General features: G+C 47.1%; 1 protein-coding gene and 1 non-coding gene across 2 annotated transcripts; one reads left to right on the top strand and one right to left on the bottom strand.

Annotated features, from left to right (window-relative positions):
* The first annotated feature begins 11,459 nt into the window (after window positions 1-11,459).
* On the top strand, window positions 11,460-11,541 carry TRNAS-AGA (transfer RNA serine (anticodon AGA)). The gene has a single exon. It is a non-coding gene; the product is annotated as a tRNA-Ser (tRNA).
* A 32,208-nt stretch (window positions 11,542-43,749) lies between these two features.
* On the bottom strand, window positions 43,750-71,289 carry LOC135909079 (uncharacterized). Its single transcript, XM_065440914.1, has 6 exons — window positions 70,380-71,289; window positions 68,598-68,707; window positions 64,378-64,487; window positions 53,998-54,156; window positions 52,619-52,716; window positions 43,750-44,904 (listed from the first exon to the last, which is right to left on the bottom strand). The coding sequence occupies exons 1-6, from the start codon at window positions 70,778-70,780 to the stop codon at window positions 44,559-44,561; spliced, it is 1,224 nt and encodes a 407-aa protein (XP_065296986.1). The 5' UTR covers window positions 70,781-71,289; the 3' UTR covers window positions 43,750-44,558.
* Window positions 71,290-72,089: the final 800 nt, after the last annotated feature.

The raw sequence follows: 72,089 nt of genomic DNA, 5'->3' as shown, positions 1-72,089 counted from the left end.
CCAGGAACATGTTCATACCAAATCGCCCAGCTTGCTGTGTTAATTCAGTATCTCATTGCCCTAGAGTGTTGCTCCGGGAAGTTAAACCACATGAATCAATCTTGATTTTCCATTACGCTCAGACATTTCAATGTGTATCGACTTCAATGAGGATCGAAGTATGCCCATGTGTCAGAGGCACATATGATTACGCGCCTTTAAAAAGGTGGTGGTCGAGGTGTTGCAGCAGCAGACGGCGTTACCCTGGCATACATAGCCGGCAATTGTTCAGCCTGAGCCTCTTATGAGTGTCACTATGTGGGTCACCAGGTGTCGAAGAGCCTCGTGTCTCGAATGAAGGTGATCAGCAGTCGTTGCACCCTCTTCCCGATAGCCGCGGGCCCTCCGGGGAAAACGACCTCTTCAAAGGTGCAGTGCGAAAGGCCATTCTTCTACAGGCTTTCGACCATCGCTTTTCTTTCTGTGTCGGACTGCGGGCATAGCCAAATGAAATGTTCGATGTCGCCGATATCACTACAGATGACACAGAGCGGGGAAACGCATCGTCCAGTCTTGAATAACCTAGCTGGAGTGCACGTGGAGTCCGTTCGGATGTGGTACAACAGCGTCGCTTCCTCCCGAGTAACTCTACGAATCACTCAGGCAAGGTGCAAAGTCTGGTGGATTGCCATAAAGTGAATGTGGATTGTATCCTTAGGGTTGTGAAAAATCAGGGTGTCTACCAACTGGGAAAACCAGGAATTCTCAGGGATTTTGAGTAGTCTGGAAAACTCAGGGAACTGGTGCTTATATCAGAGAAAATTTGCTGTAATTCTATTGAAAGGGAACGAAAGTCGCGGTAATGCTGGCTTGCGTAACATAGAGGCATCGTAACGAATAAGTCTTTTGGCGCCGTGTCGTCGCCTGGAGGAGTTGACCAATCTAGAGTCAACGACGGACTTTCCGGACGCCCGATAATTCTGACGGCTTCGCGGCACCACCGCATACCCCATAGAGTCAATGTATAAAAATGTCTGAAATTTCGGACGCAAGAACCCTTCACAGTCCGATTCTCCGGACTTTTTGCTGTGACCGCAGGTCCGCAACCGCTTTAATCGAAGGCACCACTGCCACCGTTTTGATTACCTTGCCACCGCGGTAAACGCTAGGCCTAGCTGCTCTTGCCGTTGGGCGCCATGTTTTTCATTGAAAGAATTCGCCGATATAAGCAATGGCACCGACTCTGTCTTTGTGGTCCTCGTGGTTAGCTTCGATGCTTGGAAAGCACGACGCGTTACAAAATGCTGGTTTCCGAAAGTCAGCTTCGCCCCACAAAAACAATGCTATGCGGTGAAACATACGTAAAAGTCTTGCAGTGAAGCATATTAGGCGTGGGAAGGGGCAACTGTCACGGGACACGGTATCTATTCCTTAAATATACACGCGTCCACCCGCCATCTCCTGTCACAGTACGAGCCCCGATATGCCTAATAACTGTAGTGGTAGCCCTTTTCGGATGTGCCTGTGGGGATTTGAGCACTTAAGAACAGTAAAAGACATGCATTCATTTTTTCGGATTGCCCGATTTTACGGACATTTTAGCGGCCCCTAGGGGGACAAGAAATTGGGCATTACTGTACAACTGACGAAGAGGATGCTTCGAATGGTACGTGAGGCGAATGCGTGGTGGAAGGAGGACGAGAACAGAAAAAAACCTACGGATTAAGGAATGAACGGGAAAGGAAGCGTGCCGCCGCCACTTCTTTCAAAGAGCTTGAGCTCAACAAACGAAGTGTTGGCTGACTCCGACATGCAGGCGTCTCTCATCCAAACCAAAGTAAACTCTTTAAAGGAGTGAAACGCAACACTGTGACGTAGTGCGCGGTCTGAGAGTATGTTAGGACAGTTGAGGTTGACACACCAGCTGTTTTTTTTATTTTATTTATTTATGGGGTTTAACGTGCCAAAACCACTTTCTGATTATGAGGCACGCCGGTGCGCCTAAATCCAAGTGCAGGCGTGGTTTAGCATTTCGCCCCCATCTAAATGCGGCCGCCGTGGCCGGGATTCGATCCCACGACCTCAGCAACCACAGCGGGTACACACCAGCGGTCAAGAGAGCATCTCTCGACAGTTGAAACAAAGGGCCTCATACCAATTAGCTTGCTACCAATTGATAAAAAAATATCTCATATTCGAAATCATTTCATTCTGTATGCATCGCCTTTTTACTCGTATTTGAGAATGTTCGACTCGTTCGGCAATCATTTTACTTTTTTTTCAAATATACTTTATTCTCTGTGCATTTTACTAACCCCTCCCTTCTGATTTCTTTTTGAATAAAATAAATGATACTCCTTACTATTCAAACAGGATTAAGTTGTTCCTTTTTTAAATTTTAGCATGCTTACTAGAGAGTGACAGCATCGGGCGACATGGTGTCGGCCTGTCTTGATGTAAAACAAAGCTCTGTACCACTCAGCAAACTTTGCAAAGGCACTCAGGGAAAACCTGGATAACTCAGGGAGTTTGGAAATGTCAACTTGGTAGACGACCTGAAAAACTTTAGTGCTCTAACTGTTGGGTCCCATGTCAGTGGTAGGTGTGCAAGAGCGTCAGCTTTTTCGTTTCCTTCAATTCCTACTTGGGATGGGATCCATTGAAATTTCACGTTAAATCCCTATCTCATTGGAACTTTTATCAGTGCCAGAGATTGCCTTGTAAACTTCTCTCGAGGTGGGCCACGTGTAATCGTTGTACCGTTGACTTTGGATCCGTCAGCACCACGACATCACGTGCGGAATTGGAGCGTAGTTTTCTCAAGGCCGCGGTAATTGCGGCACTTTCTACTTTTGTAGAAGAAACTACGCGATCCAGGCGGCCAGACCATGACACATCAAGGAAGGGTATGCAGAATGCCACTGTCTGTTTCTGCACACGCCGATCCGTCTATGTACACTTGTAGGTGGCTTTGTAACGCTGTGCTCAAGTGGTCTAGCACGAGAAACGCTGTTTCGGCCGTTAGAATGGTGCGTTTCGCCGGTTGGTGGGGAACACTGAAGCCGCACGTAACGTCCGAAAAAGTCCATGGCGGGTCGAGGCGACTCCGTTTATAGGCCACTCCAGTCCTAAAAATCGAAAGATGCTTAGCGCCTCGTGGAAATGGGAGCGAGTTCTTGCTCTTAGCCACCGAAGAAGCTCCGCGCCTGCGGGGAACTCGCCCAGCCTTGAAAGCTGCATCAGCAAGACCTGAGATGCCAACAGGCGGAGTCAAAGAGACTCTGCTTCATTACTAACCTTCTTGTTTGAAGCCACCTGAGGAACTCCCATCGCCAAGCGAAGTCCCTTTCTGTGTCATGCCTCCAAGCGCTCGAATTGGCTCGGTGATGGTGATATCAGCGGCAGCTGATCAAGAATGCGGCTTGTTAATAATGCAGCGTTCAGATCAAGCATAGACATAGGATTGTTTCCCCAACGTACACCTGCCATGCGACGAAGTGCGTGGACTCTGCACTGATGCAGCCGCATAATTTTCAAATGCGCGCCGTCATAGTAGGTTGCAGTCGACGGTGATGCCAAGGCATCGAGCTCTAGTTGCACGACGAATTGGATGGCCTCTAATATTCAGCTACAGGCGGGTTGATTTGCGCCTCACTCCATGGCAAAGCATGGAGTGAGGTTAACTAGGCCAAGCGTCGATAAGTGGCGATTGATGACGGAGATTGCGCCCTGGGCTATCCGTGCGTTGGTACCCCGAGATCCAAATGCGGTTGTCATCTGCGTAGATTGACAATTTAACTGCCGTCCAACCTACCTTCAGTGCGTCTGGAAGAGTGTCCATGGCAACGTTAAAAACCAAGGGAGATAGAACATTTCCTTGTGGGAGCCTGATGGAAATGCGTCGCTTTTCGCTCCTCATATTTCCGAGCTTAACCTGGACATGTCCCTCTATAAGAAATTCATGGACGAATCGAAGTGCATTTCCAGAGACACCCATGGCCTGGAGCTCGATGATGATGCTGGTATGAAGCACACAGTCGTATGCTTTTGCAACATTCATAAATATTACGAGTGTCGCGATGCCGTCGACGCGAAGGTGCTCGATGTGGCTTAGTAAGTGCAATACACTGTTCTGGGCACTCAACCGTGGGCGAAATCCGGTAATACACCACGGCACTCTATTTCCTTGCTCAAGATAGAAAGTTAACTTCGTACATTTTAATCTTTCCATGAATTTTGCTACGCATTATGTTAGCAATACTGGCCAATATGAGGCAAGGTTCGCAGGATCCTTTCCAGACTTGAGGACTAGCACCACCAATGCTGTCTTCCAGGCTTCTGGGATCTCTCCTTTGCTCCCGACGCGAATAAATACGTCCAGAAGGGCTTGTTTTCGTTCATATGGCAGACGTATCAGCATTTGATTGCTAATCGAATCGGGACCCACAGGACAGCGTCTTTTTAATCTGCTAAGCGCCAAATCCAACTCAAGAAAGGTGAATGGCATATCCATCTTATGGAATGATTGAGATGACAGAGGGTTTGCCATTCCTGCTGATCTGCTAGATGGGTATATATCTGCAACATCTTCTGCAAGGATTAGTTTACATCTGCAAGCACTTGCTTTAAAGCAAGTGCTTCGAATGGCTTGTGTGGCCGAATCTTTCCAGATAGGCTATTGATTATTCGACATATCCTTGTCGTGGTAGTAAACACCAATAAATTCTCACAAAAAGCAGCCCATTGAACTCGTCTTAGCCTTTTTGTGTGACGACGGATGACAGCATTTATCCTGCTATATTGAGTTTTCGCATAGGGGTTCCCTTTTTTCACATTAGGTTTCGCTCCGCTCTCCTACGCTCTGCGCTGAGATTCTTTAGTTTTAAGTCAGTAGTAGCGAAATGACCTGGCACTTTCAACACTGAAGTAGCCACTCTCTTGCTCCGCAACATATCTTCGAACAGCTCACCAGGGAATTCATCCAACGCTTCTCTGTATCTATCCCAGCGTGCCACAGTACAAAATAGCCGACGAGCAGTCTGAAGTCTGATGACATTTGTGAAAACGGGGAAATGGTCACTGCCCATTTTGTCTGGGGCCGTTGTCGATGATATCAAGATGTATGTAGAGTGTAACACGAAGTTTATGGCACTCCATGAATCTGGTGGCCTGAAGAAAGTCGATATACCATCGTTCGCCACGCATAAGTCAGCAGCATCCGCGGCAGCGACAAGTTTCTTGCCTCGAAAATCTACATACAGTCTTACTCTTGAATTGACGCTATGTTTTTCCATTTTGTAAGTGTAGTCAGCGCACTTCATTCGAGCACACCTTGAATATGCTGAAGAAAAACAGACGGCATTTATACCGACATATACAGTCTGAATTTGACGAGAAGCAGAAGTTTACTCAAGGAAACGTTAGTATATGAAAACGAAATGGCTTCATAAAATGTAGGGGCCAAACAATGAAATTTTCCTTACCTCAGTAAGGAAGCCTTCATTGCGGTAAGGCTGCCTTATGTCACTCTGAAAGCTTCCTTACTGAGGGGCCCTCGGTGAAGGTTTCCATGGTGCTTCCTCAGCATAAGTTAGCTCCAAAGCTACCTTCATGCGTCCTTACGCCGCTCCTGGCCCCGAACGAGCGCTTCACCTCACTGCTTAACCACGTGACGTTTGCTGGCGCATGCGCGCTGTTGCCCACCTGCGGAGAAGCGCGAGCACGGTACGTCTTGCCAGGCATGTTCGTTTCAGTCACGCGTGCGGCATGAAAGCGTTGCTAGGCGTTGCTAGGCGTTGCATGACGCCGGCGTGCCAGCGTTGATGGAGCACATCAAGTTTTGCACTGTAATGCGCTACTTTTCTTTAAAGTTTAGTAAACAAAACTAGAAGAAAGCGTCGACGCTTCTCTATATTAGCTTTTCAATTTAAAGATTGTGCGATGATACAACATTTTTTTATTCAATAATGGCGTTCGCGTAAAGCTTTTAAGAGATAATCTCGAACCCAGGCATGCGGCAACCGCTCTTTACGTGAGGACGAGTGAAGGCAGGTTTCAGAGTACGCTTGCTTCCTCCATCGGTCCTTCGCTGTAAGGAGGCCCCACGTAAGGTTAGGAAGCGCTCGAAGGAAAGGAATGTTTCATTGTTTGGGCCTAGGTGTCTACATGCGTGAACGAGTATTTTTTTTTGTTTTTGTATTTTCACGTGCAAGACAAAATTACTCTGCAGGCAGCTGTTGATAGCTTCCTGTCGTATTCTCTTTGCACACCCAGAAATATAAATGGCTTGTTACGGCCTCACACGCACTAGGAATGCGACTCCGCGCTGATTTTCTTTTTTTGGAACGTCGCATCTCGTACATTTAGTATATGTGAAGGGGGAAGGTATTGCCAGCGCCCGTGCAAAATCAGTTGCTTTGCCGACTCAGTGACTGATATAGCATTCAGCGTGAAAAGTAAGTTGTTATGAGACAGCTGACGTCGAGAGTCATTTATTTAACGTTGCCAGGATTCAGCTTGCTCTTGTTGATCTATATATTCGTGTTGATCTCATTCGTGAACATCTACACTGTGAGTGTGCCACATTCCAACAGCGTGAGCATAAACCGGTGAGGTAGACACATATATAAGTCATAGCGCTTGAATTCTATGAAATTGAGCGATATATAATGCAAGGCGAAAACACAACTTATAATGCAGAGTCATAAAGTTAAGGCTCATTCTTTACGCTTCTTACCATGAAATTCCATACGAAAGCTGGTCCGGAATAATGTCACGATTTCATTGACACTTTCCTAGATACAGTTATTCCTTGTGTGGACATTCTTTTTCGATACAGATTATTAGATTCCCTCAGATTTTCTGTGTGAACTGTCATTGAAGATCTCAAGTCTGATGTATATAATACACACATACATATTTCCATGAGACAAGCAAATAAATAGTTGCGCATGTAAGAACAAGCTATGGTGAATAGAGGCTACAATATTCATTCCCTACAACGTTAAATTAGCATGTCGACTTTCACGATGTTTATACTCTATCGTCCGCTTCCTATAAGGTATATTAAAGAAGTATCAAATAATGCTGTTTACACATGGACAATTTTACGCATTTTTATTGTGATCAATTTTGTTGTAAATGGTCCATTCTCCTATATTTAACATTACATCTTGTATCCTTTTAAAATGCTATTCGCCTTAGCCTGCTGGGATAAATTGTGTGTGCGTGCCACCCCTCTATAATAAACACCTGCATTCGTTGTATGGCCCCCAGATGGTCCTCAAGCTACTTTTTTGAAGATTTTTTTCTGTCTGGGGTCCATTCCCTAACTGAGTGGGACGAATAAAGCGTTCATTTACTCAATAATTCATTCATTGCAGTTTGTTTCGCACTTCGTCAGACGTGCCACCGGCGCTAGAGATACATTGCCACCGGGAAGCGCCGGATTTGAGCCGTGGATGAAAAGAAACAGATAGAATCGAGCGAAAGGAGTCATCACGTTGCCCTACTCTACAAGCCCTATTTACGTAAAGAGAACGCAAGAAGAGAAAATTTCAATTATAAGAAAGGTGCGAGCTTGTATATGGCCTACCACTACACAACATGTGGTAAAGGGCAAGGGAGACAACGAGTGAGGAAGAGTAAAGAGTGAGTGAGTGCTTATGGTCAATCGAACGTATAGGGTTTACACGCCCTGCACATTTCCTGCAGAGGCATATGCGCGCTGTCTTCAGCCAAATGGAAACTACTGCTGAGTTGCGTACTGCGCGCGTATGTCCATGAGGCCATGTGCCCTGCGTACAGTTCTACACTGATGACGGGTGCACACCACCTCTTCTTTGGGGCGTACTTCTGATGTACATTAGTTACATAAGCCGCAAGAAAAATTACCACAATGCTAGCAATTCCAATTAAGCGGCTTGCAAAGGGTAGAAATAATTTTTAAAACTACCGCGACGATGTCGTTGATAAAGATTTCGAGCAAAAGCTTCGCATAGGCTAGAGTTGAATCCATGTATAATTCATTGTATTGCAATATAGGGAATATTTAAATACGTGACCTAATGCAAGTGCCGTCTTCTCCCAGGCTGCGACGGCGGAGGATAGATGACGTGAGCAGCGCGTGTCTCGAGAATATAATGGTGTCGGAAGGTGTGGTGCATCACGGCAGCATGGTCTTTCTTGGCGGGAAACTGCGACAGTTTCGCTGGTTTCAGTTCAATATTCTGCACAGCCACCTAATTTTGCGAAAATTCTCGTATCCGTCATCATCATCATCATTCAATTTATAACAGCACAGCGTTGTATAACCATTGGAATTCTTTTCTGGAATACCAACTCATCCGTGTTCTGGCCCCTTGCCTGGGCACCAGCTGCACACTGCGCTGTAAAAAATTACTCTTTGCCTCCTATTCACAAAACGCTTCGTACGCTGAACTAGGTGGTAAGAACAGGCTCCAACCGGTTGCGATAGTAAACATATTATTAGTGGTGGGAAGACAGTCACAAAATGTCCGTACGAAATTAAACCTCTCTGAATTCAGCCGTTTTGCTGTTGGGCCCAGACACATTCGAGCCTACGTAACATTCATAAGTTCTCCACACTTACTTCCACTGCTGCAAGTGCAAACTAAAGCGAAGAATTGTTCCAGAGCAATTCAGAACGAAAACGTGAAACAAATGTCGAGGCTTTGTTTCAACGCTAAGCGACATCAGGTACAATGCGAAAAGCGCAAGCTGTGGACTCTTTCTCGCGGAGCAGCGGATATTCCGGCGCCCCTTTCACATCGTTCCTGGAATATAGGTGAGTGGTTGTCAAGAAAGCTGGAGGCTCCCGTAATAGAAAAAGGGCGTGCCACCCGACCAGAGCCAGTGTTTACGAAGTCTCGTTCTGACCATTACTTTTCATCTTGCATGTGACTCGAGAAGCGTATAGAGCAGCGGAACCTAGGCGAGTCACATAAACACGCTAGAAATAAACTGTGTTGTATTTTGCCGGCAGGTCCTGCTCTATGGCACGTGGTATTGCCGGCGCGATCAAGTCGAAGTCCCTATCTTGTAGTTAAATGAAAATTGATGCTCCCACCCCAATGTCTATGTAGGACCCACTGCTATAACTTCTTATATTTTCGGCCCTCGTGTTGGAAAAAACTGCGCTAGCCAAATTTACAAAGCGCTTTGTTCGTAAGTGTTCTTTAGGATTCGCCAGCCATCTTAGCCAATAAATGTCTTAGCCATCTTGCGCGAGAACTTGCCCGCCGCGACGGCCCCCCGTCCTCCGAGGGGCTGGACATTCAATTTAATGACCCGCTGCTAACATACCATGAAATCACCTCACACTATCGAGAAGGCAGAATCAAATACCCGCTCCCGCACGCCAAACTCGAACTCGCGCAGGCGGCCGCGTTTCGAATGCTGCAAACGGACTCGTATCTGTCACGAGGCCTACTAAGCCACTACAACTCAGAAATCCCGGCAAATTGCCCAGACTGCCCAGAACTTTACTCCTCACTCTCGCACATGCTATGGCAATGTACCGCGTTACCAAAGGGCCCTCTCTCCAATGAGCCCGAATGGGAAGAATAAGCCCTCAAAAGCCCGGACCTCAAATTCCAACTCAAGGCCGTCCAGAGAGCCCAAGAACAGGCGGAGCGTCACCACGTTCCCGTCCCGACTTGGGCGTCGCCTACTGTTTCGGCCGGAGGAGTTCCCCGCGTGGAATCTCCAACGGCTTGAAACTTCTCAGGACTTCAATAAAGTCCTTGACTGACTGACTGACTGACTGAGCCATCTAGCTAACAATTTTTTTTCAAACTTTCTTTTCAAAATTTTTTTCAATAATTTTCTTAAGCTAGTAGCTTTCGCAATAACGGATACAATAGCAAGTATCCGTTATTGCAAAACTACTAGCTCAAGAAAATTTTTTACGATACAGGCTACCTTTTGCAAATGCGTTTTGCGATTTTTCCATGGCCTCTAGGATTACCTCGTTGTGATACGGACAGTTAGAGAGATCACCCTAACCTGGTGCCCCGCTCACTCCAACATACTAGAAAACGAAGCCGCCAACGCTCTCGCCCGAGCACTCATTATACGGGGGTGAGGACGGCTTCAACCTAACTTTAAGGTCGAGATGCTCACGACCTACCACGAGGTCATAGAGCACTGCAGATTAGGTCGCCGGAAATATCCACTTCAGGATAGGTCCCTCACGTCCACAGAGGCAGTCACATGGCGCCGCCTGCAAGCCAACAACTACATGTCTCCTAGATGGAGATACCTAATGCAAACGGGAAATCCAGAGGACCAATTCTGCAGATTTCGCGATAAAATCATATGCTATGGGAGTGCAGCTACTCCCCGGGATATAATTTATTCAAGGACGAAGAAGCATGGGAAACCGCGCTTCATAGCGAAGACCCGGTGGCACAGGCCAACATTGTCCGTCTGGCAGCCGAAGCGGCAAACCACTTCGTCTACTAACCCCTGCTCCTTAGGGTGACATCGGGCTCCCTGAATGACTACGATTGGTACCGGAGCTCCGGTGTCACCCCTTACGGACAATAAAAGTTTTTACACGCACACATATGAGGAGTGACATGTAACTGACTGCTATGCAATAGGAAAACCTTACATTGAAGCATTTGAGGGCGTAACAAGGAAGGGAGCTCTCTGAAGCATTCAAGGCAAAGCGGCGCTGATATGTTGCGTTGAGACATGGGAAATGTTGCCTGGGATTCTTCTAGAACAACTTATCGTGTGCCTGCGAATTGAGCTGCTTGAAGATCTCATAGTTCCAAGAACCTCCAGTGCCAGAATCAGTTGTACTCATGATGGAAACAGGCAGCTCGCAGACTTCGATTAAAAGTTTGTTTTGTATGACTTTCGCGTTTTTGTAGGCGGGATCACTCCGGGCACATTCAAATAGAGGGCTCTGTAAGTTAGGCCACCCAAACTTGAAAGGTTTGCCACACATCCAACCTCAGCGCGAGTAAGCAAAATAAAAGGAACTCGCAACCGAATTTGTACTGAGCGCTTACAAGGCTATGATGCAGCTATTACACTTTGTCGTTGCCGAGTGGTTAATGTGAAGCACTAGAAATTCATTGCAGTCTCCCCACACAGTTCCAGGTCCTGGCGGCTGCGTAAATACTCTTCTTACAAGCAATGCGGTATAACTTTTTCCTTCTTGTGGAGAGTGCCCACTCTGGGCACGTTCTAACAGTGCTTTGTAAGTCATGTAGCAAAAATTTGAAAGACTTGTCACACATCCAACCGCAAACATGAAAAGCGTCATCTACACCAGAGATGTATGAAATTCGCGGTCAACACTCCTGAATGGTTGTCGCAATTAACTGAACTCGCTTCATTTGAGCCTTCTTAAATTGCATCATGCTTGCGACTAGCTGATGTATTTTACGTTTACAAACATTTGTCACTTTTATTGATGTATTTTGTTAAAATGCAAATTAAAAAATGCAGTTGTGGCCGAGTGGTTAAGGCGATGAACTAGAATTCCAATGGGGTCTCCCCGCACAGATTCAAATCCTGTCGACTGCATAAGTACTTTTTTTACACGTGACATGGTATAACTATTGCATTTCTGTAGGAGAAGGTCGCTCTGGACCCGTTCAATTGCGGGGCTGTGTAAGTTACGAAGCACAAATCTGAAAGATTTGTCAAACGTCCAACCGCAACCAAAGTAAGCAAACGAACAAGAAATGGCAACTGAAATTGGAGGTTATGAATCTTAATTAGTGTTGGAATCGGTAGTGCTGTCCTACCGGTCGGCTGTAATGATCCTTCACAAGGTTGCACTGCCGTATCCCACTATCTCATTTTTTGTTGTACAGATCTCGTATGGCGTATTCCCTTATGCTTATTATCGAATTAGCCGGAATAAGCTGATCACTTTTTATATCGTGTCCTTCTATAGCCCTTATGCTGACGAGTGTGTGCTGTATAACGTAATTAACATAAATGTTTCTCAACTTTCCCCTAACGATTCTTTTACACAATTTTGCAGGTCGTGAGACAAATGGCAGATGAATATAAACTTTGTAAAAACAGCCACTTTATTTTTTAGTAAGCGCACTTCTATTTCGTTGCTTAATTATTCGCTTAATGGCTCTTCCCTTGAACGGGTGTCTGAATACAAGTTTTTGGCCTCATCTTCATACCTAACATGTTGCGGGGAAGTCATATCGAACACACATGCAATAAAGCACTAAAGAAAATAAGCTATCTGAATCGCACATAGCGAAAAGCTCCACATGAAACAAAATTGCTAACGTATAAATCGCTCATCCGAATCATTCTCGAATATGGTTGCCCCATCTGGAACCCTTATAACGTACCTAACATTACCACCCTCTAATAAGCTGAAAAAAAAAGCAGAGAGAATAAACATTTTTATTAGGTGAAGCAGCTAGGGAGAGGCGTCCTCAGTCCAGAATGCCTTGAGCTCGGGCCGCGTCCTGGGCCCTCGCAATCAGCTGTTGCTGATCCTCGAGGTCGGAGCTGGCCAAGGCTCTCTCCCAAAGCTCGTTAGTGGGGTAAGGGTTCGGATGATTTAATGGTGCCGCTCTGCAACCTCCTACTATGTGCCTGAGGGACCCGGGCTCTGCGCAGAAGCGGCATTGCGGAGAGAATTTTGTAGGGTCTATGAGGTGATTCCTGGTTGGGTGGGGGAATGTATTGACCTGTAGAGCCCGGAGGAATCGCTCCTGCTCTCTAGGTAGTGACTTGTGTGGGGGTCCATATGTTCTGCGGGTTAGCTTGTAGTGTTGTGTAATGTCTTGGTAAGAGACTAGAGGGTGCATGCGCTCGGGTTCAGATTCCTCGGCGTCGGCTCGGTGGGTCAGATCTCGAGCCACGTGGTTGGCGACCTCGTTGCCAGGAATGCCTTGATGAGCTGGCGCCCAGATGATCATGACTGGTCTCGTTGGCGGCTTTTGATCGATGATCCGGAGTGTAGTCGCATGAATTCTGCCGCTAGCAAAGTTGCGGCACGCCTGTTGGGAGTCGGTCACTATGACTTCAACCTCTGTTTGGGAGAGAGCGAGGGCTATGGCCGCTTCCTCGGCTTGGAGGGGATTGTTTCGTGTGAGCCACCGTTTTGACTGGAACTTCTAACCCTCATCTCACCATGTTGCACTAGGTCTACAACTTCTGTCCGAGCGGCGCGATCGTAAATGCCTTAAATTGCTGCATAGTCCCATTAACACTCCACGCTACTCATTAAAGAGCAACTATCTGTCTCTCGATAAATTGAAACCTACCAGGAATAGCCCCAACCTAACCTTGCACCATTTCAACCACGTACTAACCTATTTAAGCGTAGCTTCTTTCCTCGTACAACTGATCAATTAAGTTTGCTACCAGGTGAAATTAGGTCACCGCCTTTGCAGAAATATTTGTATGATTTCGTCTCACGAAGCCTTGTCAGACGGGCAGGGTGGTTTGCGGACATAGAGACGCGCGGAAGCGACCATATCCCCACGTACATCAAGATCAGAGGATTGACCGCTTCCAAAATACGGGATACGATCCAAAGAGTGGACTGGTCTAAATATCAGTCTATTATGGAAGAACACTGCGACGCCAATCCATCTTTCGACTTGGAAGAGGCAATCAAGAGCGCGGTGCAAGACACTATGCGTACTCTGACATGCTCTTCGAGACTGAATGATTTTGATGTGGAATAGAACGACTTCGAGCAATCCGACTACGTGCTGAACGCAGATACCGACGTACGAACACAATGGACGATCTACGGACCGCCAGACGCACGCAAAAAAAGATACAGCGCCAGTTAGACAAGCTTGATTCGCAACGTTGGGCTGCCTTCTGTGAGTCGCTAGATCCGCGCAAGCCTTTATCTAAACTATGGAGAACGGTGCGTGGTCTCCGGACACTTTCCATACAGCGATTCCCATTCAAAGCGCTTGCCCTCTCTCAAAAGAGATCGGAGATTGACGTGGCAGAGGATTTCTGCGCCAGATTATCCGGCCAACTCACAGCTACCAACATTCCATCGCCTTCGAGCAGCTGTCCGCCACCACGTGATCACCGGTTGGATCTACCATTCTCGATCCACGAACTTAAGGCAGCATTAGCTTTGTGTAGCCGCGCATCAGCGCCAGGACCTGACGGAATTTCCTACTGAGCTCTGTGTCACCTGGGGAGTGAGCGAGAGGAGTTCTCCTCGAGGTGTACAATGGATATTGGAGAAATGGCGCGCTACCAACAACCTGGAAGACAAGTCGCGTTGTTCCACTGCTGAAGCCTGGCAAATCGCCGTTGGAACTCTCATCATATCGCCCGATCGCTTTGGCGAGCTGTGTGGGCAAAGTAATGGAGAGGATGGTCCTAGGACGTCTGGAGTGGTACTTGGAGTACCACAACACCTACCCAGATGCCATGGCGGGCTTCCGGTGTGGTCGATCATCGATCGATAACGTCGTCGACCTGGTCACCTAAATTAAACATGAGAAATGCCGTAAGCGTCTCTGCGCTTCTTTATTCCTCCACGTTAAAGGGGCGTATGACAAAGTTACGCATGAAGCCGTCCTCTCTGCTCTCGCAGAGGTAGGAGTGGGTGGTCGGATGTTTCAATGGATACGGAGCTATCTATCCATGCGATCCTTCTTTGTAAGCACCGAGGGAGGCCATACTTCTCTACATTTCAGCTACCGCGGCGTCCCCCAGGGCGGTGTACTTAGCCCTGTGTTATTTAATCTAACACTAATTGCTCTCCTTTAGCACGCGCCACCCACAGTCAGGCTATCAATGTACGCCGATGACATCTGCATATGGACGTCTGCAGTAACACGCCTACAGTTGAGAGCGAGAATTCAGAGAGCCGCCATAGAAACTGTTATCTACCTCCGTAATTAAGGCCTGGAAATTTCCTCCGAGAAATGCGCACTAGTGCCATTTACGCGCAAACCCTTGGCCAATTACAGTGTAATGATAAATGGCCAAATAATAAGACGGGTCCGATCGCACAAGGTCCTAGGTGTCATAATCGACAGGGACTTGTCATGGAGCCCACACGTATCATACGCGAAAAAAATGGTTGACAGGCATCTGTCACCTGCTCAAGCTTTTCGCTGGCAACACCTGGGGAATGTCGCCAAGTGCCATGTTAAAACTGTACAGGGTGCTTTTTCTAGGATTTCTGCGATACAGCTTGCCAGCAATAAGCAACACAAGCAAAACAAATCTACGCACATTACAAAGTCTTCAGGGTCAAGTGCTCCGGATCTGTCTAGGCCTGCCTCAGAGTGCTTCAACAGTGGCTACGATAGCAATCGCTGGATACCACCTTGTCAAGACCCACATTGAAATTGAAGTACTCAGTACCCATATAAGGCATCTGGCCAGGACTCCTCGTCACCACTTGGCCTCCCTAACAGCGGACACACCACACACATCTTTCAGCCAGACGATAACCGCATAAGATGAATCATTGCCAGCTTCTTTCACTCCGGCTGCGAGACCTTCGATTCATCCATGGTGCCTCGCTCAGCCAAACATAAACCTCGCTATACCTGGTATCTCGAAAAAAGCTGAGCTATCATCGCCAGCCCTTAGACAGCTCACGCTACTACATTTGTACGAGAACTACCGTGATTCTACGCATATTTACACTGATGGATCTGTCCTTGCAAGCAGATCCGCGGCGGCAATCGTCATACCAGCGAAAGCTACAACAATCAAATTTAGGACGACTCACACGACAACATCGACGGCAGCAGAGCTCGCAGCACTCTTTACTGCCCTTCATCACATTGGTGATGAACCACCACACAAATGGACAATATTCTGCGATTCGAAGGCGGCACTGCAGTCTCTACTGTCACCTTTACGACGCGGACCGCACGAACAACTAATATTACATATTACAGAAATGTTACAACATATAAGTGATGCAGGCCACGAAATAACCTTTCAGTTGCTTCCAAGTCACTGCGGGATTATCGGCAATGAACTGGCGGATCACGCTGCCCGCTCAGTCCATACTGAGGAGCGCCACGTCCCAATTCCTCTTTCTAGAACTGACGCGGCACGGAAGCTCCGCCTACTTGCTCGGCAGTGCACCGCGTCGCGATGGAATGAGCCACGTTTAAGAAACACGCGACTGTACTCACTTGATCCCACACTAAGTCTTCGAGGGCCATCACAGCTTCGCCGTAGAGACGCCACGCTTTTATATCGACTTTGGTTGGGCGTTGCCTTTACTAAAGCCTATGCATTCCGCATAGGGATGACCGACATCCCAACCTGTGACCACTGCGGCCTTGAAGAATCAATTGACCATATCTTGTGTGCCTGCCCGCAGTACAGTCCACAAAGGGCATGCTTTCGCCACGAACTTGACCAACTGGACGACCAACCGCTATCCGAAAAAAAGAATTCTACAACATTGAAAGGATCTACCGTCACAGAAGAAGGCCGTGCAAGCGCTATTGCGCTTTTTGCGATCTACCGGCCTGTGTGAACGACTTTAACTGGAACGCCTTTTGTGTGTGTGCCTCCATGTGTGCGTGTTTTTTTTCTTTTTTTAGCGTTTTCCTCTGCCATCTTTCTAACCCCTATCCCCCATCCCCAGTGTAGGGTAGCAAACCGGAGACCCATATCTGGTTAACCTCCCTGCCTTTCCTCTTCATTCTCTCTCTTTTTTTATTATTAACTTGATTTAAGCTGTGTTTGTCATTACTCACCGTATCTTTTATTTTAGAACAATCATGATTCCTACGATGTTGATATTGGTTTGTGCAGATAAATATTTTAATGTTATACCCAATGTACAAACCCGATAGCCCAATTGGGCTTCACTATAAATAAATAAATAAATAACTAAAATCAATCAAAGGTGTTTATTAAAGTGCCCAGGAAGAGCCTCGAGGGTCTTCGTGCTGGCGCACTCGGCAAAACAGTGCACAGGAGAAAACAGTGCGTGACCACACACACACACACACACGCACACTCACACACACACATGCCCACACACACGCACGCACACACGCACACGCACACACGCACGCACAAAAAAAGTTAATTTCGTGAGTACAGATTTTAAGAGAGCATAAAATGTGTACACGAAGAGAATACAAAGTGGGGAAACAGAAAAGGATTAAGCAATGAGCGAACACACAACAGATGAGAATTGATGTACATGGTGTAAATGATGTACATGGTGAGGATGAAGACGGCGCTAGAAGGAAGTAATATCGGGTTTAATCTCTCATACAAACAGGCGGGTATAGCAGAACAGCAGCAGCTCCCAGGTTTATTTTATGCGGATGACATTGTGTTGCTAGCTAACAAGCAAATTGATTTGCAGCGTTTGGCTAATATCTGTGGGCAGGAAGGCAACAATTTTGGTTTTAAATTTAGTGTTAGAAAATCAGGTGTTATGGTATTCAGTGAAAACAGTGAGCTTACAGTGGAGATACAGGGCCAGGAAATAACCTCGGGTAACATAATATAAATACCTTGGTATATTGATAAACGAGGGCAATAGAGATGTGGAAACACAGGCAAAAACATTAACAGTGAAGGGGAAGAGAAATGCAGCCATAATGAAGAACAGAGCGCTAAGAGGATACAATAGGTACGAGGTCCTCCTAGGTATGTGGAAAGGTGTAATGGTTCCAGGACTTACTTTTGGAAATGCCGTTGTTTGCTTTAAATCAGGGGTATCAGGACTAGATGGGAACCAAAGGTCAGTGGGTCGCGTCACATTTGGCGCTCACGGTAAGACTACAAATGAAGCTGTGCAGGGTGATATGGGCTGGACTAGTTTTGAAGTGAGGGAAGCGCGCAGTAAAATGGAGTATGAAGAACGCCTGAGGAATATGCAAGAAAGTAAATGGGCTGGGAGAAGGTTCAGGTATCTGCACAGGAAAAAAACATTGATTTACAGTGGAGGAAAAGAACTAGGGAGCTTACCAGCAAGTGTGTGGCCTGTAGGGTGGGCAACACCGCAACAAGGACGGTCAAGTGGAAAGTCAGAGAGGCTGAAATAATCTCATGGGTGGCGGCAATGGAAAGTAAACCTGCCATGAGTAACTACTTAGGAGGAAAAAACGAAATCAGGAAAGAAACAATTTATTATAACTCAAAGGGAAGCTCATTACTTTTCGAAGCAACATCGGGATGCCTTAGAACACGCACCTATAAAGTGAGATATAAGAAGGAATAATTAGCATGTGCTTGCTGCGGTAAAGCTAGGGAAACTATGGAGCATGTTTTATTAGAATGTGAAGACGTCTGCCCAGTGGGCGATTTCGGCACCACTGGCCTCCTTGAAGCCCTTGGGTTCAGCGGGAGCAGTGGAAAAGTAAACATGTCCGCAATAGGCATTAGTAAGAGGCGATTGGAGGATTGGTGGACGAAAAGTAGGGAAACGACAAAAAAAGGAGACGTACAAAAGCACAGTTAGCAATAGGGGATCAGAAAATTTGGGAGTGGGAGCTCATAGTGTTTATTTTTTTATTTTTTATTGTTTAACATAGGTAGGACATTAGGCAGTATAATAGCAAGAGCTTGGTGGCGCAGCCCACCGCCCCGTTCCAAAGGAGACGCTCATAACATCCATCCGGCGGCAGCGGCGGGGCCGGCCTTGCGGGGGAAAGAAAAACAGCAGCAAGCTCGCCTTCGCGCATAGCGTTTGCCGTAAGCGATTCTCCGAAAAGATTACGGTCGCATAAGCTGCAGTTGCCGGGAGGCGGCAACTGTGTGGCCGGTCTATATATTGTCAATTCGGCTTCGATGAACTTCGGTTTCTCGGACACGTCATGAGTGCTCAAGGCGTTCGGCCAGATCCCGAAAAGACAGCAGCTGTTGCAAGGTTCCAGACACCCACAAACAAAAAGTCTGTTCGACGTTTCTTGGGTTTATGCGCATACTACAGAAGATTTGTGGAAAACGTTTCAAAGATATCTGAGCCCCTTATATTAGTAACAAGAGAAGATGGACCTTCCTTGGGGAAAAGCGAACAACAAGACGCCTTTGACGAGTTAAGGTAACCCCTGCAAGCTTCTCCAGTCCTTGCCCATTTTGATGACACAGCCGACACTGAAGTTCATACCAATGCGAGTAACGTCGGCTTCTGTTCCATACTAGTGCATTGGCTTGACGGCCAGGAGAAAGTAATAGCTTACGCCAGCCGTAAGCTCTCGAAAGCAGAGGCAAACTACTCAGCAACCAAGAAAGAGTGTCTCGCAGTCATTTGGGCATTATGTAAATTTCAGCCCTACCTCTATGGTAGACCCATTCACAGCAGTCAGTGATCACCATTCGCTTTGCTGGCTGGCGAATCTCAAGGATCCATTTGGACTACTCCAAATGGAGCCTTAGGCTTTAAGAGTATGACATTACTGTCGTATACCGTTCCGGGAGGAAACACAGCGATGCCGACTGCTTGTCACGCGCACCCGTCGAGACAACTGTGTCAGAAGGGGAGGATTTACCATTCCTTAGCATTGTTGACGCGTCAGAAATTGCTCAACAACAACGAGATGACCCGGAATTGCTTCCACTTATACAGCGCCTGGAGGGACTGGACACTCTACTCCCGCGTAATTTCTCTAGAGAGCTATCCTCGTTCTGTCTGCGAGGAAGTGTCCTCTACAATAGAAACTCCGAGAACAGCGAGACGAAGTTTTTACTTGTCGTATACCCACATCTATGCGAGAAGAAATTTTGCATGCATGTTTCGTTGAACCGACATCTGGACACATACATGGGCGTGAGCCGTACATTCTCCAGCATTCGTCTGAAATACTACTGGTCCAAGTTATTAGCATCCGTGCAACACTATGTCAAGACTTGTCGCGAGTGTGAAAGGCGCCAGACTCCATCCGTAAAACCAGCAGGCCTCCTCCAGCCAATGGATCCACCAAAAGCCCCATTCCAACAAGCCGGTATGGACCTCCTTGGATCCTTCCCAACATCATCTTTAGGCAAAAAGGGGATAGTTGTGGCCACGGACTATCTGACCCGTTACGCAGAAACTGATTCCCTGTACAGTGCAATGGCTGTCGAAGTTGCAAAATTCTTTGTCCGCAATATCGTGCTTAGACATGGTGCTCCCAAAGTTTTTATTACCGATCATGGAACGGCCTTTACTGCAGACCTAATGAAATGCTTGTTGCAAATGACGCATACTGATCATAGGAGAACTACGGCGTACCACCCTCAGACAAACGGTTTAACTGAACGCCTCAACAGATCACTGAATGACATGCTTTCGATGTATGTTGACGTTGAACATAGGCTGTGGAACGAAATTTTGCCGTACATCACCCTCGCATACAATACGGCCGTTCAAGAAACAACATGAGTCGCCCCGTTTGAACTTCTATTCGGCCGAGCAGTAACCACAACTTTGGATGCTATGTTGCCCTTAGATTAAGAAAACAATAACCCATCTGACCTAGATGATTTCTGGCAAAGAGCCGAGGAGGACGACAGATGGCAAGGTACCGAATACGCCGCCAACACGGTGTGGGTATGGACCCCAGTGCGACACCGCGGACTGTCTGAAAAGCTTCTGTGCCGATACTTCGGCCCTTACGAAATACTTCGTCGTATAAGCGACGTCACTTACGAAGTGAAATTCTTGGGACACAAGAGCCTAAGAAGGCGCAACTCCACGGAAGTTGTGCATGTTGTCCGCATGGAACCCTACCAGGAGATGTCATGAACAAAACAAAAGCGAGAACACCACAGGAACCCCTACTTCCTCTCACGCAACGGGCCGATGCGGTGAGGAGGGGGATAATGCCGCGACAAACATGGTAACATTCAAGTTGCGCGCCCTTTATATTGGACTCTGGGCGCCGTACCGTGGTGTTGTTCAGCAACAACAGGCAGCGATCTTCATGGTACGGGCAGCCGGTTGCACCCGGCTCGCATGCGCCACGCGCATGAGGTGTCACGCGAGAAGAAAGAGGAAGACGGTTCGAGGCCAGTTTTGAGAACGCGACTGCTACGGATTTTCTTCACGACCGCAGTGACTTTTACTTGTGGGCACAAGTTCGCCGTTAAAAAATATCGTTGTTTTATTAACATCGTTACACTATATATATAAAGCGACGTACGTCGCGGCGCTGCCAGTTGTAGTTGCGGTTTTATCTGCTCCAAGCTTTTCAGAGCCATTCACGACAGCTTCCACCGTACGTTATGACTTTTATGCGTGTTGAGTTGAAAGAGGGACCTAATTTGCATTACAAATCCCGATGCTGAGGATTTCGAACGTCAAAGCGCAGAACTTTATTTTTTGTTAACAGTGTTGACTTTGTTCCCGATAAAAATGTTTGATATTCTCTTTTTTGATTAAATCTTAAATTGAGTATAAAATGTGATACTTCGTTTTAAAACAAGTGGGATCTATGGAATTATATGGAAAATTGAATGTCGATCCCCCAGCTGAAGGCTAATTGGGCTCCAACACGCGCTGATCATCTCAGAGATAGTTGACGTTGCCACGATATTTACCGGCTCCTTTTTGGCCAATCTCCGGCTGTTGATATGTGACATTTTATCGCCCGCTTCATAGGTAGATGCCACTGTATGGAAATCATCATCATTAATATCAACACGCCTACACGCTTCTTGGCCGATTCCTCGTTGCCGGTATATGCCTTACTATAGAAATTATTATCACCCTTAACATGCGGCGATCACTTCAATGAGCTAGTCACGCTATGTATCGCCCGCTTCTTCTCCAATCCCTCCATTATGGGTTTGTGCCCGTAGTATGAAAATCATCACCATAATCAACACGTGGCGACCATATGAAAGAGCCAGTTCTTGCCACGAGAGAGGCGTGCGTGCATTTGTGGACTGATCCGCATTTAGGTCGTGCATACGAGCTTCCCATAGACTGAAAAAATAGTACTCCCAAGCTTGCATTTCTCTCACATGATTACGTGCCTGAAGGACATTTACGATAAAAATTAATGTCAGCCTGAAGGGTATACACATTTGATTAGGTGTTTAACTTCTCCTTTAAACATTTTTGTGTTGTGATGGAAAGCGCTCGTTTGTACGACGTTTTCTTCTTTGTTTGTGTAGCTCGTTTATCTGAGATTGGATATAATCATGTGGTGCGCATAGTATTGTGAGTAGTTCATGTACATATATAACTTAATTCATTGTAATAAACACAACGTAAAAAAGAAAGTTTGTGGATTTGGAGCCTCGGGTTGCTGCGCCGATGGGCCGAGGTTCGAATCCCAGCGCCGGTCGCGCTTTGCCTATTTTAAACGAGACTGAATCTACTCGGCGAGAACCCGACCAGCGACCGACGGGCCAACCGACAGAACAGGCCCGTATTTTACATGGAATGGTGTTTTCGGCTGTATCGGGTAATTGTCCCAAAACTGTACAGTGGATTACGAAAGTACTAGTGGTGGGCTCCGGATTAATTTTGTCCACCTGGATGTATTTACCATGCGTCTAAAATCCAAGAACATGAGCGCGTTTGCTACGTTTCGCGCCCATCGGGATGTGCGTGCGCTGCGGCAGGGGATCGAACCGCGGACGTCCCGCGCTGACCAGTTCAATACCCTATAACCACTTAGCTACCGTGGTGGGCAAGCGTTCTAAATCAAATAAATACCTTTCAGAATGTCAGCAAAGTCAGTCAGACGCTGTGACGAGACGCAATATTATTGTTTGCATCCTTACTGGCTTTTACTACTTCCACTGAGTCTTCGGCGTAAGCGCGTATTTTGTTAACTTCGACAAGCGTTTATAAGCCAGACGTCAGGTATTCTGCCACACATGCGTTTGTCACAAAGAAGAGCAAAACCGGGTGTCTTATTTGTGTATCTCACAGTATATTGAAAGTCAAGTAAAAATGAGCCATGTGTAGGGTGACTGCAGCACTGCGACGCCAAATTTGTTGGCCATTTTATTGCCAGAGCATTTAAAACGAGAGGTGTTCGGACTCAACCTAGGGGTTTGCGAATAGAATTCCAACATTAAAATAGGACCATCGAATGTCGAATTGAATATTCTGTCATTTAAAAACAAAGTGAAGAGTAAATTCTGCGTGGAGTCCGTTTCGTAAAAAGGGAGTTTGTTTGTAAAAGTTCGTACACGCACTCAATGCTAGTTTACAAGTGCACGCCCGGCCATCTGAGAAGCACACCAATCAGAAACAAGTGCTCTCTGTTTTCCGGTGCTATCGTGATAATAATGAAGCAAGAGGTGCCGAGGAATTGACGCGTCTGCGCGACAATCGCAGCTTACAAGCCACAGGACCATCAAGAACAGTTTACACTTGCGTCGGTACCTCTGCTTCGATGTTCCAATCGGCGTCATCATAGCTTATATTCGAATATAAACAAATATTCGGCAATTTCGAATAGTGAACTCCCGAATTGAATGGCAAGGACTGTTCGATTCATATTCTAGTGTCGGCAACTTGGCATTTTAAAATTGTAAGCACCATGCGCCCATTTTGTCATTGTCGTTATCGTGTCGTCGTCTTCCGGCCAGCTCAACCAGCCTAAGCATTACATTCGCCACATGGCAAAGAAAACCCCGAAGCGAGCTGCTGCTGCTGCCGCTGAAAACTTCCAACACCATGGTCTCGCTGAGACTCCCAGGGCCAGGTCAAGACGTGCATAAATACCAAACAAAGATGCGCTGATGGCCAGCCGTTGTCTTATATCAATACGTACCCCACACGTCTCATGGGACGTCTTATTGTGGGTGCTACTGGCAGCTACTCCTTGCTACCAGAACGCGCGCCCACATCAACAGTGCCTTCGCTCTCTTTCTGAATTTCTCTTCATTGCATGCATGCCTTTCCCCCTTCTTCATTGTCAGATAAAAAAAATGGATTATTTGACATTGATAAAATGCCATAAAATATTGCACTCCATTATTATTTAAGTATTCCTAATCTCGTTTGGAATTCGAGGTGAGACTTTTTCCCGTTCAAGGTTTGTCGCAGAGAAAGGCTTCCTTCATTGCTGGTGTACAGTTGACGCTGTGGTTGCTGAGGCATAAAGAACTAGTGTCTAAAGCGAATCAGAAGGGTTCGACTCGTGTGGCCATCAGAAAAGTTATCTTCCATACTTGCCCCGTTTATATTTTCACCCCCTGTCTAGGCGAAAATTGTCCTTGCTCCGAATGCAAAAATCGAAAATTCTTGAAACCTGCATTACTACAAGCGCTGAATTATAATTAGAATGCACACTACGGAACTAGGACCCATGTGAACGTTTAATTCCATTTACAGGCAGCCGCAAAATTTGCCGTGCATACCACAAAGCCTACAACGTACCCATGCCGACAACTACTCTGCACTCGTCATTACCAAAGCTATCTAGCCTAAACAAACAGAAAAAATAAAAAGTGCAAAAAGAAAAAACTGGTAGGCCAGCAAGAACAAGAAAACCTCGCAAATATAAAACATACAATAGTGGGCCCCAGAAACGTGACAACGCCTGGCCGGCGTCGTGAGCGTCACCGGCCGGAGGAGGCAGACAACCGAGACGACGGCCAGTTCTGTTAAATGATAGAGAGAGAAAGAGAGAGAGGGAGAGAAGCGGTGGCGGAAAAGCGGAAAAGGAAGCTCGTTCAAACTCCTTGCCGTCGGGCAGTTGGCGAAGAACGTGCCTTTTCGCCCGAGCGGCCCAAGGCACGCGCGACGGCCCCTTGGACTTCGCTATGGAATCTGGCCTTTATTAATGGCGATTTCTCGTAGAAGTGCGCATAGCAGGTGCGACAGGGAGCCACGGTTGAGGAACACCGCTGCCGTTCCGGAAGGGGCGCAAAGGGTGGAAAAGGCTGCATGCGTTGATGGCTCGGTGCCGGGAAATACGGGAGCGAAACAAAACCGTGGAAAGGAAAAGAGCCTAGTCGAAGCAGGAAGTCCCTGTAACGATCGACCGAAGCGAGGGAAAAACTGAGCTTGATAAGAGCTTCGTTTCCGGTGAGCGCAGCCTTTCTCCGCTCTCCCTCTCTCTGTTCGTCCCCTCAGTCGTTTCTGTTCTCCCCCCCTCCCTTTCCACGGCGAAAGAAAGCAGCCAGCAGAAGAAAGAAAGAAAAAATGGCTGTGGCTTAGCTAAGGTTCAGCCCAGGATGCGAAGCATACTAGCCTTTATTTTAACGCGACCGCGTTAAGGAGCTCGTGTCGCAGAAAAGCCAGTGTCGTCGGCGTCGGCTGAGGCGTGCGGCGCTTGCTCAGGCGCACATTTCGTTGTCGCGCTGAACGCTGCGTTGCTCGACGCTCACCGCGTCCCATGAGGGGGGCGACGCCGCGAGCGACGGCGCGAGTTGGAGCCCCCTTTCTCCTCTGTCGTGACGTCACGGTGTCACGTGGTATTGAAGGCGACACCGCCGCGCCCGAGGAGCTGGGTTGAGCTCTGGTAATATGCTTCGCATAAAATGGGGGGGGGGGGGGGGAGGGGGCGCAGGATGCTACTTCTGGGAATCACTTAGCGCCGCAGGCCATTCCTCTCGCATTTCTAGAGGTGCGAGGCAGGGCTTTGTCATAGCTGCTAGACCAGCCGATGTTTATGGACGCGTCACAAATTCCTGTGGTGCTTGTGCTGGCTTCTTATCGCATGCCCTTTGATAGTTGCTCGACTCTGGCAGATTCAATTGTTTAGGCATCACCGCGTAAGAAGTGTACGAAGCGTACGCGAATGTGTCGTAACAGTACGCTCGACTATTTTGTCTATATATAGATGGAGCAATTATACAGCCTCTAAGCTCTATGCCTACGTTCATAAAATTGAGATGCGTTTGAAAAAAGCGGCACTGTACTTTAAAATCAATTGTGTACTAGAACGCAGAAACGGCCACCTATGTTTGACACCTCGTAGCGTTAGAAATATGAGTCCAATATTGTGCAGAGTACCACTTTCTGGGCGTCTTCTCTGCTAAAATTGCCCATCGGCCTCGACTGCCGGGTGTTTCAGCTAACTTTAGCCAATGTTTAAAAAGTGCAGACGCACGTACTCTAGACAGACGCGAGTTCATGCATGTTGTTCGCTGTTCTATGGATTAAGTCACACTGTTTTTTTGTATTTGGCTTATTTAATAATTAGTCAAAATTAAATAGCCAACTTCGCAATGGTATTATGGTAATACCTGCTATGAAAGGTTGTACATCATTTTAGGCGGCAGCACACTAGGCAAAATGCACTGTTAATTCATACGCAGCACGCGCGAAAGCGCTGCAATCGCCGTGCACCAATGGGCCGATTGCGTTCATTTTCACATATTTCCTGGCATTTAGACGCAGGCAAATTTATTACTGAACAAGTAGGAAGATAGAAGTTGCAGAATTAGATGTTTGCCAGAACACTTTACAACTTTGTCATTCGAGAGAGAGAGAGAGAGAGACTTTATTGTGATTCTAAAGATTTGAAGGAGGGGTGGTCGGAGCCTCTCAGTCCAGGGCCCCACTGGCCTCTGCCGCCTGCCTGACCTGGCTAATTAAGGACTTTTGTCCTGCCAGATCGGAGCGGGCGAGCTGTGCCTCCCACTGCTCCATTGTCCTACTGGTGTTTGGCCTATGAGGGTGCTTAGTGCACTCCCAGGTTATGTGCATTAGGGTAGGTATGCCACCGCACCAAGGACAGTTGGCCCTATAACGAGTGGGATACATGGCGTTTAGCAATTTTAAATGGGGGAACACCCCGGTCTGTATTTTACGCCAATCGGCGGCCTCTTCCCCGTTAAGTTGTGGGTGAGGCGGCGGGTATTTTCTTCGGACTCCACGCTGATGAGCAAGGATGTCTTTGGCATTTAAATTGGTGGAATTTTGTGATGGGTATACGTGCGGGTGGTTGGGGTTAAAAGAGGACGCCGTCGCTCGGTTAGTGAACCCTCGAGCTAACGCGTTAGCCTTTTCGTTCCCCTGTAACCCCGCGTGGCCCGGGCACCAGAGTAGGCGATGATGGTGGTTGAAGGATTTCGGGATTATCGCGAGGCTAGCCGCAGTCACGTGCCCCTTGAGAAACATGCGACATGTCTCCTGGGAGTCCGTGACCACGACCGAGTCTCTTTGCGAACGCTCCGCGTGAGCGAGTGCGATCGCCACTGCTAATATTTCAGCCGAGGCTGGGGATCCCGCCGTGGCCGACGCGGTAATTTGCTGTTGGCTGACAGCGTTCACGACTGCCAGGGCGTACCTCCTTTGGTAGCGCTGCCCGGTCGTGTCTGCATACAGAGCTGCGTCCGTGTAGTACGTGTTGTACCTATGGTTGTTAGAGTAGGCTGATTGAATGTGTTGTGCACGTGCTTTGCGCCTTTCTTTGTTGTACTCTGGATGCATATTCTTTGGAATTGGGGCTACTGTAATTTTGGATCTCATCGAAGGAGGGAGAGGTACGGCCTGCTCTGTGAGATAAATGGGGTATGCTGGGATATTGAGTCTAGCCAATATTGCCCTACCAGTTTTTGTGAAGCTGAGGCGCTCCCTCTGTCGCATCAGGGTGGCTTGCCTCAGTTCGTCGAAAGTATTGTGCACTCCCAAAGCTAACATGCGCTCCGTTGAAGTACATTTAGGCAGGCTCAGAGCAGCTTTGAAAGCGGTTCGAATTATTGTGTCAGCCTGCTTTTCCACCTCCCTGTTCAGGATTTGGTACGGTAAGCCATAGGTTATTCGACTAACCACTAAGGCCTGTACGAGCCTTAGGGTATCGTCTTCTCGCATTCCCGCTTTTCGATACGTCACGCGACGTATCATTTGGGCTATGTTGTTGGCTGTGGATTTGAGGGTCTTGAGTGTCTGTAGTGCTCTCCCGTCGCTCTGAAGCCACAAACCCAGGACTCGCATCGTGGGTACCTCTCGGACTGATTGGCCCTCAACCACGATGTTAATCGATCCTCTGGATTTGTAGCCTTTCGCGTGTATCCGGATAACCTCAGATTTTTCGGGTGCGCACTTCAGGCCACTCCATCTAGAAAATTTCTCCACCGCTAATACTGCACTTTGGAGCGTATATTCCTTATCCCCTAGTGAACCTCTGCTCGTCCACAGCGCGATGTCGTCTGCGTAGAGCGTGTAACCTAGGTCGGGTATCCGATCCAGATCGCGCGCGAGTCGACACATCGCAATGTTGAAGAGAAGAGGAGATAATATAGCTCCTTGAGGTGTTCCTTTGTCAGGCATTTTAAATAAATCCGAAGTGATTTGGCCAATACTGATGCTCGCCTCGCGGTTGGAAAGAAACGCTCTTAAGTAATTGTATGTGCGCTCACCACAACCCGCGAGTTCGAGTTCTTCCAGTATTGCGGCGTGAGAGACGTTGTCGAATGCTCCTTTAAGGTCTAGTGCTAGGACTAGTCTCTCGTCGCCGTACGGTATATTAGTTAGAATTTCATCTCTAAGTAGGAGGAACGCGTCCTGGCAAGATAAACCCGTGCGAAATCCTATCATGGAGTCCGGGAACCAGCTCCGCTCTTCCAGGTATCGCTGCAATCTGCTATGGATAACCCTTTCATAGAGCTTACCTAGGCAGGACGTGAGCGACACCGGCCGTAGTGTATCAATCGAGGGATTCTTTTTTGGTTTGGGGATCATGATTATTTTAGCCAATTTCCACTCTTGGGGCAAGTCTCCCTTGGCCCAGCACTCGCTATTAAATACCTTTGTGATTTTCGCTAGGGCTACCGAATCCATGTTTCGAATTATTGCATTTGTGATCGAGTCTGGGCCCGGTGCCGAGTTTTTAACTGCGGATTGTGCCGCCTCATACACTTCCGCGTACGTTATATCTTCGTCTAATTTAGGGTTCGCCTCCCCCGCGTATTGTCTCCTCGCGGACGACGATGCCGTAGCAGGTGAGGGTCCTATGTACTTTTTCTGAAGCGCATGAACGAGATCTTGGTCTGTACCCTCGAAGTTGTCTGCTATAATTTGGAGCTTCTTGTTGTTCTCAGTACGCGTGCTCATCGGGTCTAGCATGCTTCGTAGTATTCGCCACGTACTGCTCGTTCCCAGAGTTCCTGACAGGGTTCCACAGAACGTCGCCCACTCGTTTTTAGCGAGCTCGTTGGCATGGCCTTGGGCTTGCTCTGCCAAGAGAGCGATGCGTTGTCTCAGGTGTTTGTTTAGACGTTGCCTTTTCCACCTCTTGGCCAGTTTCCGCCTCTCTTCCCATAGGCTGACCAGGTGAGAGTCTATCACCGGCACCTCCGCTGTACGCTCAATGGCTTTAGTGGTGTCCCCGTGTGCTCGTCGAAGGAATTCGGTCCATTCTCGCATGTTGGTCGGGGCTGTATCCGACTCCTCCAGAGCTCTCTGGAGTTTTCTATAACGAGGCCAGTCAGTTAATTTAGTCTTTCCTATTGTTCTCCGTATGTTGGGCGTGGAGAGCGCTACTCGGATTATGTCGTGATCGCTTCCCAAATTTTCATCAAAGGAAACCCATTGTGCGTCTCTGATGTTTATTGTAAAGGCACGGTCGTGCGCCGTGTCTCTACTGACGCTGTTACCCGTGCGCGTCGGTTTGCCGATCTGATTGATTGCCCGTAAGCCCAAGGCCGTTGCGGTGCGCTCGAGTAGGAACCCTTTGGGCGACGTTTTCGCGTATCCCCATAGTATGTGGGGTGCATTAAAGTCACCCACTATCACCGCCTTATCCCTGGTGCCCGCTAAATCTTTTGTTGCTGAGAGAATGTGGGGTAGGTCGTTCCCTTTGCTTTTGGGAGGACTGTACAGATTTGTGATTAGTGTGTGTGCCTTACTTCGTTTCTTTGGCATCACAGTGATAACTATGGAATTAGTCTCTCCCTCAGTTGGCGGAAGTGTTAATAATTGAGCGTTTATCGACTTGCTCACCAGCGTGGCGACCTTCGAATTTTGAGGATCGCTCAGAGTGTAGTATCCCTGCAATTTGGCCGGCTTGGCCCCGACCTCCTGCAGACATATCACGTCCGGAGCGATTCCGGAGTTTTTGATAAACTGGTGGAACACTGCCGCTTTCCTGGAGAAGGAGCGGCAGTTCCATTGCCATATCTCTAATTGGTCTGAATTTTGTATTCGTTGCGATTTCTTAGCGTGATTAGCCATGTTGCCCACTCTTATTTTAAGCCCGTGACGTTTCCGTGTCAGAGCCGTCGGATTCTGTTACGCAGTGGCTTATTTTAGTTTTTGCCGAACCCGCTCCTATCGCAATTGCGCGTTTTTTGGTGGGAACAGCCTTCGAGACTGCCCTAAGCTGTTCCGCCACGAACCCCTTGTGTTTCTCGAAGTCCTTCGTGCACTGTTGTTGAAATTCCGTTAACCTTTGGGTAATTAATGCCATCATTTCATGCATAAATATTTTCAAGTTTTCCGCGATCATTGTCTGGATCTGCGCTGCCGTTATCTGCGCGTTTTTTGAGATTTGGGTTGTCGGAGACTGCGCGGAGACGGAGTTTATATCTGCCGCCGCTTTCGCTTTGGCTATTTGTTCAGATTGACACGGCATTTCCGGCTGTGGTATTGTGCTATTGAAGCGCGCCTCTAACTCTGACACTTGTTTCTCAAGTGATTGTCGTTTGCGTTCTTCTCCTGAGAGCTGTTCTCTTAGTCGCGCATTTTCCTTTTCCAATTTTTGAATGCGTTTATCATTTTCACCAGTATTCTGTTTTGGAGCAGTGGGAGAAACAACCCTCGCCCAGCTCACCTGCTGTTTTTTAGGCAGTGGCGAATTTGACCGCTGTGAAGCCCTGGAGCTGGAGGGGTCCCTCGACGGGGTATTGCTCTTCGCTCTGCTTCCGTGTGGAGATCTGGATCGCCATCGGTGCCGGTAGAAGTCCTCCTCTTCCATGGACTCGAACCAGCGCCCCGGTGCCTTTTTGGTGTTCTGTCCCGACCGCTCCCGCGATCGAGACTGGCGAGTCGTCTTCACGCGCTTGGCGGCAATCAGTTTGTTCGGGCACCGACGCGTCTCGTGCCCCGCCGCCCTGCACATGGCGCACTTCACTTCACATTCGTGTCCTTGCGGGGGTGGATTTTCGAGTCCGCAGCCACGGCATATGTTCTTGGGGTTCGGACAAACGTCCGAGCGGTGTCCCTCTTGCATGCACTCCAGGCACATTTGGATTGTTGGCCTGTACTCCGTGCACCGCATCTCTACTCCCATGTAGTACACGCATTTGGGGCGCGTGCCTCCCGAGAAGGTGAGGAGAGCGGCATTGGAGCTTCCAAGCATTCGGGCCCTTTCGATGGTGACTCCTTGGGTCCTGACGCGCAGGTGTCGCTGGAGATCTGCTGATTCGGTGTGTGCTGGGAATCCGTGCACCACCCCTTTGTAGCTATCATCTGGATCCGCTACGTACACGTTGAAGGGGTGTTGCTTGCCTCGCAGCTCCATGCACGTGACTCGACGAATGACGTCCGCCACTTCCAGTGAAGGTGTGGAGACGATGATGATATTCGTTCCCTCTCGAATTCGCAGTATGAAATCTTCTCCAGTGATTTTTCGCTGGTTCGGTCCGTTTCCTGTGATTATCGTCCCGGTAGCCCGAATAATCGCTTGCGGTATTTCTGTTCTCAGATATTTCTTGAGCATAAGTCCTTTGTGTGGCTTCAGTATTATCTTGATGTCATTCTTCGGTAATGGTGGCAGAGGCTTCCCCATCCACGGGCGCATGTTGCGACGACCGATTTGCCCATCTCCTTTCGCGCCGCCGTTTATGTTGTTCTTGTTGGGAGCCGTTTCCCTGTCGTTGCGCTTGACAGCCTCTCGCTGTCGCCGCGATAGAACTAACTGCCAGCCGTCCATCGCCTGGTTGTGGGCGGCGATCTCTTGGCTTTTGTTAGTCCTCGCTTCGGAAAGTACTCTTGTGTCCCCGTTTTCGTCCGCGTTGTTAACCGGATGCGGGGGTGTTATTTGGAGGTCCATGTCCTCTGACGTAGCCATCTCGTACGCTCGGCAGAAGCGATCTGGTTATTAGGTGGTGAGGCGGTCGCTCACGCGCTAAGCCTATCGAGGCCTAACGGGGCTTCCGCCGCTTCGAATTTTCAAAGTCGCGTGGAATGACGAAAACTTCACTCACGGACTTGAACTTGGTCTTGAAACGGAGCGTTTGTCGAGTGGAACCCGATGGGATAGTCGAGTCTGGTGCAGTTGACGAGTTTTCGGCTAAAACGTCGATAGTCGGCGTTTTGGCCTAACTTAGTACTCGCGAAGTTCAGTAAACATCAAAAATGACATATATATAGGAGATTGCCAGCGCCAGCACGGTGAAGTGTGGAAGAGGAAGACGACGAGCTAGTACCGAGCTCTCGATCGGTGTCCAGCTGAGATCGGCCCGTTTTCCTGGTCTTCTGTCAGGCGCCTTGCAGACTACTTGGAAGAACCACCGTGTGCGGAAGCGAGCTCGCAGCAAAGTACCCTATGGTGGATGGATGCTATGAGCGTCCCCTTTGAAATGGGGTGGTGGGTTACGCCATCACGCTCTTATTTTGCCTAATTATCTACCTATATTATAAAGAAAAAAAGAACTCGGTATCACACAAGGGCACTCCACACTATCAGGCGGAGGGCGCGGCCGTTACATGACACTTGTCGGTGGCATCGCAGAGGGCAACAACGATATTGACACTGATATCCCATCCCGTTTACGGCTACGTACAATTGTTTTTTATTATTTTCTTAGCTCCTGATTACGGCTATTTATTTTCGGCTTGAAGAGGTATCATTTAATATCACTGTCATGTTTATACGACATCTACAAGTTACCTAACCAACCGGTTCTTTCTAGTAGTGATTACAAGATGCTCAGATCCTAGATACACCAAATCCATCTGAAGTCGGCTAAGAAGACATTGTCACCAAAAATGAGTTTCGCCCTTGACACGAAGGCTCGTGAAATATAATGCACAGTAAGCATTTCTTGTAGAAGTATATTCTACACGTTTCTTCATTCCACCGTTCCTCTACTCAGCCCTCCACCTCGACTCGCGAGTGTGTATGTCAGCAATGCACTTTGACAGTAGGGGTCACTGTGCTTCATGGTCGTTTTAGGGTAAATTTTGAGAAGCGTAGCGTCTTCTACAATCGAGAAGCGGGGCTGTGCTTGACTCGGTAGAACGGCGGAAGAGCTGCTTCAAATCGAGCTAGGATCATTTTAAAGCACATGGGGTTTGGTTCCTATGGTGTTTGTTAGACGGAACATTCGCAGGTGCGCGTGAGCAATCTCCTTTCGTGGAAGTTGCGCTTCCCAGTGTTGAAATTGAAAGACGCAGCTTTTCTTTTGCCGCAAACGTATCCCAATTTAACACCTGGTTCACTAAAACAACCCTTTAGATTCTTACTGCTAGACTTACTCGCCTTTTCTCACATTTACTTTCCGGCGATCCCATTCATCGGCCTTACGCTGTTCCTAAAGAAAACAAGATGTCAGCGCCATCACTAGAGGAAGGTTAATGAAGACGAGGCTTCGCGCTGCTGGCTGCCAAGCCTTTCTCCGTCGGTGCCTTCCAAGTTGTTTTTGGCTCTCGGGGTTTTGGCCAAGGATTGAGTAGCTGCCTTTTTTTAATTGATTCTTAACTATTTTGCAAGTGTCATTATTTAGCTAGTGCTAACCAGACCAGGCAGGTGCCCTTTTCTTCACCAGGGCCAGGGGCTTTGCCCTGGTCCACTTCTATTCCTCCGCAGGAGTTAACTGTGGATCGGTTTCTATGCAACTGCGGCACATCAGTTCCTGTGCCTCTTGTTCCAACCAATGACTGCGTTATACGGATAAACATCCAAAAGCGATTCAGGCGGAATTACGATCGGTGACGTCCGATTTCCAGAACATCACTGAGGCCCGCCAGTTTGGCAGAGGAGATATTCTCTGCTTTTCCGCAGACCAGTCCTGCCTACAAGACCTAAAGCGTTCGCTGTTTGCTGCCGATCCAGTGAGCGCATTTATTCCTACCTACTTCGCATGTGTGAAAGGGCTTGTCCGTGGCGTCAATATCAACATGAAACCTGCTGAAGCATTAGAAATGCATTCACCGGCTGGTGCGATTTCAGTTTATGGGTGTGGGCTTGTGGTCGACAAAAACCGGATCCCTACTGAGTCGGTCATAGTTACATTTGCTGCGAAAATTCGACCATCACAAATTCAGGCATATCCCCTGATACACTGAGTCGAACCCTTGTCCCCTCCAATGTGTAAAGTGCAGGTGTTATGGACACACCTTGAAAGGATGTAGCTGCTCGCAGATGCCCAATTAGTGCTGAGGAGCACAATTCCAGCGAGTACACAAGCAAAGAAGAATGGTGCTGCCCCTGCAATGACGCACATGCTGCTGATTATTATATTGCTCAGCAAAGGCACGGTAAATGAAAATCCTAGAAATCGTTGAACGAAGACTTTTTCCCGTAAAGAAGCCATCGCTGAAATTCAGGCTAGGACACAGGGATAGGCCGGTGTCACAGCCCATCAGAAGGCAGCAACGGACACATCCATTTCTCTTTCTATTGCTGGTGCTGCCGAAAGGGCAATGGAAAAACCATGGAGCGCCTAGCTGGCAACCTTTCCGAGTCCTTAAGGCAAATCCTAGCTAACCAGATGCCACAGATATTCGGTACAGCAACGGCTATTGGTATGCCTTCTCAAACAACTGACTGTTCACGTCCCATTCAAATGAATTAACTCCCAATTTCACGCCCCAAGATCCTCAAATTGCAGGCCCATCTGCAGATATCAACCAAAGTCAATCTGAAGGCATCAGTGAACACGCAGGGCTCAGATGAAATGTACATGGATCCTCGATCGATAAAATGTAGATCCCCTTTGTCAAGCAAAGCTAAGGCACTGACTTACTTAAAGATAAAAAAAATTCGAAGACAGCGTTAGAAGGAAATATTTCTGAAAGGAAAGTATTTTAAGTAAGGCAGTTACCGAGTCAATTCTTTCACGACCATAGGATTCCTCAAAATTCTTTGGAATTGCCGATCAATTCGCTCTGCAGTAACATACTTATTGTATTTATCATCGAAATTCTCAGAGGACATCATTGCTTTGCAAGAAACGTGGTTTTTAGAACACCAATCTCTTTCAATTAAATAACTACCGATCTTTCTCACGGGACTGTCCCTAGAAGGCGAATGTACAGCTTTATCGCTAATAGAATTAGTCTGAATGCAAAGATTTCATATAAACATGTCTCGCGAAAGTGAAATTTTTGCCTTAGATATAACTGTACCATGGTGCCTACCTTTCTCGTTAGTAAGTTTATTCTCTCCTGCTGGTCTGCAGAACACTGACTCCGTGGTGTAAGGACAAAATTCGTGTTTGAGATTTCAACTCCCATCACACACGTTGGGGCTATCGAATTGACCCCTGTGGCAAACGCTTTAGGGATTGGAGAATAAATAATTTAATGCCTTGTCCGAACTCTATAATTCGTACATTTATTTGTAACCAGTAGTCCCACTCGGCTTTGGATTGATGTTTCGTCAGTTCATCCCTCACTACAGCATCCTGGACAATCTTGGACTGTGCCACGTACACTGACCACTTTCCAGGAATGTTTGAAATTGCTTGCCCGATAATGCCGTCATACTCTCAGGGCTGCGTATTTGTAAATTCTGATAAGTTTAAATCCAATCTTAAGGTACATTTGGCTTCCTATTCTGATGAGCGTGAAGATGGCAAAGCTATGAAAGTTTGCGCTGCAATCAAAAGAACATACAAGAAAGTGTTGCATCTGCAAAGAAAGCATCTTATAGCCCTTGGTGGAATACAGACTGCACGCGAGACCACCGACCCCGACAGGCAGCTTGGAAACAGCGTCTATGCAACCAGTCCCCCAAAAATTCGTCTGATTACAAATTTCCCGCTGCTGTATTTAAACGCGCATTCACTCAAGCTAAAGATTATGACAGAAAACACGACAATTTCCATTCTAAACCTAAAAAAAGCGTTGTTCAGATATATGTGATATCGCAAAATTCTGCTATCACAAATTAACATTGAACATATATATCTGTCACCCGATGAAATGAGAAAATCTTTAGAACTCATCGATACAGGCTTGGAGAGTAGATTCACATCATCTATGTCCTATAATTTGTAAAAACAAGCCCCAACATCAGTGTTTACTGAAGTTACATTGCCTGAATCAGGTGAAGTGATTCGTTACTTATCCTTGTCAGCCCCCAATCCTGATGGACTTGCCTTTCACATGATAAAATTTTATTCCATTTCCTGGTGACCTTCTGAACATTATAAACTATTCATTAAACAAACCCTGGATACCTTACGGTAGGAAAGGAAAGTAATCCCGATACCTTAAAAACAAGCAGCAGGCTATCACCTTGAAAATATCAGACCTATTTCTCTTCTAATATGGTCAACCTCATAAAGAGGGTATTAAATTGCAGAATTACTATCTGGATGACGGATCACTTATATTAAGTTCAAATCGAATAGGCTTCAGAGTTGATTGTTCAATACGGTGTGCCCCTGCTGATTTAGAGAGCCGCATTGAACTTGCTCGGTAAAGGAGACCTTATTCAGCTTTAGTGACATTAGATATAGCTGCAGCATATGACAGTGTTGAACATTCACTTTTACTGGATATTATGCAGAGTCGGAAGTTCCTAAAATATATTATCGCGTGGTTGGCAGAATTATTGCGATTAAGAGAATTTTGTTGCTTCAATGATGGCTACTGCTCGTCTAAATTCAAACAGAGTCGCGGTTTTCCCCAAGGAGCAGTCCTGTCTCCAATATTGTTTTATATATTAAGGAGCTCCATTCCCATTTGTCAGGACGTGCAAGCTTGTGTATGGAGATGACATCGTATTTTGAGTACAGAGCGCAAATCTCACTCTCAACCGCAAAGAAGTATGCTTGAGGTATGGCATCAGACAATCTGCACGTCATTGAATGCAAGTAAAAGCGCAATTTGAGTGTTTCCGGTCATGGATCCGATTTCAGTTTCTATAGCTTATAAGCAAGATCACATTCCACAGTTCAGTTTCAAATATTTCGGCATCATATATAATAGAAAACTCAACTGGAGTCCACACATAGAAAGTGTAGCGTGTAAGGCATAACGTGCTTTAGGTATTTTGCGCAGAATGAGTAAACAACAATATGGACTACGTAGCGATTCACTGTCAGTGATTTATAAAATGTGTATGCGCCCCATATTGGAATTTGGGTGTGTGTTGTTCTCAGGCGGCCCTGTTTATAAAACGAAGCCTCTGGTTCTTCTGTAGCGCGGAGCCCTGCACCTATGTCGGTGAATCTTCAGGTTTGTGGCTAATAATCTTATCTATCAAGAAGCGCACTTACCAGCATTGCCCTGCGGATTTCGCATATTAACGATCCTAAAATTTCTGAAACATTTCACAGCTTGCCGCTTATACGATCTGAATACGCCTTTATTATCGATCCAAATTCATTTCTTGTTGATCGGTCTCGTTTTCACACAACACAATCGTATTTGTTCGAAAGCAATTAGGTATTCTAAGTGTGAACATTCGAGAGAATTCCATCAACTGAATCTGATCGAAATATTAAAGAATTTGCTCACACTTTCCCCCGAAATCCTAAGGTTCAACAACTGATGTTCTTAAATAACCGGTTGCATGGTTACCTTGCACACGGGCGAACATATAGCATAATAGCTGCAGACGCTTCAGTGTACAACGAAAAGCTGGGCGTAGGCATATTAATTCTTGCTTATACTTGGCTGGTCATTCTTTTTGAGACTGCCAGGTTTCAAACCAATTTTTAAATCCGAGCTTTTAGCAGTGATTTTAGCGCTTTGGAAGCTCCCTTAGAACACAATAAGTGTTCTACGTTAGTACAACAAATTCCCTTTCTTTGTGTACTTCGCTTACGGCTTCATTCAATTCGCCAACTCTAAAGACGTTTGTAACTATTATGGGTACCTGGTCACTGGATTACATTTAAATGAAATGGCAGAATAATTAGCGCGAGCATCCCTGAGTGGACATAATGCCGGTTCTTCCAGTAGTGGCGCACATAATGGCAATTCGATATCGCAAATTTTCAATTCATAGAGATGACATTGAATGAACAATATGGACAGAATTTCAGCACCTAAATTTCCGTGGAAAACCCAGTGGTGTCCATCAAGACAATCAGAAGTGATCACCAGATTGCGCTGACGTGTCGCTGCTTTAAACTTATGTTTACAAAGGACTGGTCTGACATTATTGCGTCTGTGTCCCTACTGCTAACAAGCAGAATCCCTAGATCACTACTTTTTGCCATGTCATCGATATACATCGTTCCGAAAAACTTCTAGAAATTCCGCTTGCTAACTTCGGGTTAATCTTATCAGAAATACTATCTTTTGGTGCGTCACTTATAGGTTTCAGTCACAGGGACGTGTTCGTTGCCGTATGCGATAACTTACAATAAACCAAGCGAATAAGTTTTCAATTTTATTTCGTTATTTGTTTGTCTTCGTGAGATTCTTTAATTGGTTCAATCGAATCTGCAATACTTCAAAAGAGTAAATATTTCAGCGCCCTGTTGTTAGCCAAGTATAGGTATCAGCCATATGAGGCAATCATCATCATCATCAATCAGTGCCATTAGAAGTGGAAGAAAAAGAAACACGTATGGCATGAAGCGAAACAGAAGAAGGAGTTTAATGATTAGAAAATGTAGACAGGTCGGCCGGAAAATGGAGCATCTGACCTGCTACTCTACGTAAGGGAAGGGGAAGAGGGGAAGAAAAAGGGTCACAATGGGGGATGATAACGGGAGGAACGAGGTGAAGGACACATTGCATAAATGTTATCACAAGCGTAAGTCAAGGCCCGTGTCGCCTAAGAAACGTGAAAGAGCACGCATTGTCTCTATCGTCTGCCAATTGTGTGGCCATGCGCCTAGCAAGAGGTCCTCCGACAGTGGTTTATTGTACAAATGTCTCAAGGTAGCTGCCATTGTCAGTCTTTCGTGCGCATACTCAGGGCACACCAGGAGCACATATTTGGAGCACAAGTGATGGCCAATGCCCAACTCTGGGCATGCGCCACTACCCCTCAGGTGAACAACAACAAACGCAACAGGAAAGCTTAATTTAGGACCGCCTCCGCAGCTGCGAATGCGACGTGCTAAAACAGGAAGGTGCGCAGGCCATCTATCACGGACACACCTGATGAGCGGGCGTTAGCTAGTCATGACAGCTGCTATTGTGATCGCGCTCTCCAATATCAGTATTTTGCCTAGCTGTAGCGTCGGATTAGTGCCTGAGAGGTATAACCCTGGACTGCAAATCAGTAGGTGGTAACTTCGAACACTCATGGCAGAATGAGAATTTGTGTCTTTATAATTTTGTCGAAGCATTACGGGATTCAAGCGATGGCCCTGGCGGTCATAAAATTCACCCGAGCAGCGAACGCATAACTGCTATCGCTGTAAATTGCTAACCATGCATATAGAAGCTACGTTAGATGGACGAGTTAACAGAAAGAGTTAAACTTCCTTCTCTATAGGACGCTTTAAGGCCATTCGATAGCTGCGAAATACCGACGACGAATCCTTCATTGCTTTTTTATTACATGTCGGCCTCTAGAAAAATAGGTACTGATCGTTGTAAGCACTTTTCTGTGCGTTCCACTCAGTCCCCTCTGAATTTCGCTACGATCACTGCGAGTAGGTGGCCGCGGTTTCTGCTTTCCTGGTACGAGGTGTCATCTTGAAATAAAATTACTACTTTGTTATTTCCTGTACCATCCCTTGTCGTGTCAAAGAACAACGTCGCTCATGTTGCTTTTACTATTTCGAATAATCTCAGCGAGTAATCGCTAGTTCATCATGACAAGTGCTTTGCGACAGCCACTGAATTTCAGCAGAATGCAAAACCCCCGCGGGTCACGCAGAATAAGCGCACGAACACTCAAATCGAGAATTCCGCAGCAGTATATTGGCGGCTGCAGCCGAGACTCAAGAAAGAAAAGCACGGCTGCCGGAAGAAGAAACTGTAGGCGGCGGAAGTAAGAAATATCCGCATCAGAGAGACTAATGAATGCTGGAAACCATGCGCGTGGATAACGTAGGAGCGCGATTCCCTCTTTGTCAGTGGCTACCGTTACTCGCCAGTGCCCGTGTGGTGATTCCCAAGGGGAAAACGCATGCGTGAATGCAAACGTTTTCGTGACGGAAGTAGCTGCAAGAAATTCGGCAGAAAAAACGAAAGTTGCATAACAGAGGGCTACTAATTTCCTTTTGTAGCGTGTTTTACAGTGCTCCTCGCCTGCTTGTCGTTCGACGGATAATCACGAAAGCCGCATGAGCAGCATGGCTCTTTAATCAGGGGGGGGGGGGGGGCGCTGCAATTGCAAAGACGATGGGATGAGAGCACGCGAACAGTAAAGCAGAAGCCAAGTGTGCTAGAAATGTTGCTGATAGCATAGCTGTTTTTTTTTCACCGACCGGCAGTCGAATACATTCGGCCCGGCAAGGTCACCAGTGGCCGCGTTCGCCTCTAAGCAAGACCGATGCGTGCATCCCGATGCCTTAGTGAAGGTCAGGTAAATAATTTGCACTAAAGAAATGGGACACCTTTGCGTTGCAGAGCTTTACACCATAGCCACTGAGTGGCTATGTTGTTGGGTGTAGGGTACGGTATGGGTGGGTGGGGCGCAGGACAGGGGTAATTGGAAATCGCAGGGAGAGGCCTCCGTCATGCAGTGGACATAAAATAGGCTGATGAGGCCGGGGTGAAATATCTTGGCCTAAAATAGCGGTCACCTTAACATACTTGCATTGACACTGGGCTTAAGAGTCATTGGGGATACCTTTCCGCAAGGAGTGGGGTGGTGCTCGTGCATACAGTATACATAAGTGTATATTAGTTGGAATAAAATAAACCACGAAACACAGCAAAACTAATTAGCACGTAGAGGTGTTAAATAAAACCACCAATCGCATCGCGAATTCTCCCGGTCTCCCTTTTTTCGCCTCCTGGTTCCACGATATGCGTTTTTACTTTTTCAGTGCTATGAACATTGCCGCTTAAAAGGGTAACAAAGAAAGAACGATAGCTACATCTACATTTACTAAGGCTGGCAATGAGATGTTGCTGCCTCCAGTTGGTCTCCTTGCACGTTTATTTACTTCAAACAACTTGTTTTTGTTTATATATTGACAAGAGGACGTGCAATCTTCGGAAATGCACGGAAAACCGCTCCATAGCATCTCGCCAAAAGCAAGATCTGCTGCAGTATGCATTTCTGCTCTGAGCATCACACTCCTGTTTTCCCAAGATTATGCGCGACCCGACAGCCGCATAGCCGTCCTGTACAGCCACTACCTCAGGGAAAGGGGGCATAACGGAGATACGTCATCGACGCCTAAGTGGTCGCACACTGTCCCCTGTATACGACGTTCTCAAGACGAACGCGAAAGAAGCGAAGTTGGCAGAAGCTAAACGACGAACGCTAAACGAGCTCTTCGTTCGAGTGGGCGAGCATTAGAAAGAAGCGAAGAAAAAAAACGCACAGCAAAATGATAAATGTCAATTGCTGATCTTGCCGAGAGTCCCAGTGGGCCGCAACAAGATAAAGTTTGGCACTATCAAAGATTATTCCGTGAAGGTGGCGGGTTCAAACACCTTGCGGTGTGTATTGCGAAACCACTACCGGTGAAACCGTGATTACGTGCAGTTGTAGTTGGCATATCTGCGTGGAGCGCGTAATCAGCCGCACGGCGAACTAGCCCTGGAGGCAGTTGAAGGGAGCATCTAAAGCACGTCCGAGTTTGTTGAAAGATGGCCTCCCACTCAGTTACGGCTACCAACCACTCACGAGCGCCTGTCACCGAAAAAACCCTACAGCCTCAGAACGTGCAACAGGATGTTCTCTGGCTCTCGCAGAAATACGCGAAATATTAGTGGCTCTTTCAAAGCTTGAGAGAAGTTTTGGGTGATGCCATTGCTACCGCGAAGCTCCTATAAGGAGCGATTTGCGAATTTCCGGTGACAGCACGAATGTTTATCCAACCCTCCTAAATTCGTCTTCGTACCTCGATAATGGGAACGTTCCAGCTGGAGTTGAATCGAGGGTAAATATACAGTAAAATAAAAATGTTTACCATTCAAATGCTGCATCAGCTTCGGGTACAGAGACATACTATATCTTTGTCTCTTGCGGTACTTGTGATGTTTTTAGAGTGTATGATAAATCGCGTGTTGCGTTGACCACAATATTTCACTACAGCTAAATCCGTGGTATTGACGCATGTGGCATACTGGATGTTGGATGCCGCATCGCATTGATGGATGTCGCATACTCGAGATCTGCGGTATTGACTACACAGCCACAAAAGGACGGCGTAAGGTATGCGGGATTCAGTCACTTAACATCTTGTTCTTGGTACACGCCAACATTTGCAAAGACGCCCTGCCTCCGTTGAGACTATCCTTAAGGCCTCTGGAAATTATTAGATGCTATAAACCATACGATGATTCTGGTGAATGACCATTATGAGCGGAAAAGTAGGCAGAGAGAAACGGCCTCACCAAATTTCCTTCGTCAGGCCAACACTATTTTGTCGAGATGAGAAAAAGCTAACTCGTAGTATCGACTTGTGGGAGTTAGACGTGTGTTCATGCATTACAAGGAAATACGAAGCCGTCATGCCTGTTCAATAAAGACATACTAAAACGTATTTGGAAAATAACTTGAAACGTTTATATTAAGATGGTGGTGGTGGTGGCGGTGTCGATACAGGTGGAATTGATCTTCGCTAGGCCCGTGCCATCTTTTTCAGTGTCGAATAGGTCACATAACGTCGATCAGCCTAATTTCTCGCAGATATGCGAGTAGAATGCACACCCCATCTTGGAGCACAATCCGCGTTTCTTCCGACAAAGCTTTCCAGCTCTGCAATGAATAATCTCACGGGAGCGTTGACCGAAAGATCAGCGCGTTGTCACAGAGCGCCATTGCGAATGTAGCAAGAGTATCCTGCCCAAACAGCCTTCTAGGCTTTCCATTCTGTGCAAAATAGCAGGTGAAGCGCCACAGCTCACCTATATGTCGCCCCCGCTTATGGTATCTGTCTCGTGCGCGCACGAGCCGTGGGAGACGACCAAGCGCAGCAGATTCATGGCTCAGATGTGCGCCAGCGCATTTGTTCGAGCGTTGGATGTGGATAAGTAGCAACGGCTACGTCGAGCTCAATGTAACTATGCATACAGTAGTCGCTCGAACAGGAGTATGCTCTGCGCCCCGCATGTGCCGGCTCTCGCTGCTTTCACAGATGCGCGCAATGATGCTGTGGCGACAGGCACCTAGAGAATATTAAAATTTCAATGAGGTCTACACTTTCCGGCAAAATGATTCGAACATTATAACACGGAAGAAAATTGCCGAAGTTCAAAGTTTTCAAAAAGAGTTCTGCTCCGCATTTAAACGATTAGTGCACTGATGCAAACTGTTGAAACAATTCGGAAGGTAAATAAGCCTTCGCTGTCTAACGCTAGAAAATTTTGCGGACACTCCTGTTCAGCTTCGCTTAGCATTGCTCCGAGCTTCGTTTCGACCGCACTGCAAAAATTGACGATCGGTTCTGACGCGTGCGCTCTCGATTTCTCTACAGGCAGAGAGCTGCTGCGCGGGAATCACATGTTCAGGGCCCCGTGTTGGTTTTGCGGTATCTTCCAGTTCCAAAATTTCTGTTCCGAAAAGCATTCCTTGCGTTCAAAACAGGCAGCAGTGGCCAGCGCTTACACCATACCGTGGTACCGACCAACGTCAGCCAGCTATGATCGTTTGTGCATGGTACTTTTTGATCAACGAAAAATCAGTAACATGCGGTTATTTTATTTCAGATAAACTCAAACAAGGAAACGTAAGAAGCTGTAATTTAACAACGACGGTCGGTTTCTTGCAGAAAGACCGACAAGTGAATGCCTTAGACAAGGTCAGCTTACAATGTAACAAGCAACATATAATATCCACTTCAAACTAAATGCGAAAACTGCAGCGCGTGGCTAAAGGTAGAGTGCGCCTTCTACCAGTGACCATCAGAGAGAGCCGTGCATATTCTGTTTGGCGGCAGGAATCGAAGATGCGCTTTTAAGAGACTTATCGTGGTGCGTTATTTGATGGAAAGCGCTCTCACCTCAACTACACCGGCTGCAAACAATGTTCTACTTCACCTGTATAGACATTTGCGCACACTTTATGACGTATCGCCTTAGAGACAAAACGAGAGAACGACATCAAAGAAATGAGCAATTGCAACCCTCTTGAGCGCGCATTCTCGCAGGCAAACAGCGAATATCACAACAGAAGGCGGAGAAAACTATATTCGGCCATTCGCCAGCGCTACATTTGACACCGACAGTACAGAGGCCACTGCGATGCGTTAATCGCTAACGTAACGGCGCAAAATCAGACAAAAAATATGTCGTTACAAAGTAAACTAGAGGAAGTAATTGTACTAACAAAATGCTTCTAAAAAATTTACAAATGAATAAAAGTTACGTAAAACAATGCTAAAAAACCTTGGCTCAGCCGCTGGTCAAGCGATGCGCCCCTCGAAGAGATCTTCCTGCAGGTACCAACGCCGAAGCGCACCACCTTATGCCTCTTGTCGCAGGGACAATGCTAATGCTGCTGCCAGTGGCGCCCCGGAGGCAGTGTGGTCGGATGATGGCGCTTGTACAGATGGATTAGGCGCAGCCGGGCTTCATTGTCCAGGTCTCGGAAAAAGGTCGCGTGGCCCCTGTCCACAGCGAAATCGTCGTCGGAGTAAGTGACTTCAGACGTGAAGCAGTTTTCAAAGACGCTATGAAAACGAGGAAACTTGGCTTCTTCCTGGTAACTGCATCTCTCTGCAACGGGTTCTGCCAGGATCTCACGTTGGAACAAATTCGGTCCACGCGTGCCCCGTGCGTCGTACCCTGCTTGCCACGGACAGCTGTCGTGAAACGACGTCATCGGGAAGGGGAAGCTGCAACAAGGAAGGCGATTTTTTTCTAACAGTCATTGATTAATGGTTGGAGAACATGGGAAGTCTCAGCCTCCAGCCAGCCTTTCCGCGAATACGTTGCCCTCATCAGGGCCAAGGCTTGCTTCTAACAAAAGCAAATCCTCGTTTTGAAAGGCTGCGTCCAGACTGGTGCACCCCTTGTTCGTCCACGGTTCGTCAATTCTTACCTCCGCAACGCAGTACGTGATCACTGTTTTAGACAAGCGAATTGATGGCAATACTAGTGAATTAATGAAACGTGACAGAACGCTTTCTATCGTTGTGCCGTATAAGCCGAGGAACAGATGCTTCATGGCACTGGAAATCACACTCGTTTCAAGCTAACCTATATTCGCCATATTGTTGCTGTTTCCTTCAAAATGTAACATGACGTGGTAATGCAATAAATGGTGGTCGTTATTTATTGTTTTTACATATCGAAACATCCTCAAGCACCATTCGGCTACTCACTTCTATTTCATCAATTGGTCAATTTTAACACGCGTCACGAAATTGGACAGTATACCCTTACAAAAATGACTTTAGACTGTCTATAGAAAGTCTATAGACTTCTTATAGACGACCTTTCCTTTCTATAGATTTGGACTTTTGTTGATACAAAGTCTGTAGACTGTCTATAGACGAAAGTCGATAAAGTTTCTATTTCTTTTTGTCTATACGCAGTCTATAGACGGACTATAGAAAAAAGTCGATAAGGAGTTTGTTTCTTTATTGTATCCTTCCCCTCTATGGACTACCTATAGACGAAAGTGGATTACGGTCTATCTATTTTTGTCCATACTTTGTCTATAAAATTAAATTAAATTATGGGGTTTTACGTGCCAAAACCACTTTCTGATTATGAGGCACGCCGTAGTGGAGGATTCCGGAAATTTCGACCACCTGGGGTTCTGTAACGTGCACCTAAATCTAAGTACACCGGTGTTTTCGCATTTCGCCCCCATCGAAATGCGGCCGCCGTGGCCGGGATTCGATCCCGCGACCTCGTGCTCAGCAGCCTAACACCATAGCCACTGAGCAACCACGGCGGGTATACTTTGTCTATAGACTTTCTATAGACGAAAGTCGATAAGGTTTCTATTTCTTTTTGTCTACTCGCAGTCTATAGACAGTCTATAGAAAAAAGTCGATAAGGTGTTTTTTTTGTATCCTTCCCCTCTATGGACTACCTATAGACGAAAGTGGATACGGTCTCTATCTATTTTTGTCCATACTTTGTCTACAGACTCTCTAAAGACGAAAGTCGATAAGATTTCTATTTGTTTTCGTCTACTCGTAGATTATGGACGGTCTATAGAAAAAAGTCGATAAGGTGTTTGTTTCTTTTCTATCTACTTCCCCTCTATGGACTACCCACAGACGAAAGTGGGTACATGTATGTCTATTTTTGTCCATATACTCTGTCTATAGACTTTCTATAGACGAAAGTCAATAAGGTTTTTATTTCTTTTTGTCTACGCGCAGTCTATAGACGGTCTATAGAAAAAATTCCGTAAAGTATTTGTTTCTTTTTTGTCTGCTTCCCCTCTATATGGACTACCTATAGACGAAAGCCGATACAGTGTCTATTTTTGTCCATACTCTGTCTATAGACTCTCTGTATTAGACAGTTAATAATAATAGTCGGCTAAGGTTTCAATTTCTTTTTCTCTCCTGGTGTATTGAATGTCTATATAAGAAAGTCGATAATATGTAATGCCGAGTTCCCATACTCCCCGCCCTCTGCGAAGGCGATGATATGGCACTGGTTCATGCGCGACCGGCACCGCGTGCAACCCCGGCGCGGCGGGCAAACCGTGCAGACTGCTAGTCGTCATTCGGTGCAGCTGCACCGAACGAGGATCGCGGCGGAACAGGCAACGTCCGAGTCACAAAGGTCTTCCAGGCACCCGAAGGTCCTAAACCTGGCTGCTTCCCGGACGTACACTTCGCGAGACCAGCTGGTGAAGGTCAGATGGTGATGATGTGGCAAAGGTGGTGAATAAGTCGCGAAAGCAGGCAGACCAGGTGGTGAATTCACCACCTGGTCTGCCTCTGAGTTGTCGTGGTATTGCATGTCTATAGATTAACAATAGACAAACATCGTTAATCTGGGCCCAACCCGTGTACGCTGTAACCAAGCGCAGGTACCGGTGGATAATAATTAGCTGCGTTTGATATAAGCCACTGAAGTTGTATACTGCTGATATTGCTGTAGAGCCTATTTGTAGACATTAGTATACACATAGTGTATACCTCCGCATTTGTTGACCACATGATATGATCTACGTAGTCGGTCTCGGCAATCCCAAGACAGTCTTCACAGTTGTCGCATATCACTTTTGCGGCAGTAGAATAAAGAAAGCAAAACGCCGATCCAATTGTTATAATAGTTGTTATGAACGCCAGCTTCAGCTACAAGTGGATTCCAAACAGGCATCGAGCTAACAGCAAGGACACTCGTAATGCTTGTAGCTGACAACGCGGACTTTGTGAATGTGCGATGAACCGATGTCGCGCATGTGGTGTTCGCGTTGTGTGTCGTCCGATTCTCGGATACTTTTCACATTTTCTTCATACCTCGGCTGCGTCACTAACATAGGGCGGTTTTTTGTTGACTGATATCCTGCACTATAAACCCATCAAAGTTTCTCATTCACTTAGAATAGGTGCCAAATTATCAGAGCCCACCCAGTATTTCGCCAGCGGTATGCCTGGGCAGCCACGCATATGAGTACCTCAATGCTGTACTGATTGCTTTGACCTATCACCGGAACAAAAAATTAGCACTAACATACGTGCGGGCATCACATTTGGTGGTACGCTGGAAGATATGCTACAAGTACGCTGTATTACTAATCGACGCTGGCAATAATGCGTCTGAAACGTTTGAAGGGCCCTGTAATGGCTTTTACAAACAGCGCATTCAAGTTAGCGTTCCAGTCTCATACGATAGCCCACAGCGTTTGTCATACAACCTGCCAGCGCATTTTCTTCGTCCACGAAAAAAGATGAATAATGGTGATAAAGATGAATAAGCCACCCGTTCCGGCGCGCATGGCGCGCAGAGAGAGAGCGAAAAAAAAATGAAGGAGGAAAAGGCGCTCACACTCCTCCGAGCGCGCGCGCCCTCGCGCTCGGAGCTCCTGCGCATGCTCGGAGATCTTGCGCATGCGCGGCGGTGCGCCATCTCAACGAGTGCGCCGGGCACGTAAACGGTTGTACCGGTGTGCGCTGTCCGCCTGAACGTTGGTGTCTGTGTATGCGTGTCATCTTTGTGGCATCACACGTCAACTACACTGAACGGTAAGCTTTAGCAAAGATGTTTTGTGTCAATAGCTCATGATTATGTGAGCGCATTTTGTAGCGCGAAGCGGCTGCATGTAGCGCAGGCGACTCGGGTATAGTGTCGGTTTGTCGTTGACATGGTTTCATAACGCGCTCTTGTTCTCGCTTCTACTATACGGAATGTTTTACGGCGAGCGATCGCTCGCGCTTGTTGATTTTCGCATAATAGTTTAGGTGCGTAAAGAAGGAAGCTACACCATGTTTTAACTTGATATTGAGCTACCACTAAGCGGATTGTGTATGTTGGGCAGCCAGTGTGGTAGATCTCATTTCGTGGCGCTTGATCCGGCCGCGATGAATGCTGCGCCGCATGTGTAATGAAATTCTCGTGACACGCTTTACGTATATATCTCGAAATTGTGTTAGCATCAAGAATGTTCTGACAGACATGTATAGTTAAATAACTGCTAACGTACTCGGATGAAAGGCCGTGTTTGCGGGGCATGCATCAGCAGTGTGTGCACTGCCGTTTTCGCATTGTTTAAAGGTAGCAGTATATTTAAGGTTTCTGGCAACCAATCTAAATAATTTTGGGAAGTTACCGCAAGCAAAACACGAGACTTGAAGAAATGTCAAGCGAAAATCTCTAGATTCCCCCAATCTATTTATATGCACCCACAAACGCTTTTGGAGCATGAAACCTGCGATAAGCTCAGTCACTCGCAGCTTCGCAACTTAGCCGAAAAAATTGGAGCACAATAAATTAGTCGCTCCGGGAAGCACCTTTACACGTTTCAGACTGAAGGCATTGCGTTTGACGGTAGTTGGAAGATTTGTTTTTTGTCTCTTTTTTAAACAGTTTAGCAGCAGAAGTTATCTTTCGAGCTATATGAAAAGCGTTAAGCGCCTTTCGATGCTTCGGGGTTATGCAGTTTACGTGCTCTTAATCTCTAGGCAGCTGCTGGCGCAGATTCGCATTGTGCCAGTCGTGCACGGTATGAAGCCCTTGTCGTGCGCAATAAGTGTTCCGGTTTTCATTACTGTTGCATGTAGTGCCGTCGTCTTGGACAGACTGCATACTATATGCGCTGTACAAAAGAAAAAAGAGCCAGATTATAATTTTGGTGGTCTTTTCTTAGTAGATAACGCACCGATTATTCAAATAATTCAGTGGACATTGCATTTGTTCTACCCTTATTAACACACCTAAGAGATCGTAACATGTTTTAGTTGATAAGTAACCTGATCAGTACGCCCCCATTCATGTGCATTCTACTGAAAGTGTGGCAAATGTATTCATCTCGAAGTATGAGAAAAGAGACAATGCAGACTGTTCTAAGCGGAAATAAATTGCAAATGTTAACGTGATTGTTCAAAACTGCAGTCAGTATGCTGAGCAAGTTCGATCGGCACGGGCACATTGCATTAACACCTGAAAAATGTGCACAGCCCAGCAGGGTATCTTTGTTTCAACAATTATTATTGTAGGAATCGTTTGGGATTCTCACATTTCTTTTATTTTCATAAGTACACTGTGTGTCACATGAACCTGTCTTGAAACGAAACGTACCGTTGCTAACACCGGCGACCATTATGGTTGTCTAACTGCTTATCATACTGTAATATAACGAAACATCATAATGGTACTGATTAATATTGCCATATAGTCTTTAGTCATAGGTAAACAAAGTTAACTAGAGGCATAAGTGATGATAGCAAATTATATAGAAAACTACTATTGAACCGTAAAAATAACTCATTGTATAGTTTTCCCTCACATTGTTGCATTTGTTTTACGCGTGTCTCTGTGTCTTCCGTGCTGTACTCGTGTGGCCATCAATTACGAACTTGCCGAAGCCCTTGTCAGCTTTATTAAACAAGGGATTCAAGTCAGTTGCATCTAATACTACATGTTAAGTGACTGACGTGTTATTCGTTTTATCTAACTATTATGGACTGGCACTACTTGGCAAGCATTAAACCATAGTATTTTTTATTGCACTTAAGCTGCAGGCGTCATAGATTACCAGAAAATTTTCATGAAAACAGCCAGGAAAGGCTTGGAAAAAGATCGGGAAACTTTAAATTGGCCACATAGGTATGCTGTCTTGTTACATGTCAAAGTTTCCAGCGAGTCTTTGTGTTAAATATATTTTTAAAACGTTTCACTTAATAAAAATTGAGGGAAATTGGTTCTATTTATTGAAAAAAAAAAGAAAGTCAAGCAGACTGACAAGGCATTTCTTACTCAATATGTTTTTTTTTGCGTTAACTAAACGTCCTGAACCTCGATAGCCTAGAAAAAATTTTCATCTTTCAAAGCACCTTAATTAATTTACTGTGATAGAATTCATTCGAACTATACTATCAGTTCTGTTTCCTAGGAGGTGCATATCTGTCGTGCCATGACACAAAGTGCTCGTGTGGTATTTCGGGTGCTCATGTGGTATACCTAACTTGGAAACCTGTTAGCATGCCCAAGAGGCCTCATTACCTGCAAGAAATTAAGGTACCATATCAATACAATCAACCCATCTGCCATCTGTTGAAGTTATGGCCAATGACCCATTCATTTAAAAGTATGAGAAATACATTTCAATGTGTACTAAGCAAAATAAATTACAATCTGAGGCATGATACTGGGAATATTCCAGTCACGTCTTCTGAAAACATCCCTCTGCACGGGCATACTTAACTACCAGCCAAAAAAACTGTACAGACAGCCCAACTGGGTAACGTTTCCGCAATAAATATAGGGACCATTTGGGATAAGTACATTAATGCATCATATATGAACTTGTCATAAAAGGGAACATACTGTTGCTGACACGAGCAGCAGTTGTGACTGTTTAATTGTTCACCATACCATGCAATAGAACATTGCATAAAGGTACTGATTTGTATTGACAAGCAGCCATTAGTCATAGTTAAACCGCATTAAGTATTGACTTAGATGGTTTGAGTAAATATATTAAGCTGCTTAATGAACATACAAAGAATACACATCTGTTATTTTTGCCTCATATTGTTGCATGTACTTATTTGCAGCATACACCTGCAGCACCTTTGGGACTAATGACACAAAGGTCAAGGCCAGCCTGGCGACCATGCTTGCCAAGGAGTAGTGTAAATATGTAATCTGTTTCCATAATAGCATAAGACAAGAATTTAAGGAATTCATGCATTATATCGAGCAATAAAAACGGTTAATGCATTGCCGGTGCATTTGTTTTATTTTTTGCACTGCATGATTCAGCACTATATAAATTCTTTCTGTTTATGCAACATATATGAAAGTACAGCTGGTTCAGGAGCTTTATTAATCTACTAACGGTAATGCATAAGTGCAGATGAAAAGGAACAGGTACACATGCATAATATCTGCATTCCATGCATTTCCACGCATTTCATATCTATAAAATGAAATGAAATACATTCAAAACGTTTTGCTACCGCATGTAATGAAAAAGGTAAACTAACTTGTAGATAGCCGCTATGGAGTTATGGCCTTATACACTCTTTGTAGACTTGTCTATAAAATGTCTGTGTCTATAGAGTGTCTGTAAATTAATGAAAATGCATGTTTGTTGGCAAGTGTATGCAGAATGTCATAGAAAAAAGTGTATTGGATTATAAAGTTCTGTTTTTGTAGACTGAAGTTTATAGAATGTCTATAGTATATGTACATTTGTCTGTAGACATTCCATAGACTTCAGTCTACAAAAGTAGAACTGTAAGCCTATACACTTGCACATTATGCAGACAACTGTCTACAAACATGAATTTTAATTAATTCACAGACACTCTAGACTCAGACTTTTTATAGACTAGTCTATAAAAAGTGTATGGCCATAAGTCTATCGAAAGTCTATAGACAATCTATAGGCTCAGACTTCTTAGACTAGGCTATAAAAAGTGTATGGCCATAAGTCTATCGAAAGTCTATAGACAATCTATAGACTCAGACTTTTTATAGACTAGTCTATAAAAAGTGTATGGCCATATGTCTACAGACAGTCTATAGACAGTGTATAGACAGTCTATATACTCGTACTTTTTATAGACTAGACTATAAAAAGTGTGCGGCCATAAGTATAGACTGTCTATAGACTAGTCTAAATAAATGTCTATAGACAGTCTATAAACTCCGACTTTTTATAGACCAGTCTATAAACAGTGTATGGCCATAAATCTATAGACTGTCTATAGACTAGTCTAAAGAAATGTCTATAGACAGTCTATAGACTTCATAGACAAATGTCTATGGACTGTCTATGGACTTTCTATAAAAATTTTTGTAAGGGCAGTGCCTTTGTTTTGCAGCAAGCTATAGTATCAGCTAAGAAAAGAACGTAATTTAAAAAGAAAGATGCGTCATTTCCTAACGCACGATAGTAATTCCACCAACCTGCTGGGTCCCAACGAAGCCAGAGGAACCGGTGTGCGATCCCGCAGAGATGCGACGTCCTGCATTCCACAAGGGAACGCTGCTGGCTGGTTCGAAGTCTGCAAAGCAAGATCGACCAACCTAACTTAGTCCTATTCCGCGACTTACCCCCATATTCGTCATTGCACTGCCTCAAAAAGACGAAATGAAGGAACTAACTATTTACTCGATAAATAATTCTCACACTGGGAAGGCGTCTTAGTCGATGCAGTACGCGAACGTGCCTACCAATATTTAAATTCTGGCGTTCTGCGTGCGAAAACCACGGGTTAATTTTGGTATTCCTACCTGCGTTCCCACCTCATCGAGATGCGACCACCCTGGTCGGAGTCGAACCCACGATCTAGAGCTGAGCAATGTAATGCCATACCGACTCGGCAACCACTTCTTCCATAGGTAGTGCATATGCCGGACCCTTACAAACGCATTTGCGAAAACTTTTACTCTAGCCATTGCCACACAATCTGCGGCGGCAGCTACTGCCTAGAAAGCAAGTAGTTCGAATTGCTGTTTTCTTTCCGACTTCTCCCAAGGCGGCGCACTAGCAGAGGCGGTTTTGTGCTCCTTGCTTCTCATGGAAGTCCCAGAGTCATTCGCGCTGCTCCTCACTGCAGCACCAACGCTCGAGACGCGCAAGCGCTCTGCGCGTGATGTTATTGAGAGGGCGGGCCGAGGAGAATTTGTTAAGAAAGGCCTGCAGATAGTAGCATCTTTGCGGAGATGCTTCTCTCGGCGTGATCCGTGCACCCCGTTTGACTGCTTGCAATGTCCCACTCTCGGCGAGCAGCCCTTTAAGACCCTCGCCGAATATGTCGGCGCCGTTAACGTTAGCTGTTACAGGCAACAGAGCGGTAGCGGTGCCAAGGACGAAGTGGAGCGACACGTCTTATGCACGGACTTCAGCTGCTTCCTCACTTTGGGTCACATGCTTTCGTTGCTCACCCCGCCTTAGGGGAACGCACACTCGCGAATCACGGAAAGACGGCGACACGTGTCTGTGACCGCAACTTTCCCTAACATGGTACTCGAAATTATGCTTACGCTGCGAACAACTAGCTGTCGCGTTAGAATTTGCAGTATAAGTTCGACTGGATAATACAAGAGCCGGAAGGGAATGAACCGAAATGTAAGCTACTTTTTCCGCGTTCAGTTTATACGAGCACTGCTGTGTCACCGATTCCAAGGAAAGCATAAATAACATATGGAATTTTATTTCTCTGGCGGGACTAACTTTACGCTGTTTCCCATTCAAACTCGTGTATTACCATTATGCAAGGTCGCTTTCAGTGCATTCCCGTCGAAACAAAGGTGGGAGGCTGCCTTCTCAACTATAGTCTCACCTGGTAGCTGTCCGAAAGCAGCTCGTGAACGAAGCCCTCTTTGAGGTGAATCAACACTGGCTTCGCTCCGACAGGCCAGCAGTCCTCCGACAGCTGGAGTATGCGCAGGGTCAACTGGTAGCGGATGTCGGCGGGTGTGGGAGCCGCAGGAACACTAAACTAGAGAAGCGAATAACAAGTAACAATTAATAACCCACACTTATAAATTTCCTCGAGAGCAATGGATAAAGAAGCTCAATCTAACCGTGGTGTAAAAAAAACAACGAAGAGAAAAGCGGAAATGCCCGAGGAGGTTACCAGAAGCACATCCTGTCAGCGTGCGCCCACTGACGGAAGAGAATAAACTGAAAACTCTAGGGCTGCCAAAGTGAAGAGCGTTTAGAAGATTGTGTTGATTACCTAATCCTTACGTAACATTTGACACGTAGATTAAAAAAAATAAATGGTGGAGTTTTACGCGCCAGAATCGCGTTCCCATTACACGGCACAACACAGTGATGGGATTCCGGATAAATTTTGAACATCTGGCGCTCTTTGATGCGCCCCTAAATCTATGTCCACAAGCGTTCTTTTTCCATTTCGCCTTCTTTAAAATTCAACTTACGCATACTAATTTAATAATTCAAACAGAACGGATTAGGTAAGAAACCTACAAGGAGAAAAATATAGGCTTTAGTTTAATTGCACTGCGCAGAAATGCATCACCTCTGCCCGAAGGACCAAACGAAAAAGGAGTATTACTGCTGGAGTACAGACAATTTTAAGAAGGCGTTACAGATGTTCAGCGTGACGTACACAGCAAAATATACCCTTCAGAAGAAAATATTTACAAATACCTTTGCCACTGGTTCATACAAATATGCCTTTGTGCAAGGGCGCATCATCAATTGCGTAGCGCTTAGAGAAACTCTTTATTAAACTGAAGTAATGCCTCGATATTCTCTTGCAAAGGAAGAAATCCTGTGGTGCGAATATCGGACTCATGGACATAATCTGGAGAAAAAAAATTGCGAACTTCGCAAAACACATGATCCGGCAAAGGAAGTATTGATACGTGTACTTATCTTTATCGGGCGACCACGTTTCGCCGCTTAACAACTGTAATCGCACAGCGAGGGATGCGCCTGAATGTATCAGATGTTTCTGGAAAGTTATCGATGCTTCTACCCGGCTGTCCGTTGTCGCCGAACCTTGTGTTATCTGATTTCATCGCGCAACGCGAATGGTGTAGAACTTTGTGGAAGGCACGCGGGTCCGAACGATTTGTCTGGAACATTCGACGAGTGCTCTATAAAAGCCGACGCGCTTGACCCGCTGATCAGATTTTCGACGATCGCCGACTGTGTTCGCCGCTATCGTTGTGCTTTAAGTGTAGCCTGTTTTGTGGGCACAGGTTCGCCCAATAAAAGCTAGTTTTGTCTTTCACAGTACTGCTACTGTGTTCTCTCTTTACCGTCACTACCACGTGACATCTGGTGGAGGTGCGGGGTCCCAAGCGTCTTCCTGAAGACATTCACAAGCGTCGTTCGCCGAGAACGAGCCCAAGCACTACTGGAAACCCGAGTGCAGCTGCCCAACGAGGCCACGGCGATTTTTACAAAAGAAATGAGGCGCCTATTCCGCCACGCCGACCCGGAAATGTCCGAGGAAAAGAAAGTCCGGCTACTAATGCGTGGTGTTAAGGAGGAACTTTTCGCCGGTATGGTACGAAACCCGCCGAAGACTGTCGACGAGTTTCTTCGCGAGGCCACTAGCATCGAGAAGACACTCGAGATGCGAAACCGGCAATTCGACCGCCGCACCAACGCTACAAACTATGCCGGAGTTCAATCACTGGCCTCCGAAGACCTGCGCGAGGCCATCAGGGCAGTCGTACGAGAGGAGCTTCAGAAGATCTTCCCGTCGTCGCAGCCTCAAGTGGCCTCGATCGCTGACATCGTCAAAGATGAGGTTCAGAGGTCGCTTGGAGTTCCGGAGGTGCAACCTCAATTACCGCAACCCCAACCCGAAGCGATGACCTACGCCGCCGTCGTACGCCGTCAAGGCCCACCTCAGCGACCGCGCCAGGGCGCTGTCACGCCACAGATTCGTCGTCCGCCGCCGCCGCCGCCAGCACGACCACAAGTCGCCCAGCGCACCTACGCGAGGAAGACGGACATCTGGCGTGCTCCTGACCACCGCCCGCTCTGCTACCACTGCGGAGAAGCGGGTCACATCTACCGACGATGTCCGTACCGGGAGATGGGACTGCGAGGTTTCGCCGTCAACGCGCCGCGTCCACAGCTTGGCGAGCGCCCACGTGACATCGCCGATTACCTCGCCGCTACTCAATGGAGCCCTCGACGACCGTCCCGTTCGCCGTCACCAGGCCGCTACTTGTCGCCGCAGCGCCGACCATACACCGGCCCAGCGCGGGGCCGCTCTGCGAGCCCATATCCGGAAAACTAAAAGCAGCAACCGATGGAGGTGCGGTTGCTGTTCGTCGAACTGACGAAGATCCTCCGCCGTCGACGAACATGACGAAGAAATCATCTCGACGACCTAATGACGACACGCCGCCGTCCCGAAGAAGTCGCGAAGCCAAGACTACACCGACGAAAGACGACTTGACGACGCAACGTTCCAGCTTCAGTTCAACACGACGCAGCCGTGATCTGACGCCAAGCCCCAACTGCAACGCCAGACAAAGAACCAACACGGCGCAATCATTGACCTGAAGTCGAAGTCCATAACGCTGTCGGAAGATCGAGCGATACCACCGGAGAGCTCTAGTAGTCACCATGCCTTAAGTGTGCTCGAAAGTCAAGTCAGCATCCCGCCTCGCTCCAGCATTGTCATTTCCGTAGGCACCAAAACGCCTGCCGACGTAGAAGGCGTCATCGAGGGTGACCAACGTCTACTGCTAGACCGTGAAATTTGCGTCGCAAGAGGGATCGCTCGACTGCATGGAGGGAAAACTGAAGTGTTGCTGACAAACTTTAGCCAGGAGTTCAAGCACATCAACAAGGGCACGACGATCGCGTACATCGAAGAAATTGTGGAAACCAGTAATGCGTTTGTCCTCTCGGATTCCGCCGCATGTAGCCCGACGACCATGGTTCCCGAACCAGACTACGACATTAATCCAAGTCTCCCAGTGATTAAGCAACAGCAGCTCAGAAGTCTGCTCCGACGATACAAAGGCTGCTTTTCGACGACATCGAGGATTCGACAAACACCAGTCGCCAAGCATCGCATAATCACCGAGGAGTACGCTCGACCACTCCGCCAGAGCCCTTACCGAGTTCCGCCGCGAGAACGCGAAGCTATAAGAGAACAAGTCGACGAAATGCTGCGCCACGACATCATCCAGCCGTCGAAAAGCCCGTGGGCATCCCCTGTTGTGCTGGTGAAGAAAAAGGACGGAACCCTACCTTTCTGCGTCGATTATGGTCGTCTGAACAAGATCACGAAGAAGGACGTATACCCCCTTCCACGGATAGACGACGCATTGGATCGGCTCTGCAACGCTAAGTACTTCTCCTCGATGGACCTCAAGTCTGGCTATTGGCAAATAGAAGTCGACGAAAGAGATCGCGAAAAGACCGCCTTCATCACCCCAGACGGCCTCTACGAGTTCAAGGTTATGCCATTTGGACTGTGCTCGGCGCCTGCGACGTTCCAGCGCGTGATGGACACGGTTTTAGCGGGATTGAAATGGCAGACCTGTCTCGTTTACTTGGATGACGTCGTTGTATTCGCCGGAAATTTCGACGATCACATTAGGCGGCTTGCCACAGTACTAGAGGCCATCAAGTCGTCAGGGCTCACTCTGAAGCCAGAAAAATGCCGCTTCGCTTACGACGAGCTTCTGTTCCTAGGCCACGTCATCAGTAAATCCGGAGTACGCCCCGACCCCCAGAAAACAGCTGCCATCGCAAAATTCCCGCAGCCCATCGACAAGAAGGCAGTGCGTAGATTCTTTGGCATGTGCGCCTACTACAGGCGCTTTGTCAAGGACTTTTCACGCATCGCCGAGCCGTTGACACGTCTAACTAAATGTGATGTTGAGTTCAAGTGGGAAACGCCGCAGGCCGACGCATTTGAAGAACTCAAACGACGCATGCAGTCGCCGCCGCTACTTGCGCACTTCGACGAGTACGCCGATACAGAAATCCATACTGACGCCAGTAGCCTAGGCCTCGGTGCCGTTCTAGTCCAGAGGAAAAACGGAGTCGAAGAGGTGATCTCTTACGCTAGCCGGTCGCTGTCAAAAGCGGAAGGCAACTATTCTACGACCGAAAAGGAATGCCCCGCCATCGTTTGGGCTACAGCTAAATTTCGCCCTTATCTTTATGGCAGGCCATTCAAAGTCGTCAGTGACCATCACGCTTTGTGTTGGCTAGCGAGTATAAAGGATCCTTCAGGACGACTGGCGCGGTGGAGCCTCAGACTACAAGAATACGACATCACTGTGACCTACAAGTCCGGACGAAAACACTCCGATGCCGATTGCCTATCACGCGCCCCCATTGACCCGCCGCCGCAAGATGACGAAGATGACAATGCCTTCCTTGGCATGATAAGCGCGGAAGACTTCGCTGAACAGCAACGGGCAGACCCGGAGCTAAAAGGCCTGGTGGAATATTTGGAAGGGCACACCGACGTTGTCCCCAGGGCATTTAAGCGCGGATTATCTTCCTTCACGCTTCGAAACAATCTACTCGTGAAGAAGAACTTTTCACCAGTCCGCGCAAACTACCTTCATGTTGTCCCGTCAGGACTTCGTCCAGAAGTATTGCATGCCCTACATGACGATCCGACCGCTGGACACCTCGGTTTTTGCCGGACACTATCGAGGATACAAGAAAAGTATTATTGGCCGCGCCTGACCGCCGACGTCACCCGTTATGTCAGAACATGCCGAGACTGTCAGCGACGCAAGACACCGCCGACAAGGCCAGCCGGATTACTACAGCCAATCGAGCCTCCTTGCCGACCATTCCAGCAGATCGGGATGGACTTGCTGGGACCCTTTCCGACGTCAACAACCGGAAATAAGTGGATCGTCGTGGCGACAGACTACCTTACCCGCTTCGCTGAAACTAAAGCACTGCCGAAAGGTAGCGCAGCCGAAGTGGCGAAATTCTTTGTCGAAAACATCCTGCTTCGACATGGCGCCCCAGAAGTCCTCATCACCGACAGAGGAACGGCCTTTACAGCGGAGCTCACCCAAGCCATTCTGAAATACAGCCAGACAAGGCACAGGAGGACCACGGCCTACCACCCGCAGACGAATGGTCTTACGGAGCGGCTGAATAAGACCCTCGCCGACATGCTAGCGATGTACGTCGACGTCGAACACAAGACGTGGGATGCCGTCCTGCCGTACGTAACATTCGCTTACAACACGGCGGTGCAAGAAACAACACAGATCACGCCGTTTAAGCTGGTTTACGGCAGGAACCCGACGACGACGCTCGACGCCATGCTGCCCCACGTCACTGACGAAGAGAATGTTGACATCGCTAGCTATCTCCAGCGCGCCGAAGAAGCCCGACAGCTCGCCCGCCTACGGATCAAGAACCAACAGAGGACCGACAGCCGACACTACAACCTCCGACGACGCTTTGTTGAGTACCAGCCCGGCGACCGTGTTCGGGTTTGGACACCGATACGCCGACGAGGACTCAGTGAGAAACTACTCCGACGCTATTTCGGACCCTACAAGGTCATCCGACGTATTGGCGCTCTGGACTATGAGGTCGTGCCAGACGGCATTTCGCATTCACAGCGGCGCCGCGCACGATCTGAAGTGGTCCACGTGGTGCGCCTTAAACCCTTTTACGGACGCTGACGAAATTCCTTATTTTTTGTTGTTGTTTTCTTCGCTACGGGTGTTTTTATTTCGCTTGTATGTAGCATCGGGTCGATGCTTTTTAAGAGGGGGGTATTGACACGTGTACTTATCTTTATCGGGCGACCATGTTTCGCCGCTTAACAACTGTAATCGCACAGCGAGGGATGCGCCTGAATGTATCCGATGTTTCTGGAAAGTTATCGATGCTTCTACCCGGCTGTCCGTTGTCGCCGAACCTTGTGTTGTCTGATTTCATCGCGTAACGCGAATGGTGTAGAACTTTGTGGAAGGCACGCGGGTCCGAACGATTAGTCTGGAACATTCGACGAGTGCTCTATAAAAGCCGACGCGCTTGACCCGCTGATCAGATTTTCGACGATCGCCGACTGTGTTCGCCGCTATCGTTGTGCTTTAAGTGTAGCCTGTTTTGTGGGCACAGGTTCGCCCAATAAAAGCTACTTTTGTCTTTCACAGTACTGCTACTGTGTTCTCTCTTTACCGTCACTACCACGTGACAGTATTACATAAGACAACATCAGGCAATGCTGCGATGCAGCGTATGAAAGGAAAAATCGTCTTCCACCGAATAGAGCACGAAGCTACAAAGACAATAGGCAGAGGTTGCAAAGAAAGGGAAACGTGTGCAGTACCATTTATTCTAGCATATTTAAAATCACACTATGGTGCTTCTTGCGCGACTGACTATTTGTGACTCAAATTCATGTTCAGCAGAACGGCAGACAGGGAGTACCTGCACGATAATTTTCCAGTCAAAGAAGTTTTGCAGTTCATGTGAAAATGTCTCACCGGCCTCGTTCACACACTTCACTCCGTCTTCACACCAGCAGAGCCACAGCTGTTGAGCAGCTGCTCTTGAAAGCGACACCGTTTACAAATAACGTTCTAAAATTACAAGCTACTACGTGAAGCTACTTCTTCACGGTCAATTCGAAGCTGCGGGGAGGTCTCCTGCACAGGTACGCTAAGATTTAAGTATAAATTTGCTACTATTTTCTTAGTTACCATTCTAAAATTTAACTGCTCGAAGGAGTGTTTTAAAGGCCCCTGACGCAAGCTTAGCAATTTACTACGGTGCTCCTCACGCAGCTAAAACTGATGATTTCGCAGGATGGTTTTCCCAATTCCCGGTAAATTTACGGTGCAGAGAAATGAGATTCTGAAAGCGAGGAATTGAAGCGGAGGGCAAACACACAATCTGCTACCGAAAAGTTAATCTAGGAACACATTCATCTAGGCAAGCAGCAACCACTGATCACAATCCCAATTGGTACACACCTGGTAATTTCTTAGTTATCCCCTACGCCCATCCTCTTTTTGTTTAAATTGTGAAAGATGTAGTCGCCGAACAGTGGCGGCTACTTTTTTCATAACAGTAACATAGGTATAATGTAATAATCGGGCTTATACGTAACGAATTGTATATACTGATAATCAGTTACATTTGTTAGCAATTTTATAATTGAACAATTACTTTGTAAACCGGGCAACACACGTAATTCAAGTACTTTTTTCACTAACCGATAACTGCAGTATTTCAGACATAAAAAAGAATGATACCAATGGTTTTATGTTTGCAACACTTATCGAACAACGAAACAGTGCACAGCGCGTGCTTTTTATATATTCAGACATGAACACGTAGCTTGGTTCTTGCTGCTATTACGCGGCCGCGTAACAGCCGCTTCTCAAGCTGGCTAGTATACGATTTTTTCGTCTCCCGATGCGTTCAATCCGGACTAGGAGAATAGAGGAGAGCACAGAGCGAGAATTACTACCGAAGGTCTGTCAGTGTAGATATTTGAGTTTGTTGGTGTAACATTTTGTAGTTTTTCTCTTGTAGCGCAAACAGCACGCCTGTGTGTGTATTTTTTCTCTTCTACGTCTTTGTGCTATTTGCGCTACAGGAAAATACTGCGAATCTCTGGTGAAGAGGCAGAGCAGCTGAGCCAGATAGAACGGCGGCATGCCGCAAGTGCTGAGGGGGAGCGGATTCCCTGCATTGTCCAGAGTGCAGAGCACGTGCGTTGGCCAATGCCGGAGTCGGCGCTTCTCTGTATCTCAGTGCGTGGTCGAGACGAAGGAAAAGAAAAAGAACGCGTGCTGGAATGGAAGCAGTGGACTAGAAATTTAATCTTATCAACGAGTTCGATCTCCCTTCCATGAAAATGCTCGGCCACCACCCGATCATTCGCAGCGACTCTCCTGCAGGTTCGGATCTTTCAGTTTGCCATTGATTGCGTAACAACGTGTATATTACGATGGCAATTTTGTAATTTCGGGCTGTTCCTGGGCGCGGTCGACACAGCTTCACAGTAAAGTCTTCGTACCTCGTTGACGCCCTAGAATATTTAAAGCGACACGACTTCAACTGCAAATCGTCCGACGAGAAAATTTCCTCGGCATTGTGACTGCTACCGTCGACTCCCAATCTAAATTTGGACGCGTTTTATTCCGCCAAATAGAGTATTGCGCATCTGGGATCGAGAGCTCGGGCCACACAATTTTTCTTCCGGACGTTCCTAAAGGATGCCCTCTGTGACAATTCGCCAAAATGCAGCACTTAGAAATTACGGCTGCTAGGCGACAGTAGTTGTTGCTGTCCCGACTCCTTGGTGATGCAAGTTTTATTGCGCTAGCTCTAATTGTGGCCTCCATCGTCATTCGCACGTCGAGCCGACAGTCCACTGGAACTAGTCGCAAAAGAAATCGAGGGAGATAATCGCATTGTTACGACTGACATCAGGTAAGGTGGTCTTAGTCGATAAGTGCTGCCCGTTTTTACTACATAACGCTGCTAACGATCTAATGAAACGACGCTCTGTAAAGCACATATTTTGTGACCTAAATGTATACTCACCGACTAAACACGACAATGCACTCACTGCTGTAATGCGAGTTAATCTCGTAACGACGGTAGAACGCTGCTCGCTACTACACGGGATTAGCTAATCGCGAACCAAGTCATACGCTAAGCTGCTCGGATCCACTTGCGCACATGTCCAACAAGATTAACGCGAATAAAGCAACCCGATTTGCCGGAAATAGCAAGTGGTGCGCAAATTTCATACAAGGTCTTTATTCCACTGCAAAGTAAGTTGTACCCACGAGTGATAGTACCACCCTGAGTTTATAGTACCACCCAAAAAGCACACGCACTGGCGGGGTATACTCCTACAACCACAAGCTTCGCTACGCTAGCGGGGAAGATCTACATATAAATGCGTTTCAGCGAAGTGGAGGCCATTCCTATGCAACTCGTCGGCGCTGAAAGGCAGCGACGTTGCGTTCCTCACTCGCCAGAAGCCTCTCCACGACGTCAACCAGCATTTGGTGCACAACGCAGCTAGCCAATGACCTGCTGCGCCGAAGAAATCCGGCAGAGAAAGGCACCGACCACTTACAGCAGTTCTGCTCGTGAAGCAATGCAAAGAGGCTTACTCATCGAAAATTTCAATGGAGAGCTGGCTAATCAGGAGCAACTATCCTGAAGCGTGATCAACACTGCCGTCAAACATGACGCCATCTCCTCCACCAACGTTACGCAATTTCGAGTCGCGCAATTTAGAGGATCACACAAAACATCTTCACCTATCTGCATCCACACCACTCCTACCTGAATCATCTACCGGTAGTGCACTAATCAGCAGTGGCGCGAATGGGTGTGCCACAGGAGCGCGCTAAACTTTTTTACACAAACTGTAATCAAGTTCCCGAAGCAATCCAGATTGGTTGAGGGGAGAGAGGGAAGTGATACTAGAGGCCAGAAGGTCATGTCGAATCAGACAAAGCTGGCTTGGCTATCACGCACTGGGGAAAGGGGCAAAATTTCAAAACTAAAGCCCTGTCTTCCATATGCTACAGCACTAAACACACGAGGTCAGAGGCAAAGAAGAACATGACACAGGAGCTTTTCCATACGTGGATTACCACCAACTCGGCCAAGTTTCCATTCTAAATTATCGGCTATTACCTGCCACAACCACGATGTGATTACGAGACACGCCATAGCGGCGGGCTTCGGGTTAATTTTGACCCCCTCGGTTTCTTTCACGTGCGCACACTACACGGTCCCGGAGCGTTTTTATGGCCTCCGCGGCCGGGATGGAAACCACGACCGCTCGGTCAGCAGCGCAACACCATAGCCACTGTGCTACCGCGGCAAAGGGACTGGGGAAAGAGGACCGAAAGATGAGAAAAGAACGTCACAGTATGCACGGCGACACGAGCAATGAAGCGTTCATCGCTCAGCTCATGGCAAGTGGTCTCATAGGAGATTCATGAGAATAAAAGATGCATTACGATCACATAAGTTAATATTGTTAACGCCCTTGCTTATTCACGGCAGCTTTGATCACAGTCAGCTACAGCACGATGTGGCTTGTGCACGCGAATTCCGTGATCTAAATCGTATAGCGTTAATGCCGTCCTAAATTTGCAGCGAAATGTGTGCGTTCAAATCGCAAACGTACCTTTAGGTTCACTTAGTTTATGGTGTACATAATACGCACCACAGCACTCACCGAGGAACTCCGCAACCTTTTCTTGAGATGCGCAGTCAAGTCGAGGTGCAGTGGGGACATGGCCCAATCGAAACCGTAGAGCATATTTGGCTGCAGTGGTACATCCGACGCTGCGTGAAAAGTGAAGGCACCGATTTTAAGTAAGACAAAGCACTCCACACTCGGGGATATAGGTGGCGAATAATAACCCCAGCAGTAAAGCTAAAAAATAAGCGAAAAACTTCGAAAACTTCAGAATCTGTGAGTACGGGAGGAAGCATCGAAAATTAGAAATGAAAGCTGGAACTGTGGTCCATTTGCCGAATGACTTACCTAGAAAAATATGCCATTTGCAAGAAGGTTCTGCGCATGTTTGGGAAAGGCCTTTTCCAGACAGAAGTGCTATAGTGGGCTTTCCCTCATTGTTCAAGAAACAGAACAAGTCTTCGTAAACTGGCGTGAACGGGCAAATGCACTGCAGTGCTGAAGAACGTGAGTTCTAGGCCGCGTGTCGCGATCTCGTGAAACGCAAAAGACGAAGCTCTGCTCAGCTGGCCGAGAAGCGGTCAGGTATCACCAATGAGGATTAATATCATCGAGAGTGATAAAGGGAATATGCCTTGTTTTCCAACAAGATTGTCCTGTTCTGGTTGCTGCACAGAAGACGGCGCGCACTATTTTGCCATTAATTTATCATAACAGTCACAGCAGTCATGGATTACTCGGGTTCTGTTTTAGAAACAAAGGAGGAAAAAATAAAAATACTTATTCTTATGCGAGGCATGATTACATTAGACAAGCAACCAGAAGATATCCTACACCTTCCATGAAAAGCGTTCTTTAGAAATGACTTTCGTTTAATTCATTTTGTTCAAGATTGTTACCGTTCATGGCCGTTCCCTATCAGCCACACCAAACCAAAAAAAAAAGAAGAATGACAAATCCCAGCAGCAAAAGCCCACCAGAACGTTTAATATTAAAAATTATGTAAATTCGGGGGTATTAGGTGCCTAAAGCACGATATTATAATGAGGCAGACAGTAGTGTGGGACTCTTGATTAATTAGACCCCCCCGCGTATCTAACATGCAGCCAATGCGCGGCACACGAGCGTTTTTCATTTCGCCCCCACCGTGCTCTGTAGGGCATTGCATTTATGTGGCTTGCGTAAGCTATGTCAGCTTAACTATAGAACGCATCAAGGCTAAGAAGTGGCGTTCTCAAACATGGGTCCTATAATGTAAAACTATCCCAGTCTCCTAACTTCAAATTTGTGCAACCGCCGACGCAAGCACCGGGCGGTGACCGGCAGCGTTGTTTGAACCCACCAATCAAACGCTCTCCTCGTTTATGGGAGGTCACTTTTGTTTACTCTCGAAACGAATAGCATTGCCTACCTTGACCGGCTTTTCTCAACTAATTGCCTGACATGAGGCGAGGAGCACGCTGCAGTAGGAAAGGTTTCCGTGGGCCCGAGCTAGTGCAGTGTAAATAGATGATCGAATGAGGAGCGTGGTGCTGGCGTCTTTGATTTGCCTGATTTCTCTTGCTTATAGCTTGTGGTGTTTGGTCGAAAATCGAGGCCGAGTGCAATGGCAGGTTAAAAATGTAGCGAAAACTGATCCTCAGGGACGAAATGTTGGCAGAGCTATGCCGTAAATCTGCGGCAAGAGCTCGACAACGTTATACTTAAAAACAAAAATTTATTATACGCAAATAAATTGATGCTGGCCAGCAGCTCCGCGCAGCCAGTGTTCGGGTGATCTGTTGGCAGACAGTTTTATTCTTTCCGGAGCGGTCAGTCCCGGGCTATGGATGGATGGATGGATGAAAAGCTTTATTAGGGCCCTTTAGGGCGCGCACTAGCGTGCAGCGGGCCGCTCGCACGTCTGGACAGAGAGGCCGAGTCTCTCCGCCGCGTCGCGGGCCCGTTGGACAGCCCATAACTGATCCGAAATAAAATTTCAACGATAATTACGATACTCCCTAATGTGAAATTTGAGCGCAGCTCTATAAGTGTTTTCATGTCACGATATATTGAGGCAAAGAATTTGAGAGAGACATGTAGTAGAGTCGGCAGTCGTCAAAAATCTGACCTGCGGATCAAGCTCGTCGGCTTTTATGCGAGACTCGCCGATGGTTCAAGTGTAATTGCTGGTACCGCGTGGCCTCTAGCAAGTACTACACAATTCGCGTCGCGCGTACAATCAGACAACCAAACAATCGCAAACTATGCAGGCCAAACAAGCGCGAGCGAGAGGTGACTGAAGCAGATGATAGTAGGAAACAAGCGGCCTGGTTGAGACCAGATACGAGTTCGCGTCGAGCGATCAGGCAGGTCCGCATCACACCACTTTCCCGCGAGTAAGAGGTTCGGCTCACATTTTCTCCGCCGTTCGCGGCTAGCGTGTTTCATCTCTCGCTCCGCGTTCGGTATTTCTTCTTTCGCTCCGCTCGTTCGCTCGCTTGCACCGCCGACACCGACGCAGGAACGGTAACCTAAGAGCTGCGGTCTCAAGATCAGTTTTATGCAGTATACAAATGCAGCTTTATTGCGCACACGCCACTTTGACGTGGCGAGCTTTCGCCATTTTGCGACATGGCACATGAAACAGAAGTGGGCTCAGGTCGAAAATTTTTGCCCAATAGCGGAGGAGTAATGGCAAAAAAAAATGTGTTGAAACGTAAATAATCCATTTTCGTTTGTTTCGTCTAATCAAGCATAATCAGTGTGTACACGTCCTGTCATATCTCTGCAGTCTTTCCGACGTCTCATGACGGAGAGGTGAAGTGGGGCGTCTCCGAAAAAATTTAGCGATTGTGGAAGACCAATTTCAGAAATGCAATTGAAAAACTTGGGAATGGCTTTACGTTCGAGCGCCCGTCGTGGCCCTCATGCCTCCCGCTTCAATCTGATTTGTCGAGAAGCATGAATGCGCTCGCTAGCGTTGATAGCCAGCGAATTGAAAATAACCTCACTTCGTCCAACATATTCCCTTGTCAGAATCTATTGCAACACTGAAGCTCATGAATGTCTGCATCCCGGATGTGACGCTCCTACCGGAGCCGGAGAGGGAAACGTCGGCCTCGTGATTAACAGCAGGACGTGGCTTAACCCAACGAGGCACCGATACGGTTACTTAAGGAGACGCACTGTTCCCTCATACATACATACGAAAGAAGCGTTAGTGGAAGTAGAAAACGCCTACTTCACTTCTAGCAGAATGCTTTAATTACAGGCACGACTTCAGCAATGGCCAACTCCTGAATAAATAGCACCTCTCTAAATGACAATATTTCATATTGATGGCAGTTATGGCTTATGCCCTGCCCCACCGTTCCCTGTAAGTTTAAACAATCTTGCTTTATCCATTCTCCTTCACACTCGGCATTGCTTTGTCCGCCCTCCTTTTGAGCGCCACGTTCAAAAGTTTCTTAGCCGCATGCTAAGTGCCCAAGCTATGCCACTTGCGCACTCGGCAGCCTCTTCCTACGATTGCTTTTACACTTCTGAACACCTCACCCATGCTGGGCTTGTACTCTCGAGCCCTGCGCACAACCATAGCATATCAAAGGCTTTACGAGATTGACGTAACAGCGTACCTCAATAAGTCCCCAGTGCTTCTACGCCCGACTCGCAGCCAAAGCTGCGTGGACCAGCTCCTGTCATACGAGCATTGCGTTTTTTACGCTATTGACACGTGAACTTGTCTTTGGACTGTTTCTTTGATAAGTGCCATTTTGTGTTTCGCTCTCCTGTTATGCTTTTAACATCGGCACAATGCTGTTTGAGACATTATCGTGCAGCGTATCGCGTATAGGAAGTTTCTGGAATGTTATCGATGGTTCTATCCACTGTCTGTTGCCACCAAACCTAGTGTAATCTGATGGGATGTACGCGCAACACGAATGGTGTGGAACTTTCTGGAGGACACGCGGGCACCAGCGATTTCCCTGGAACGTTCGATGGCTCGTGTATAAAAGCCGATCGCCGACTGTTCACCACTACCGTTCTTTGAGCGTAGCCTGCATTTGACGGCACAAGTTCGACGAATTAAACGCTAGTTTCGTCAATCATAGCTTTGCCATGGTTTTTCTCCCTTCTTCACCGTCGCTACTACGGGACACCATATACGTTGGCCGCAGGAAATTTGTTCCTGCCACAATGGTACTCTAGGGCTGTAGACTAAAAAAAATATTACAATAATTTTGAACAGGAATGAGATGCGCCGTTGAACTCACAGAGTTCGTCAGACGAGCCACTTGTCTCTTCATAGATATGAACGTCCACGGAGACGAAGTAGCGTCGCAGCCCCTCCATGCCCTGAAGTTGCACCAGAAGGCAGCGGTAACTGCACGAGGGAGGAAAGCATTCTCTCTCACCCAAATGAATGTTTCATGGCAACCGACGATCGAGTATTCAACAAATGGCGGGAGTGAGGAGTGTTGTATATTGTTCCCTTCATTTGATTGTTCGTAGCTGTAATTCGGTTATTTTTACTTTCCGAAACCAATAACTTGGTCTTCGAACATCTCAGTGGCACCAATAAATGTGATTACGATGGATGGCGAGAGTACGAAGAGGGACGTTAGCTGAATCGCCATGCCAGGCCTGCGAGAGTGGATGTACAGTGAAGCTTCTTAAAACCACTAGAACTGATGAGGGTGGTACACAATGCTTTAGAGTAAGGGTTGTAAAGGGAGTAATTGTAATTTCGGCACCAGGCCGCTGCTGGTCGTATTGCCGTTTCTTTTTTGCCTTTAACACTCCTCATATTCACGCTGCTGCTTGGGAGTCCTAACTATACGTTGCCTACCGATAGCGGTATTACAACAAGGAAATCAGTTGCTAGGCTGGTTTTCTTATGGACGAAAGGCGAGTGGCATCACTCCGCACTTCGCAAGCGGCGGCGGTTGCAGCGGCAGCCTGCACAACAGTAATATTTACAGGGAAACGCATGCGGGAAGCGCTATGTGCTCGGGATTATCAGGAGCACCTTATCAATCGTGGGGTTTGGAGGCTTGTTTTGTGCTTATTAATTGAAAAGATTGGTGTGTATGTGGTATCCGCGATTCCATATTATGCATGCACTTTTTCCTTCACTTTGCAGAGTGCTTGAAGCCTCTCCCTTACGGCGGCACGAACCACTGCTCCTGCCCTGCACTGCCACCGGGATAGGCCCACGTTTTAATGCGACAGCGTTATAAGGGCCTCATCTTGAGGAAAATTCTGTGTCTGCGGACTCGTCCGTGAGGGAAAATTTCCGTAGATATTTAGGTATATGTATGCGCCACGCCTAGCTATACGACATGCGGGTTAAACTGCCACACCATTGTACCACTAACGTTGCTCGTGACTTGTCTTAGTCTTGACAAAGTTGCATCACTGAATTTGGAGACTGACAGGTCACAACAAATGTCATGAAACAAAACACCGACACCACATGCATTTACGTTAAATCTTTAGACCAGAATATTAAAAGTGCCAAACAATATCAGAAACCTGTAAATTTTTTTGGCGTGGCTGTGCACAACTTTCGGGATCAGCTCACGTAAGAGGCTGCGTTTCTACCTGAATACTCTCCTTACTGCACAGCGTTCGTCGCCAATGTTTAGCGGTAAACATTATGATTACATACGCTCCTGTTGCCGGGAAGCGTGAGAAGCCATCGGGGATCGTTCAATGCTATCGCGTTCCACTATTAAAGACGAAGCTTAAGCACCCTTCAGATTTTATGCTAACGGACGCTGACAAAAAATGCCGACTAGGGAGAGGCTACTAGCTTCGCTGTGAAAGATGCAAAGCGAGCCATTGAGCAGCGTACCATTTAGAGTTTCTAGCTGATGCCTCTAACTCGAGCCAATGGTAGGGCATCGTTCGCCCTTGCATCGATTCAAGCTTGATTGAAAGCTTTCCAGTGAACTTTCACCTGTTGTCCAAAGTAGTCCGAACACGCCCAACGCTTAAGCCGGAATATCACAGCGAAAGGAACAGCTTAACAGCCACTTGAGATAAGAGCATACCTTGCGTGCACGCTAGCCGACAGAAGGCCATCGCTCCCCATGATGGTCTCGGCGTTCCCATTGCTGCAGCCGATTCCATTTTGACACGTGCGAAACATCATGGTCTCCAGCAACAGCTTATAGTGAGCCACTCTCACCATTTCGGCGATGAGGTTGGGCACAGACGTCAGACACGGCTGCACGAAGTATCTTGAAGATTGTGCTGGCCGCGTAATAGTGCCCTTGGCGTGACCATGGGTGCCTGGAAGTTCCTGAAGATAACGGGGAAGGCATTCCGTTTCTTCCTTAAAAAGGTCAGAATCATTAAACGACGGCGAACGCATGGTCTCTCCAGTCCTTCTAATGGAAGCCCACAGAAGACTCCTCGGCGACGCCCCCCTCTCAAGCATGGCCGGTTCCATGATCACTTCACGAGCACGAAGTGGGGCGCTGAAGGGGCAACACGCTGCAGCAAGAAGCGCTCGTTGCCTAATGTAGCGTACAGCGCTTCCCTCGATGGGCTCGACGCGTCAGTACGTTCTGCGGTGGCGCTGCTGCCGCGAATGCTGATATATTCCCAGATATTGGCGCCAAGTGATATGCTCAGTTACGTGGCGTCACTTGCGAATAGTGACGCAGTCAACTTTTCCAGGAGTTGAGCGAGTCGCTGCAATCCGAACTGAAATATGACCCCAGTTTCTCGCCAATGCGAGAACGCCCTCGGCATTGCAAGGTAACTCTGGCAATAGGGAACCAGCGATGGCGAGGAAGCTTTACCGCTGTTTATGTACGACACAAGAAAATTCCGCCGATATTCGTCGGAAGTATGTTGATTTCTAAATATACAAGGGACATCTGTTCCTATAACTATTCGCTATCCCATGTTTTTCGTGCAGTCACACGTCAGATATTCTTCGTGGTATCGCTTGTCGGTCGTGAACAATGAACTGATCCACAGCTGTGCACAGTGCACGCGGCGGCAAAATTGCGTATCCGTAAAATGCGGAATTCTGATAAGCGGAAGTTCGTGATTGTTCTCAAGCAAGAGCGGGCCAACATATTCTGTACTGCCGTAGCGTCCTCGTCTCTTCTACAGAAGTACGCGGCTAAGAGGAAAAAGCCTCGACCGTGGCGAAGGTAATTAAGGCGATAGAGAAACCGATGAATTGCCTTCAAACTCAGAGTATATAGTTCACGCAGGGTAGGGGCAAACGCCACCAATGAAAGGTATTCTTCTAGGAAACGTGACAAGAAAAGTTTTCCAAGTTACTTGACGCCCTGCATAATTAAAGCGCAACCGCACATGCTAGTTCACAAAGGGTTGAAATGAATGCCGACTCAAAAGAGAAATGTTAATGGTATCGCATGAAAGATATTGGCGGCAGTAGCACGCATAATTTAAGAGAAAAACAACGCGCCGTGGGAACAGCCAGCAACATGGATAAACCCGAAGTTGCCGAAAAAATAAATCACAAGCATGCGCCGACTTTACCGCCAGCGCTTGCCTGCAATCGGTTTTGGTCGCCTGTCATCGGTCTTGCTTTCCCTACCCAAAGCTGCAGGTTTGGTGGTTCATAATATTGAAGAAGAGATAGAACCAAAAGTTACTGCTGCCTTGTCCCTTCGGAGCAGAATCCCTCTACTGAATAATTGAAGATTTATCTCGCATTTCACCATGTGCTGTCTCTTCTTAGCTTCATCATGGTGCAGAAAAACGCATATCTGTTAAAG

The sequence above is a fragment of the Dermacentor albipictus genome, unplaced genomic scaffold (assembly GCF_038994185.2).
Source record: "Dermacentor albipictus isolate Rhodes 1998 colony unplaced genomic scaffold, USDA_Dalb.pri_finalv2 scaffold_24, whole genome shotgun sequence".
Taxonomy (NCBI): Eukaryota; Metazoa; Arthropoda; class Arachnida; order Ixodida; family Ixodidae; genus Dermacentor; species Dermacentor albipictus.
This window is presented reverse-complemented; position numbering and strand designations above follow the sequence as displayed.

What these genes read in the sequence shown, in the direction of transcription:
- LOC135909079 (XM_065440914.1), bottom strand. Translation starts at nt 70,780, where the DNA reads ATGGAACCGGCCATGCTTGAGAGGGGGGCGTCGCCGAGGAGTCTTCTG. An exon ending in AAAGGTTGCGGAGTTCCTCG is followed by an intron (nt 54,157 to 64,377) that starts GTGAGTGCTGTG and finishes TCGCTTCTCTAG; the next exon opens with TTTAGTGTTCCTGCGGCTCC. An exon ending in TGCTTTCGGACAGCTACCAG is followed by an intron (nt 52,717 to 53,997) that starts GTGAGACTATAG and finishes CTTGCTTTGCAG; the next exon opens with ACTTCGAACCAGCCAGCAGC.